This window comes from Malaya genurostris, chromosome 2 (assembly GCF_030247185.1).
Source record: "Malaya genurostris strain Urasoe2022 chromosome 2, Malgen_1.1, whole genome shotgun sequence".
Lineage (NCBI taxonomy): Eukaryota > Metazoa > Arthropoda > Insecta > Diptera > Culicidae > Malaya > Malaya genurostris.
Genome location: NC_080571.1, coordinates 72276121 through 72337068, shown reverse-complemented (window position 1 = coordinate 72337068; position 60948 = coordinate 72276121). Strand labels below are relative to the sequence as shown.

The window sequence follows — 60948 nt, the reverse complement described above, 5'->3', positions numbered from 1 at the left end:
AAAGTTGACTTATATCAGTGATCACGTTTCTACCTAAGCTCAGTGGTTTCATTTTGCTTAGTTAAATTACCGTCCCTATCCCAATAACACCCGTGATCGACCCCAGACGATACAGATAGTGATTGCAGAATCAATTACAAAACTCATAAATTATAATCAGAATCATAAGGCATTCGAATATTTACTTGGATCCTTTCTCATGCCACCAATAATCTGCGCTATAGAGGACTTTACTGTACATGTTAATGATATAATTAAAACACAATAGTTTAAATAATTTGTTTTTTTTTATTCGATAACTTTATAGCCGTTGTTTAACAACGTTCGATCACATTCAAAAATACATCTTTGTTATTTTTTCAGGCTCCACGCACAGCTTGGTCTTTAAACAAGCCAAATATTTTGTGGAATGTATACGAAAGTATCAAAATATGCCACACGTTAAAGTGTCTTTCACGGATTATTCCAATCAGTTAACAAAAAATCAAAAGGAATATAACCCTCGGGAAGGCATCCTTCCTCCTTAATCACTCGTGTCTGTTGTGGTTACCGTGTCCCGTCCTTTATCCTTTGCGGGGGCTTTGCGCGACGGCCACGCCAACCTGCGGTAGGGGAGACAAAGCGTAAAACAAGCAGTCTTGACTTTGGATTTCGGTTTGGGTTGGGTTTTTTGTGTTAGTGCAGGTTTGTTTTTTTGTTGTTTTGACTTAGGGCAGAGGCGACGAGTTGGTTGTTTTTTGTATGGGGCTGAGGGCCGTTTCCACGATGTTGAACTGATCCCGACTGAACACGTACCGGATCATAGTCCGCAAGTCACTCCGACCACTTTGCCTCAGCAGCACGTAGATGTACGGGTCCAGCATGAAATGTAGCAAAATCAGGATGTCCGAGAGACGGAAAAACCAATTGAACCGGGTTTGAACTTTTTCATCCAGCAGCTGGGCCAGCAGTATTGAAACCTGGTTGGAAGGATGATAAAGAGAGAGAGCAACATAATCAATTTACGGGGTTTGCGTCACAACGGGTGTACATCATCGAAAAACCGTTAGGAGCCAGTAACAGGACAGGGGTAGTCTCATTGCTTTACATTTCATTATGACACAATTTGGTCGGATTACAACTCGAAAAGAGGCGTGCCGCAATTAGTCTCAAGAGATTACTTTCAATGATGGACTTTGAAGCATCATGTTTTTTTTTGTTTTTGTGTGTGTGAAGGGTATGTGAATAATCACTTAACACTCACCATCTGGGGAAGCCAACAGGCCAGGAAACTGATGCTGAGGAAGGTCATAAGTTTGGCGAATCGAATTTCCTCGGTCGTGGGTTCGCCTACCATCCGAAAGATAGACGAATCGGTGAAACTGGCCGATTTCTGTGATATACGCGTCGTGGACCGTTCCAACATGGGTGTTGGCTGAATTGAGCGGAATTGGCGGCGCATTTTGTGGTGCGACTTGTACAGAACCTTCCGAACACTCAGGTTACAGATTACAATACCGGTGCAGAGAACTATACCTGAAATATAAATGTTTGAAGTTGTGGGAATATAAATTCGTAAAAGAAAATGATGTACCAAAAATTCAAGCACTGAGATTAATCTTATATTTTGTATTTGACGTGCCTTCAGAGCAAAATAAGTGTCAAATAAGCCGTGTTTGGATATAGGAGGTATTAGGGTGACTTTAATTTTTAGAATGATGCAAAAAACCTTTTTCGAATAGGAAATTTTCAGGACTAATTCGCTCAAGCGACACACTATCTTGCCAATTAAATAGTCTCATTGAAACATTTGTAAGAATCTATTCTCGGTTATTAGAATTGTGAGCTTATCAAACAACCTACACACTTAAAACTTAGTTTTGATCTCGGCGAAAAAAAGATGCCGAAAACGAACGGCAAAGCGATATTTTACTGAAATTCCGGCTAAGATAACTTTTTCCAAAATTGTTGGTTTATTATTTCCGATTTCTCGGCAATTATACTAATTATATAAATGTTTGCCAGTAATTGGTCATTTTGCCGGAATCAGCAAATTAATGATGTCAACTTACCGGAATCTCGGTAAACAGCTTTTAGACAACCGAAATTCGGTCATTCATTAAAGGGGCCATTTTACTTCAGTTCAGAATTGAGCGATGTGAATAAGATCTAAAAACTCAATCCAAATACAGCGACATGTTTCGTGATATTAAGAACAAATTTGTTCAATGTTTGGCGTTTATTCGTGACAAGAGATCCCCCAGAGAATCCTTACACAAACGGGAGAAACGCTAATCAACTGCATGAAATTGATTGGATTCCGGTATGATATATTTTTTTAAATATTCAATGTTTTATTGAGCCATTACTTTCGTTGCAGCCGAATTCTGATTTTATGCGGAAAATCGAATCGTTTTTCCTACTGTAAATGACATGCCTGACATGACATGACATAATTTGTTTCTAAAAGCGACGAAGATCTCGGTAATTTATACAGGATCCAGCATCTAACTTTTTTTTAACTAGCGGTTATAACCACATTGGTAACCTTAAGGTGAAATGTAGTGTTATAAAATGCGCGCAAAATTTTATCCGCTTCAGTTGAACGAACCAAACTTTTTTCAATGATTGAGCGCAGTGGGCCTCTCGTTATATTGGCTTGTAAAAAATACTGGGCGTAAAGGATTTTTGAATTCTTCACACTTTGAATATATGCTAATTCAGTCATTATTGTTAGTGATTACTCTTACACTAGAGCTATAAATCATGAGTAATTATGAATGATTAACATGAGGTTATATGTATATGTATTGACTAACTTGCTAACCATGTATATGCCTGAGTTTAGTAACAAGCATGGATTCTCCTTCAAAAAAACGATTGAAGACAAGAGAACTTTCAAGTATTTTCGATATCTTTGCCAGTCATTCACCAGGCCCTTCCCGCCGATGAGATAGAATTTACGTAAAAGTATTCACCATTAACTTTTTTTCGGAAGCGACTTTCGGAATTATATAGCATGATGAGTCTAGAAATGTCTGTTTCAACGATAACGAACCGAAGATCAAATGTCCTCTGGCTTCCGGTGCCAGAAATCATCAATAGTTTAATAATTTCTTGGATTACATTATTGGAATACATTCCAATTATAACTAATTGTTCATCATACCATGCAGTTAAAATTATTTAGTGAATCTTTTCTCAAGCACATATTTGGGGCACGAAACTGAATATAAAGTTATTTCGTAATTCCTTATTATTCAATAGATTTTGAAAGCAAAATCAAGCGTTGATTCATTGTATTCATAATAATTGAAAAACCAATGAATTCCAATAAGTTTTCCATGCTAACTGGCACGAAGCTGACCCTCAATGTTTATCACTTTGTTTGTATATCAGGTTAATGAACAATAATACTTTTTTTTTTTTATTCAAGAATATAATGTTTAAGGCACACTGCTTAAGCTCTAAGATGCCAAGGGCTTTTACTAATTTAAAATTTACGACTAACTTAAAACTAGGGTTGTATCATTAAGTAATGTCATATTTGGGTCGCAGTGGTTGACTTTGGCAGATCCAGCCTTCATGTGGTGATCGGCCGGTGAATTGAATATTTCATGAGAGTCTTCCATATGGCGTTGGTGAATATTCATGTTGGCCGCATTCTTCGGTCCGTGTGGGTCCGCGGGAAACACCCCCAGGTTACGAATACCCGGCGGGTGGCCCGCATGCTGTTGATAAGTTTCCGTGGGCGATGATGGTGTTGTTACAGAAGAAAATGAAAAAAAAATATAGCGAAGTAAATATTGCGGAAAACGGAGTAAAAAGGGGATATGGGAATGAAATGACTAAAACGACAGAGATCTAATTAGTTGACATCGAGATGGTGAAGAGACGGGGAGGGGGGAAGCGAAGGTTAGTGACAGCAAAAAGATCTTGTTAGTTCCGATGAAGATGGTGGACAGATGAGGAATCGGGATAATCGGCGGAAGTTAGTGTCGAACCTGCAGTTGAGAAATAATTCTTAGCCACAGTTGAAACAACGTCGATAAATAGGAGGAACTTTCTAAGCCAGATGTAACAGATTACACTTGTATATTAATGTGTTTGAGAAACTGGTATATGAGAAGCATATATGAACTATCCCGACTCGCCAACACATCCCGAACCGGAACCTCAGGCGGTCTACCTCGGGCCCTGAGGGATTCCAGTAGCTTCGACCTGGCGTCGCGATACTCTACGCACGACCACACGACATGCTCGATGTCCTGATAACCGTCGCCACAGGTGCAGAGCCCGCTCTCCACGATCCCGATACGCCGGAGATGTGCGTTGAATGTATAGTGATTTGACATGAGTCGTGACATAACGCGAATGAAATCACGACTCACGTTCATCCCCTTGAACCAAGGTTTCGTCGATACCTTAGGGATAATGGAGTGTAGCCATCGTCCCAGTTCGTCATTGCTCCATGAAGTTTGCCAACTTTCGAGAGTTTTCTGACGAGAGATACTGAAAAATTCATTGAAGCAGATTGGTCTTTCATAAATATCACCTTCTAATGCGCCCACTTTAGCCAATGAGTCTGCCTTTTCATTGCCCGGAATGGAACAATGCGAAGGGACCCAGACTAACGATATTAAATAAGACCGTTCAGATAAAGTACTCAAATGTTCCCGTATTTTCCCCAGGAAATAAGGGGGATACTTTCCTGGCTTCATTGCTCGGAGAGCTTCTATTGAGCTTAGACTGTCCGTGACAATGAAGTAATGGTCTTTGGGCAACGTTTCAATGATCTCGAGGGTGTACTGAATAGCAGCTAATTCTGCGACGTAAACTGAAGCCGGATCACTGAGTTTGTAAGAAGCGGTGATGTTTTGATTGAAGATGCCGAAGCCTGTGGACTCGTTGATGTTTGATCCGTCAGTGTAAAACACCTTTTCACAGTTGACTGTTCTAAATTTATTATAAAAAATATTTGGGGCCACTTGAGGGCGCACGTGAGCCGGAATTCCACGAATTTCTTCTCTCATGGATGTGTCGAAAAACACAGTAGAATCAGAAGTATCCAAGAAATGAGCACGGTTGGAAACAAACAAAGAAGGATTAATATTCTGAGCCTTGTAATCAAAATACAAGGACATAAAACGGGTTTGAGAATTAAGCTCAACTAACCTTTCGAAATTTTCAATCACCAGAGGATTCAAAATGTCGCATCGAATGAGCAAACGATATGAGAGATCCCAGAACCGGTTTTTCAATGGGAGAACACCCGCCAGCACTTCGAGGCTCATCGTATGAGTCGATTGCATGCAACCCAAGGCAATACGCAAACAACGATACTGAATTCTTTCCAGCATGATGAAATGAGTGTTCGCCGCGGATCGGAAGCAAAAGCATCCGTATTCCATCACGGACAATATCGTTGTTTGGTACAGCCTGATCAGGTCTCCTGGATGGGCACCCCACCACGACCCGGTTATTGTACGAAGAAAGTTGATTCTTTGTTGGCATTTTTTTTTTTCAGATACCTAATGTGACATCCCCAGGTGCCTTTGGAGTCGAACCAGACCCCGAGATATTTAAATGTGAAGACCTGAGCTATGGTTTCACCCCCTAGTTGAAGCTGTAATTGTGCTGGTTCTCGCTTTCTCGAAAATACAACCAGCTCAGTTTTCTCCGTAGAGAATTCGATACCCATTTGAAGAGCCCATGTGGATAAGTTGACAAGAGTATCTTGTAACGGCCCTTGCAGATCGCCAGCTTTGGGTCCTATAATAGACACAACGCTGTCGTCGGCAAGTTGTCTTAGCGTGCAAGATGTGTTGATACATTTATCGATGTCGTTTACGTAAAAATTGTATAGAAGGGGGCTTAAGCATGAGCCCTGAGGAAGACCCATGTAACTGAATCGTATTGTCGACAAATCACCATGCGCGAAATACATGTGTTTCTCAGACAATACATTATGTAAAAAGTTGTTCAAAACTGGCGAAAGACCATGCTGATGCAGCTTCTCAGATAGGATATTTATAGAAACTGAGTCAAAAGCCCCCTTAATGTCAAGGAAAACTGACGCCATTTGTTCTTTACGAGCAAATGCCATTTGAATTTCTGTTGAGAGCAACGCAAGACAATCGTTCGTTCCTTTACCCCTGCGGAAACCAAATTGTGTATCTGAAAGTAAGCCATTAGTTTCGACCCAATTGTCTAGACGGAAAAGAATCATTTTTTCGAACAATTTCCGGATACAGGAAAGCATAGCAATCGGCCGATACGAATTGTGATCGGAGGCTGATTTTCCTGGTTTTTGAATGGCGATCACTTTCACTTGTCTCCAGTCATGTGGAACAATGTTGTCCTCAAGGAACTTATTGAATAAACTCAACAAGCGCCTTTTGGCGGGGTCTGGCAGATTTTTCAACAAGTTGAATTTTATTCTGTCTAATCCCGGGGCTTTATTGTTACATGACAAGAGTGCAAGTGAGAGCTCTACCATCGAAAACGGTGTTTCGTTTGTATTTGGTGTCGCGGCGCGGGTGATCTTCTGTTCCGGAACAGAGTCTGGGCATACTTTTTTAGCGAAATCGAATATCCAGCGGTTGGAATATTCCTCGCTTTCATTCGTGGTGTTATGATTGCGCATTCGTCGGGCTGTGTTCCAAAGAGTACTCATAGATGTTTCTTTCGTTAAGCCGTCTATAAACCGACGCCAGTAACCGCGTTTCTTAGCTCTAATCAAGTTTTTAATTTTAACGTCTAACGCCGCGTAATTCCGGTAATTATCAGGTGTTCCATTTTTTCTGAATATTTTGTACGCGGAGGCTCTCTCCGCGTTTAAATTTGTGCACTCTTTGTCCCACCACGGGTTGGGAGGACGGATGTTAGTTTTCGCGCCGGGTACACGTTTCGTCTGAGCTTGAGTTGCGGTGTCGAGAATCAAGCCAGCCAAAAACGTGTACTCTTCCTCCGGAGGAAGTTGTTGAGTTCTTTCAAGTTTCTCAGATATCGAGGTCGCATAGCTATTCCAATCAATATTTCGTGTGAGGTCATACGAAACATTGATTGTCTTCGATGGTTTTGAGCCGCTGGTGATTGATATTACGATCGGTAGATGATCGCTACCGTGGGGATCAGGAATTACCTCCCACGTGCAATCCAACCGTAGCGATGTCGAGCAAAGGGACAAATCCAGCGCACTTGGTCTTGCTGGTGGTGCAGGAATCCGTGTCATTTCTCCCGTATTCAAGATTGTCATATTGAAGTTGTCGCAGATATCATGGATCATAGTTGATCTGTTATCATCGTGAAGACAGCCCCATCCCGTACCGTGTGAGTTAAAGTCTCCTAAAACCAACGTCGGTGCAGGAAGGAGCTCTACGATATCACTGAGCCACCGATGCCCAACCGAGGCTCTTGGGGGAATGTAGATGGAAGCAATGCAAAGGTCCTTACCTTTGATTGTAACATGACATGCGACAACTTCAATACCTGGTATCGAGGGGAGGTTAATGCGATAGAAAGAATAGCACTTTTTGATCCCCAAAAGTACTCCTCCATAGGGATTATCTCGATCCAGACGAATAATGTTAAAATCGTGAAAGTTTAAGGGTATTTCAGAAGTTAGCCAAGTTTCGCACAATGCAAATGCGTCACATTTCAGATTGTTTACTAGAAATTTAAATGAATCTATTATTGGGATAATACTTCTGCAATTCCACTGTAAAACAGTGATTAGATCCGTGACCTCGGTGGATGATTTAGCCATCGAAAGATACAATCGCTGAAAGAAGGGGCCAATTTGCAGTCAACTGCTTCAAATATGTTTTTACTGTTGGCATGAAAGCAATTAAAATACTTCTAAGAGGGTCTGAAATATTGAAAGTTGTAAAAATCCAGTCCATAACATCAGAGAACTTTATAAGTCCAGCACCTAGTTGGTTCTCTGGTGGATTTTCAGGGACGCTTGGGGATTTTTTAGTCCCTGGAAGCGGTGGGAATTCCATCTCGGAATTGAGTTTTCCGAGACCAGGAGCTTTTTGCTTCGGTGATTTTTCCCGATTCCCGTTAGCTGTAACTTTTCGAAGCCCTTCGGAAGACACCTTCGAACCCTTACTAGGTAGCTTATGAGAAGATTTATTCATTCTTTTCCTACAGCTATGAGGGACCGCTGAAGATGGACCTTCCAAAGGGTCGTCAGAATCGCTCTCGTCAGTTGACAAGCAGGCATATGGATTCGTTGCATGTTTAGGAGGGGTGGCACTCTTAACCATCTCGGCAAAGGAACGCTTGGAGTGTTCCTTCAGGGAACGCTTCATCCGATCTCCTCGCAGTTTGTAAGCGGGACAGTCAGAGAGGTCATGCGGACCCTCCTTACAGTAGAGACACTTTTCAGCATCCTTACCGCAAGAGCCGTCCGCATGAGCTTCCCCACAGTTAGCACAACGTGGCTTATTGCTGCAATGAGTAGCTGTATGCCCCAGTTGTTTGCAATTGGTACAATTCATTATCCGGGGTACAAATAAACGAACAGGCAAACGAACCCGGTCCAAGAGGATGTAGTTGGGCAATGCCGAGCCGGCGAAGGTCACACGATAAGAGTCTGATTGGGGATAAGACTTTGTTCCATCCCCGGCGATCGATACTGAATGCAATCGCTTGCAATCCAGTATCTTGACATTCTTAAGTGAGGGGTCTTTAAAACAACCCGCCCCGTACTTAAGAATATCCTCGCAAGTCAAACTCGAATCGGTGACCACACCGTCGATTTCGACTTCACGAGCTGGCACGTAGACGCGGTACTCCAGCGTAAAAGGATCCTTTTGAACAAGCTCATTAGCCTGTTTTGAGCTGGTAAACAGGACCCTGAGCTTGTCTGGTTGTATTCTATCTATACTTTTTATGGTATTATATCGCGAATTCAGGTCCCGCGATATTTTTAAAATATTCAGTTTTTTTTCCTTTGATTTGGTCCGGAAATAGACCGCGTAAGGCCCGGCCGGTAGTGCGAGCCCATCAGGATAGCTCTTTATGCGGGACTTTTTACTGACAAGGGAAGTCTCCATTTGAACATCGGGAGCGGGGGGGGGCAGGATTTAAAATAGGCATAGCGGAACTACTTCCGCGCAAAAACAAATGATTCGGGGGGAAATATAATGGTCAAATAAAGAAATAAAAATAAACGACGTAAAGGTACTTAACTAAGATCCAACGGGGGACACCAAGCTGGACTTCGTCGATCGGCGTATCGCCGCTTTGATGGTGTGCAAAAAACCTCCGAGAGGAAAAGGCACACTTATTTATAATCCTCACACAATGGCCGCTTGTTTATAATCCTCACACTTGGCCTTGATCGGCGAAACAATAATCGGCTAACGGTACCGTTTCGATCGACCGCTCGCAATAAGGCACTGTTCTATTATATAATGCGAAAAAAAAACCTCTCAGAGGAAAAAGCACTATTGTCTATCACACAATATCGTCCGACCACTTTATCACACACACACAACTGGTTTTCAATGCTTTCGCAGTAAATCCAAATCACGTCCGTTCGCTCGGAAGTAGAGATGGGCAATTCGCTCCTGAGCTGTTCCAGCGAATCGAATCATTGAAGTGAGCTGACAGCTCACAGCTCTTTTCAAAAGAACCGCAGCTCATCAGCTCACTCATTTGCTACCCAGTTCACTGCATTATGAGGAAGGGAACATGCTACGAGCTGATCTTCGGCTCTTTAAGAGATTCAATTTAGTCGACATCAATTAAAGATAAACTAACGCATTGCATTCATTGCATCATTGCAAATCAATGATTCAATTTCGATCATGCATATGAAAGAAAACCGGTGCATAAGAAAAACGGCGCACAAAATGAACCTTAAGTTCAAACTAAAAGAGCTGATGAGCTGATACATCGAATCGATTCACTTTGGTGAGCTGATCGGTTCGGAGCTGTTCACCAAAATGAGCTGTTTTGCACGCCTCTACTCGGAAGGTTGAAACGGCAATGAACAATAATACTTGGCTTGTATTCATTTCATTCAGTAGCTTGTCAATGTTGAAGTTTTAGTTTTGCTATAAAAATGGCTACAATCTAAAATAATACCTGTTATACGATATTACACAGCCAAGCATTATTGCTTCAGCAACATCAATGAATTGAACTCAATAGAGTTGGACATTATTAGCATTATAAATGACAGCTACTTAGAAAATAAACGATTTCTTACAATACCCATTTTATTGTATTCAACTCGTTTTTATTTCAACACAAAACCCAACACTGCATAAATTCGCGTCATTATTTGATATGTAATTTTTGCTCACGATATAATGCCACCGTGCCCACCGTGCATTTCTCACACCAACTCAATACGAAACAGCAGCGCGCAAGGAATAAAAAAAAATGCAGAAAAGTTTATGTAAACTTTTTCAATTTTCGGTTGTTTTAGCTAAAATTTTATAATTTTGAGTTGCATTTTCAGATTCTTTGTGAAATTCTGCTACAAACACTACTTTTCAGTTCTAAAATCATCCCCGTGGGATGGAACAGTGACCGTTTATACATTTCAAAAACCAATTACGGCTCGGCAAAGCAAAATTTCAAAATTCTAAGAATACTTAGTTATGATAAATTTGATTTCGAAAACTTAGGTGAACGGCACTATTTTCACGCGTTCCTCAAGCGTGTACACAACCATTTGGTTGTGTACACGCTTGAGGAACGCGTGAAAATAGTGCCAACTGGACTTGCGATCAGCTTGAAGAAGACGCCGATTTTTGCCAAAAAATCATCTTCTCTGATGAGGCACATTTTCATCTCGGCGGGTATGTTAATAAGCAAAATTTTCGCATCTGGGGGACGGAAAACCCGCACGTTATCATGGAGAAGCCGATGCATCCTCAGAGTGACGGTTTGGTGCGGATTTTGGTCTGGCGGCATCATTGGACCATTTTTCTTCGAAAATGAGGCAGGAGCTGCCACCAAGGTCAATGGCGAGCGCTACCGCGCCATGATTAGCGATTGGTTCTTCCCGTTACTTGAAGAGGAAGACTTGGACACCATTTGGTTCCAACAAGCCAGCGCTCCGGGCCACACAGCCAACACTACGATCGATCTTCTGCGCACAGTCTTCGAAGATCGAATTATCAGTCGAAATTCGGTCGTTTTTTGGTCGGCTGGGGGGGACGATTCAAGCCTTGAAGGACAACATTCGTGCAGCCATAGCTGAAATAAAGCTGCATACAATCGAAAATGTACTAAAAAAACTGGACCGACCGTATGGCGTACTGCAAGGCCAGCCGAGGCAGCCATTTGAATGAAATTATATTCCACAATTAACCGGAAGATGTAGTAATCGGCTCTGTAATTTCTGAGAAAATTGAGCGGTAACAAGACAAATAATGATGTTTACATCCAGTTTTATAGAGATATGTATGCAATTGAATCCATAAACATCAAGTACAACATACTAGTGTATATGGAAGCTAGTGCTATAGAAGTGCGTGTGCATGATCTACTTTCAAGCCATTCCGATCCTTATATTCGCAAAACTATGTCCTGGTTCGGAGATTCGAACAGGAAGTGTGGAAGAACTATTCCCCCGGTATTCTAAATGGTGTACGTTTGCTACGCATGCGCTTGAGAAAAGCTATACCTTTTATGTGATTTTCGGCCAGGATCCAAAAGTTCCATGAAAATCACATGTTACCTATGACAATCAGATGGCAACATGTCAATATTGTCAAAAAGCTGTTCACTATGGTAAGCCGTGTGATAAACTGGACAAGAAGACATCTACATCAAAGTACAATGGCGTCAGTCGTATCTCATGCAGAACAAGGTACGCAAGGTAGCTGCAGTTAACAACGCATCCAACACCTGGGCAAATAAAAGTAATAACGATGATTTATTCAACAATAGTGACACCGAACAAAGAGACGAGAGCGTGAGAAGCGAAGCACTGCCCCCCCCCCCCCCCCCCCCCCCCTTCATTTGCTGGATAGTAATGAAAATGTCTCTTCTCCAGGGAAGAAGATGACAACTAGATCAAGCTATAAGAAAAAAATATTTTTCATGCTGTTGTTAAACGGGTACATTAAGCTTAAGCGTACCGTCTCTGATAAAATTGAGCGATGAATAAAAAACAGCGCGATTTGTCGCTTACGTCGTTCGCAGTCTTTAGATCTTCGAACATGATCCACAATTAATAGTAGCTTCCTAACGAGTCTAGGCGTGCTAAAATCGATCAAGCCATTTTTGAGAAAATTGAGCGGTACAAAATCAACGCGTTATGTTGGTTACGTCACTTATACCATTATATCTGCGGAGCCAGAAGTGACAGCCGTTTGATTTTGGAACTTAATCAAGAGGCCGATAGTGGCTTTTGAACAAGCCTAAGCTTGCTGAAATTGGTCAGGCCATCTCCAAGAAAATGGATCAATAAAAAAAAATATTTGAAAAGTGCATACACGTACACACACAACTAATTTACTTTCTGCAGAAATTTTTCGACTGGTTGGTGGCTTGAAAATCATTTTCACAATACGAAGTTTACAATGTGCTAATACATTATTATCTATTCTCAGTGGAACAGAAAAAATAAAATGAATTTTGCTTCGAGGTTTGATAGTTGCGGTTAGTGTAGAAAACTGGATAGATAATTTCATCATTATAAGCATTTGCTGACTCTTACGCACCATTTGTAGTGTTGTTTTTAAAACGTGATTAATCCACCTAGCAGTGAGATGATACCTTTTTATATCATTCCGCGGCAATTTAAAATTCTATTCACTCATTACTCTGTAATGTCAAAACTGCAAATCGGATCGAATCTAAACGTGTGACAATCGATTCAATATTTCGTGAGATGTCGAAGTAAGTTCCTTTGAATCTTAGATGATTCTTAGATTTTATTTGAATCCTAGTTCGGTTCAGCCATCTACGAAAAAAATGAGTTACACAATTTTAACTTCGTTTCACATATCATCCTGTATTTCCAGAACCAGAAGTCGGATCCAAACATAATTCAGCAACCTTGTTTAGGAGCATACGACTGTGCGATGTCAATAAGAATAATTTGGTATTTATATATCTTTCGCTTCGACAGCATTTGTGCTCATACTATTCAGTAAGTATTGTGGTGGACGGAAGCGAACACGGATAATAACGAACCGTTCACGGGAGTTAAAACTGATTATGTATAGGGTGATTTTTTAAGAGCTTGAGAACTTTTTTAAACAATAAAACGCATAAAATTTGCAAAATCTCATCGGTTCTTTATTTTAAACGTTAGATTGGTACATGACATTTACTTTTTGAAGATAATTTCATTTAAATGTTGACCGCGGCTGCGTCTTAGGTGGTCAATTCGGAAAGTCCAATTTTGGGCAACTTTTTCGAGCATTTCGGCCGGAATAGCCCGAATTTCTTCGGAAATGTTGTCTTCCAAAGCTGGAATAGTTACTGGCTTATTTCTGTAGACCTTAGACTTGACGTAGCCCCACAAAAAATAGTCTAAAGGCGTCAAATCGCATGATCTTGGTGGCCAACTTACCGGTCCATTTCTTGAGATGAATTGTTCTCCGAAGTTTTCCCTCAAAATGGCCATAGAATCGCGAGCTGTGTGGCATGTAGCGCCATCTTGTTGAAACCACATGTCAACCAAGTTCAGTTCTTCCATTTTTGGCAACAAAAAGTTTGTTAGCATCGAACGATAGCGATCGCCATTCACTGTAACGTTGCGTCCAACAGCATCTTTGAAAAAATAAGGTCCAATGATTCCACCAGCGTACAAACCACACCAAACAGTGCATTTTTCGGGATGCATGGGCAGTTCTTGAACGGCTTCTGGTTGCTCTTCACTCCAAATGCGGCAATTTTGCTTATTTACGTAGCCATTCAACCAGAAATGAGCCTCATCGCTGAACAAAATTTGTCGATAAAAAAGCGGATTTTCCGAATGGACCACCTAAGACGCAGCCGCGGTCAACATTTAAATGAAATTATCTTCAAAAAGTAAATGTCATGTACCAATCTAACGTTTAAAATAAAGAACCGATGAGATTTTGCAAATTTTATGCGTTTTATTGTTTAAAAAAGTTCTCAAGCTCTTAAAAAATCACCCTGTATTTCTTAGTTCGTGAGAAAAGCGTCCTTTTTTCGGCTCGAGGTTAATACAGGGTGATTTTTTAAGAGCTTGAGAACTTTTTTAAACAATAAAACGCATAAAATTTGCAAAATCTCATCGGTTCTTTATTTTAAACGTTATATTGGTACATGACATTTACTTTTTGAAGATAATTTCATTTAAATGTTGACCGCGGCTGCATCTTAGGTGGTCCATTCGGAAAATCCGCTTTTTTATCGACAAATTTTGTTCAGCGATGAGGCTCATTTCTGGTTGAATGGCTACGTAAATAAGCAAAATTGCCGCATTTGGAGTGAAGAGCAACCAGAAGCCGTTCAAGAACTGCCCATGCATCCCGAAAAATGCACTGTTTGGTGTGGTTTGTACGCTGGTGGAATCATTGGACCTTATTTTTTCAAAGATGCTGTTGGACGCAACGTTACAGTGAATGGCGATCGCTATCGTTCGATGCTAACAAACTTTTTGTTGCCAAAAATGGAAGAACTGAACTTGGTTGACATGTGGTTTCAACAAGATGGCGCTACATGCCACACAGCTCGCGATTCTATGGCCATTTTGAGGGAAAACTTCGGAGAACAATTCATCTCAAGAAATGGACCGGTAAGTTGGCCACCAAGATCATGCGATTTGACGCCTTTAGACTATTTTTTGTGGGGCTACGTCAAGTCTAAAGTCTACAGAAATAAGCCAGTAACTATTCCAGCTTTGGAAGACAACATTTCCGAAGAAATTCGGGCTATTCCGGCCGAAATGCTCGAAAAAGTTGCCCAAAATTGGACTTTCCGAATGGACCACCTAAGACGCAGCCGCGGTCAACATTTAAATGAAATTATCTTCAAAAAGTAAATGTCATGTACCAATCTAACGTTTAAAATAAAGAACCGATGAGATTTTGCAAATTTTATGCGTTTTATTGTTTAAAAAAGTTCTCAAGCTCTTAAAAAATCACCCTTTATAACTGCGGTGTGTTGTTCTCTCTGTGAGTGATTGTGTAACTGTCTCCGATAGACTCTCAACTCTCTCTGTAGGTGAGCACACAACTCCCCACATTATCAGATCCGAATGGATTCCGAATCAATTCCGAATCGGCGAGAAATTTTCATTCGGAATTTCATGTGGAAATCATAATGGATTCCGAATCAATTCCTACTCCAGTGCAACAACCGATTCCGAATGAACCGGTTCGCCTACAACCGGTTGATTCGGAAATCATTCGGAATTGAGTGAGAAGATGCGGACTGAATTGTCAATTCGTCTTCTTCTTCATCTTTCCTGATTTTGCACGTTTTCGTGCTGATTTTCAGTTTATTTTTAAACGAAAACATTATATAACTGAATATACAAGTTTAAATCTTCATGTTTTTCGGATATACAGAACTAGTAAATAACCAGTTCTTCTTAGAATCCCAACATAAACTATTGAAATTCGCTGGAAATTAACAAAACGGCCTACCTTAGTCAGCATCATCCATTTCTTTAGCTGGAGTGTAGTGAAATGGCTTAAGTCGCATAAATTTCACACTAACACATTCATAAAATTAGCGAATATTCAATGACATTTAAAATGTCACTGTCAATCAGGTTGATCGAGCAGTCAACTCAGGCGAAAATTCTAGCACTGAACCGATCGAGCACTAAAAAATCATGCAGTCGAGTAAGATTTCATTGCTCATTCCGTCATTTCGATAATGTGGGTCGAAGAGCGCAGGATAGGGATGATCATAAACTATACCCCATAGTGGCCCTTATTACCGTTCTCACTTCCACTTTCACATTCACTTCTTTTAAATGTCACTTCACCTTATTTTACCTATTACCAGTATCACGCATAGTAAAGTGATCACTGTGGTGTAAAAAAATTATTTTTTTCAACAAAATATTGGTGGCGTGATGTTCATAATGGCATCAAGTTCATCCAAGTAAATACTTTTGTCTTCAAAGCGACTTCCGTAAAAAGAACCTACATTCATTTCACTTGGTTTGGTACCGTGAAGTGGTACCTATAATAAGGGTCACAATCACTTCACGTGGTTTTCACCGTGTAGTGATACCGGTAATAAGGGCCAGTATCAATACATAATGGTTTATTTTAACCCTTCCGTCAGCAATCATTACACGTCGCATTGCAAGTCTATTTCACTTTCCGCTTTGTCGGCAGACGCTGATTTGAGAATTTTGTTTGGTCTCTTTTCGTTCATTACATCAGAGATATGACGACAATTGAACTGTGTACCACCCGAGCACAGCTAAACATACTTGGTTCTTCTGTTCAATAAGGCTGTTTCATCGATTGTTTCACATTAGAGATGGTCGGGTAAGCATTTTCTAAAACCCCACCCAACCCGTACCCGATCTAAAATATAAAACTTTTACCCGTAATCGACCCGAACCCGAGATTATTTTTTCTTCCAAACACGAATCCGACCCATACCCGAAAAAAAAATAGGAATCTTTATTCGTACCCAAAAAATCCCGAAACCTGAAAAAAACCATGCCCCGAACCAGACCGGTACTTGTCGAAAATGAAAAAATCGACACCCGTATCCAACCCGAACCCGACAAACATATTTTTTTTTGTACCTGAACCTGACCAATGAACGTCGGGCTCGTGTTCAGCTCGGGTTATGTGTGTCCGTTTATCCCTATTTGACATGCAGAGTAGTTTGATTTGCAAAACGATTTCCCCAGTTCGTGCTCGCATCTCATCCGATACAGTCGAAAATTTCTTACGGTCGAGACGACAGAAACAAAGACTATACAGTGCAGTGAACAATAGAGTGTACAAAATTGGCAAATACGATTTAACAAAGCTTGAAACTTGGCCTACAAGATTAAATTCAATTTGTATTGATTTCAAGCGCTGCAAAGTTAGACTAGCAGCAACCTAAATTGAAATCTTGCTTAAGGAACGAATGCATCTAAACGTTAATGATGCAAGTGAGATTCAATTCAACAAGGCGTCCAACTGTGTGTACATTATGTTCAAACGTGAAAGAGATGCAATTGCATTTGCTTCGGTTAATAACGGGGTGCGCAGGGTTGATCATGACAATGTTAAATATAAAATCCCTGTGTACATGGTCGACAATGCCATAGAAGTACGCGTGCATGACCTTCCCCCGCAGACCAGCGATTGGTATGTTCGGGAAAGTATGTCGCAGTACGGTGAAGTTCTTTCCATCGAAAGGGAAGTATGGCCTTCCTCCCGGGTATCCGGAATGGCGTGCGAGTGGTACGTATGCAACTACGTAAAGCAATTCCATCTTACATCTTCATTTGTGATCAAGACGGGATACATCCGTGTAGAACGCTGATTACGTATGAAAATCAACTGGTTACATATCAGTTTTGTGACATGTGCTCCTGTTTCAAAAACAACTTCATCATCAAACCAACTAACAACTGCAATCAATTTACAAAGCGCAACTACAGCAACTAGCAATGAACCCAAGGCTACGATAAACAATGAAAACAAGGAAACGGAAACCATTCACAACTCCAACGATGTAGCAATGGATGATATGAGCCACGGACAAAGTGACCTCCAATCTTCGCTAGAAGGAAATGGAAGCTTCTCTCCCCCTAGAGGAAGGGTGACAACGAGATCCAACAATAAAAAAATAATATTATGTAACAAAAACATGCGTCAATCAGCCACGTAAAGCTTGTATATACGTAAATTGGCCTGAATAAAAATTGTTATAAAATAAAAAAAATTCCCCGGATAGGAGCTAGTTACAGGCTCGAGTTTCGTCTCTGCGGTTCCTTTTTCGCGATTTTCATTTCATAGCAGTTTTTATCATTTTTCAGATCTGTTTTCTTTGTTAAATATGATTAAGGGATTAGAGGCCCTTGACAGGACCTACCGAGCAAAAAAAGGCCTTTCAGTTAGTTAGGAGCACACAAATTAATCTTGCCCCCGGGCCCATCAGTATGTAAAAGCGGCGCTTGTTCCACCATTCTTCGGTGGCTGGCAGTCAAGATCAATTGTAATGTTTCTAGGAAGTTTTGTTTTTACTTTTTCTGATGTTCCACAAGACAGTAATCTTGGACCACTGATTTCTCTACTGTATTTAAACGACGTAAACTTTTTACTGAAATGTTAACGATTAGCCTTTGGTGACGATCTAAAGTTGTTCCAAATTATCAAGGTTCCTGCAGGTGCCTTTTTCCTATAGAGTCAACTTGAAATTTTCAAACATTACTGAATGTTTGGGGTTTAGTGGAGAAAAAAAGTAAATAGTTTATCTGATGATTAAAATATTAAAAAAATGAAATAAAACCAGTCATCCAAAGATGGCTTATTTGACACTGATCACTGAGCTCTGAAGACATCACAACTCTAAAATATAGGGTTAAACTACAAACATTTTTGTCGTCCAAAATTTTGATTCCGGACATTTGTGCACTGCATATTTCCACGTAAATAGAATTCAAAATTGCATTTAGAATTAAAATGAGAAAAACTTTCTAATCATCGTTAAATTTTTCATACAATAACAAAGCAAAATCCTTTTTACGGTCAGTTACAGATGACTCGAGAAATTCAAGATTGATACTGACACAATTCTGCCCAGCTAACAGTCAAATTTTCGCTGACAATTTCGGCAGTAACTGACAGTTGCCGAAATTAGGATTTTAGTAATAATGAATTCTTCCGAGATCATTTCTGTGCTGGCTGTACCATTATTTAAAATTTTAAACATTCAAGAAAACCATTCCGCCCAATTTGTTTTTACCTGTTTAATGGGTTTTTCTACTGCGACAACCATCGATACGATCTTAATTACAAACTCGTGAACAAATCCTACCGATAATGAAGCAACTGTGTGCAATTTCGTGGCCCTATACAATTTAAGCCAGTCCGTCACGAATCGAGCAGAAAATTAATCCCATCTACTAGCAAACTGTCTGGTGTTCTCTTACTTACCTACGGCGAAAAATAGATAGGCGTAGGCGACATCCGTCGGTTCCGTGGCTTCCCGGTATCTGATGCAAACTTGCTCTCGTTCGTCGTAGTAGATTCCGAAACCGAACAGCGGGAGGAATGTGAAGAAGGCCCCGATTGCCCAGAGTAGGAAAATCGATCTCTTAATCATTTTGTCAGACACATGCTGTGGACAAAAGCAGAAACGGGAAACGAATTGAAAAATGATATGAAAATCTGTCCTATGTCACCATCACGCGAAACAATCGATCAAGCTTTCCCAGCAGGATACAGTTCTCTTTGTTTATTTTTCGGAAAAATCGTTGATACGTGCTCGATTTAGAAACGAGAGCAATTCGAAGACCAATCGAAAGCTCTCGTGCCTGTTGAATGGAGACACACCTTGTGATAGAAGAACGGCTTCGTCAGGGCAATGTACCGTTCGAGTGCCATGACGAATGCGACGCAGCCGGAGCTGATACCGAACACGCGCCAAATTACACGGAAGATGCAAAAATGGTGCATATTCTCTTTGATGAGCTGTTTCGGTAGATAACTCTGTAAGTACATCTGGACAAACATGCCAGTTAATCCGATGAGGTCGTTGGTGAGTAGACATCTGCAAGAAAAGAGAGAAAAAATGTCTAAATTATTGGGATGGATTATCTCGTTTTCATCCAATTGATGGCGAAGAATGGCTCAGATAATTCATAGCGTCACCATAGCAATTTCGATTGCTTCGATACGGTACGGGTACACTGCCTCTCGTCGTGTAGTCGACCTCAATTTTATTCGTATCTGTTTCGACTGATTATATATTTTTGTACCGTTCCTCAAGTAGAGCTCTCCTCGATCAGATTTCAATAAGTCAATCTGTGTATAAAAATACTGCTAATCGTGATCAAGATGTTAGAATACAAAGCTTTTATCACTCTTTCAAAATAAAAGCGAAACAGTAAAAATGTGAGAAAAGCTTCAGTCTGGTATGAACAACGTCTCAGTCTGGTTTCTATATTGGGGTGCAAATCAAGTAATCAAGTTTTAAACACAACTCAGTCAATTTCGTTTAAATGAGAAATTTTTATTTCACTAACTGATTGAGAATATTTGTACGCGTCGATTTAAATGACTAAAACAAAGCAACCCAAGTTGCATCAATTTGAAGCTAATCACATTAAGGGCATATTCAGGAGTGCTCTAGTTCTAGATGCATAATTTATGTCAGTTTTAAAATTTAAATCTAGAAATTATAACAAAATAAACTGGCAGCCCCAGCAGCGTTTTATCTGTGTTTCGAATATAGAAAAAATAGAACGGCAATGTATACCAGTTTTAAATTTGACAGTAGAACTGGTCGAACAAATAAAACTAAAACGGTTTGCTGGGGATACGTTTGTTTCAGTTTCATTTACATTATAGACCACCCATATGAATCTTGCAGCTGCTGAATTTGCTCTAAGGGGGGCTAGGGTCTAAACGATAAAAAGAATCATCATTTTTACGATTTTTTTTTCCAGAATTATCGTTCAACAAAATAAATTCAAATGTTTTGCATGATAAAAAGCATCATTCGAACAACATTTTGTGATTTTTTCGTGGAAAAATATTGAGAAGTAAGTCGGTGAAGAGGTATTTTTGAGGGCGCTTCTTAAAAATCATGATTTGCGGTGTCCACTGTATCTCAGAGCAGATTAATCAAAAGCAGGCCCGTGCGCAGGGGGGGGGGGGGTTTGTGGGTTTTAACCCCCCCATGAAGATTTTTTTTAAATTAAGTTTCATGAACAATGGAGTACTTATTATATTAAAGTGCAAATAACTTGACAATTCATACTACGTTTTCAGAATTTTTTTACAGTTTCAATATTGTGGATGACCCCCCCCCCCCCCCTTTAATGATTTCTGCGCACGAGTCTGTCAGACTTCGTTTTACATTGTCAATATAGTGGATGAGGCGCCTTTTCGCCTTTTGGACACCCACCTCTCCCCTTGAAACCCCCTCCCCCCCATGGATGATTCCTGCGCACGGGCCTGATCAAAAGTGAACAAATTAACGCAGCATAGTTAGAGTAGACATTTTTCTAGACCCCAACGTTTCTGTTTGAATTTTTGGTGGTTGTTCAAAGTGAAAACTATGATTTTTCGCCAAAAAATCTGCCATTGTGTAGCTGTTAAACCTCTCCAAAGTAACAAACAAAGAAAAAGAAAACGTTGGGTCTGTTTTTTTCTATGTAGATAGTGTGTCTAAAATTTGAAACAAATTAGTTCAGTAGTTTTTGAATGACGATGGACACGGACTTTCAAAATCTGCTTTCGAGAAAAAAACGTTTAAAGTTTTTTGTCTATAAAATCAATTGAAAAAATTTATTACTCTAGGGAGCCTGTAGGATCTAACATGTTCAAAAAATCATATTTTTTCTTTTATAATTTATTATAATGGAGCATTTTAAGGAAGCTTTGTCAAGTTTTGAAGTCAATCGAAGTAGAAATCTTGGGCCTGTGCGCCGAGCTCTTGCTTCTTCTAAGAATGAGATATCCATTTATAAAGATTCATAACTTCTAGAGTTTCGTTCCAATAGTCTTGAAAATTTCACAGAATATTCTTAAAATGTTTTACTATAAGAAAATATAAAGAAAATAATAAATGAATTTTCAAAAGTGTTAGACCCTACCCGCCGCTAAAATTACCTATTGCGGAAGGAGTTTTCAAAGATATTAAAGTGAACCAAAATACCTCTGTTACCCAACTCAACGAAAAATGGTAAAAAATAACTTATGGGTTGAGTATATGAGATGACTGCAGGACCTGAGACAAGTGGTGGTACCGTCTCCCTATGATTTAAATTTTAAGCAAGCAAACGGTGTCTTATTTCGACTACTAAAATTCTAAGGGCATGTTCAGGAGTGTTCTAGTTCTAGATGCATAATTTATGTCAGTTTTAAAATTAAAATCTAGAAATTATAACCAAATAAACGAATTATATCAAAATATAAAAGTTTTAAATTTGACAGTAGAACTGTTCGAATCAATAAAATAATAGATAGACCGCACCCATATGATTCTTGCAGCTGCTGTATTTGCTCTAAGACGCTAAGCTGGTTTCTAGATTTTCCTAACAGAGAGCAAAAGTGATACTGTGAATACATGCGTCTTCGATTGCGTATAACTTTCGTTTTTTTCTGGGTCGACTTTCGAACTTTTTTTTTGTCGTGAATACGACTTTCTTTACTATGGGGTGCCTTTTCAAAATTGACGCTCTGAGAGAGTGATAAGTTTTTAATCGTGAATATCTCTTGTTGTATTTAACGAATCAACATAATTTCTGCTACATGCCATCGGAAATATGATCACAATTTTATGATAAAATTTTCAGTTGTGTGACATAATCTCAAATAATTCAAAATTAAACTTTTCTGAAATGTTTGGTATAAACGAGTATCAAAGAGGATAATTCATTAGGCACGTTTGCATTTCTCGTATTTTTAAAGCTCATAGCTCAGAGACTTAAACGTGTATTGCAACAGCATTGAAGTATTTCAATAGTACACTATTGAAAAACCTGTCTCATCTGACCCATGTCAACACCAGCCAATCAGAACGCGTTCTGAGGAAGAGAACAAAATATCTGCTGCTGTACAACAAATCGTTCGAGAAAAATGTTCCGAACAGTGCTTAATATCGTAGTGAGTTCCACAATTTGGTCCTTCTGAAAGGCAGGAACGAATCCCGCACAGCATCCTGATCCTTTCTTTCAATGAAATGCAAATCCAAAATGAAATAATCGACAATAAAATTCTACATGCTGCTATTTTTATAGACGTTAGGACCGCCCATTAGTGAAAAAACTACAAACGAAATCACGTAAAAAGAAACCTCTTAACAAAAATTAGATCAGTGTGGATGATAGCGCCACTGTGAGCAGATGTACTGTGTGTCGTTTGCAAAACTAGTTTCGCTTCCGACAAGAGCGATTACGTCACAGCTGCCAGTCGTTTGCGGTGGAGAGCATCACACAAAATCAGCCGTTCTAATGGCTCTAAAAGTTTTCTAAAGAACTATTATGATTTGTTGTTCGCAAATCGAAGGTAAATATCCTCAGTTTAGTGCAAATCTAGAACAGTTTGGTGAGATTTGTGCACTTTTCGCTGTGTGAAATTCACAGTAATCGAGATCAAGTGAAGCCTTCTTTATTTTTGTGAAAAATGTAAAAGAGTTGAATGTCGTAGAGAATTACGCAATTTGACCCTTCTGAATGCTAGAAATGAATCCCTACAGCATATTGATAGTTTCTTTTAATAAATTATGCAAATTCGAAATGAAATATTCGACATTAAAATTCTGTATGCTTCTATTTTTATTATAAAGAACTATACTGGTTATTTCATAATATTTGTGTTTCAGAATGTTTAATGTAACTAATCTGTACTTTAGTTTAGGTGCATCGTTTAAAATTTTAGTAGTGAAAAAGGGGAATGTTTGCATAATTCATACAATTGATCAACTAATTGATATTCGGAAGTGTTAAGGAACATGTCAGTTGTTTTCGTATTCACGACATCCAGTTATGTCTCTGAAATTACCCACCCGCCTTTTATTTTGTAGGGAATTTTATCAGAAAAAAACGTGCTAAATCCACCTAACAGTGAGATGATACCTTTTTTATCAATCCGCATGTGTTTTTTGCATGAATATTTTTCGGTGTTTCAGTTTTCATGACATTATTCTAATGTCAGTCGTTTTAAGTGGCGATTTGAGATTTCAATCACTCATTATTCTGTAATGTCGAAACTGCAAATCGGATCGAATTTGAATCTAAAAGTGTAATAATCGATTAAACATTCCATGATATGTCGAAGTAATTTCCACATTAGAGTTTAGTGTAATTTAAGGTACTTCCAGAGCCGATATTCAGAACCAGCATAACCCAAACCAATTCGTATGGCCATATCACGAATAAATTGCAATATTTTTGAGTCCAACTTTGAAGCTTTTCCGGTTTGTCATCTTCTATATCGCTTTGAATTTTAAAAATTCATCATCCTACAATTCGAGAATCGGAAGTCAGAATTGGATAAAATTGGATTTATTTTAATTTGAACTTTTGTTTCTGAAATTCGATTAGGCTTTTTTTGAGAAAACGACTGAGCTTTGAGAAACGGAATTCTAAAATCGGTATGGCCGAAGTTAGATAAATTCACCTGAGTAGCTGTATAGTTTACATTTGTTTCAAAATGTTTGAAAATCAATGTAGGCATCTTTGAGGAATCGTAGTGCGAATTAAATTTTTGGATGCCTTCCGAAACGGAAACTGAACACAACCAAAAATGAAAGTGAAAGTTTATTTGGTTATCGACTATCCAAATCTGCTAACTCGATAAACCTGATTAATTTATGTGAAATAGACATTTTTATACTAATCACCCTGTATCTCCAAAACCGGAAGTTGGATTTGACTGAAAAACAAGATGTTTTATAGAATCTTAGAACTTTTCATTTGAATCTTAGATGATTCTTTGATTTCATTTTTGAATCTTAGATCGGTTCAGCCATCTACGAGAAAAATGAGATACACAGTTTTAATTTCGTTTCACATATCATCATGTAGTTCCGAAACCAGAAGTCGGATCCAAACATAATTCAGGAACCTTGTTTGGGAGTATACGACTTTTCATATGAATCTGAGTTTGTAGAAAACGGTTGATTCGAATGGTATATGGGTGTTATGTTCTTCCAGCATTTATTGCTGTACGTAGTTTGAAACAATATAAATATGGAATTTCTTCCAACTCGAAAATGCTGCCATCATCTGGTTCACATACGGCATATTCGAACGATTATGTTGCCAAAAACGAACCGTGCTAAAATTGGTCCGAGACAAAATATCATGCTGTACACAGTCTTTTGGGTACTTAAAAACAAATGTATGTAACAGTATAAAAAATCGTGTTTTATGTTGCTCCCAAGCATTTCTTTGCCAGACAGCGCTCAAAACTTCTACTGCTGGAATAGGGGAAAAAGGCGCTTACACAAAAATGGACGGATTTTAACAATCTATGGCTTGTTGGATAGGTATTACCGTGCGTAATCTAAGTCTGAAAATATATTCTGTTTTCAAGGTCAATTTTTTACAGATACCTTAAAAAAACTGAAAATTTTGACATAAAACTTCGTATAACTTATAAAGTAAACATCCGATCTCAAAACCATTTAATAGCGTTCTGGGTAACGGGGAGACCTTTCATTTGCGACTAGTTTGATCAAAATCGGTCCAGCCATCTCTGAGATCTCGACCTCTTAGTTGACAACACACATACAGACACACACATACACACACACACCGACCGATCCGAGTGCAGATTAAAACAATACACATGTGTGAAAATCTGCAAAATTCGCTTGGTGTTTCGGAGGTTTAAAGTTTGTGTGGCATTTAGTATAGGATCAAAAGTTCGACACAAAGTCCGAACAATGGTTCATATCTTAAAAAAATTAGCATCACTTCTGCTAGTGTTTGTAATATCTTGGTTAAGGATTAATCGATGAGATGTGATATTTACACGGATAAAAACCCATTGCCGGAATCATGATTAAAAATCATGAAATCATGAATAATAATTCATAATTTCATTAGCAGATTGATATCATGAACAATAACACACTGTTTATTTCTTTTTACAGTGTCCATTTGTTTTCTTGCTGCGTTTTGGATACTATTTTCGTACAAGAAACAGTTCCTGCGTAAAAACGAATTATACTGAAATACCCTGTCTAAAAATTGGCCTTGAGTCAAATAGATATCTCTGCCAGTGCAAACCCACCATACTGAAGACGCGTGCAAAGTCTCATCTATATCTGAAAAAGTTTCACTTGATTTGGTCACCCTTTCTGCTGGTAATTTCTCGAGTTGCTGTTATGCATTAAAAAACTAATTTTCAATGGCGATGAAGAAAAACTCCAAACGATCATCCAGTGGAACGAAATGACTAGGCCTTATACAAAATTACTTCAACGCCCCCTGTTGATCGCTTTTCCGGCAGTTGGCTGAAACCTCTGCCACGGCTGATGAAAATATATTCGCCAGTATGTTTTTCAGCACTCTTTCGTAGCCTGTGCGATTGAGGTTCGCTCCAAAAATTTCCTTTCGATCGCAGCGTTAAAATGTACAGCATGTACAGAGGATTAATGGATTTCGACAAAACTTTTATTTTCAACCGTTTTCAAGTGTTTTTCACCATCACGGCAGCACACCCAAAATCAACAACATTTCCAACAAAAAGGTTTACAAGAAGAATGTCGTTTTTGTCGTACCAGCAAGCAGCCAAACCGAAATATTGGTACCGAATCCATTTTTTTCAGTCGTTATCTGATAGAATTTTCGGAACCGGATGTTGCTTCCGTATGAAATTGAATATATTAACTGATGGAATCATAAGACTTTTCACTTGATTGTAAGAAAATATGTTTAGCTATCTTCGAGAAATCAATGTGAATTCTATTTGACCACTACTGTAATTTTGTTTTTAATCGCGTCACAATAATCAAAAGCAAAAGTAAACGAAGAGACCAGCCGAGAGTTGTCTGCAAATGTAGATATTTTCCCCCAACGTGTCAAATGCTCCTTAAATTGGCAGTCAGCTTAGTTTGCACCACTATTCTGCTAATTGGTACAAACAGTTAAGCCAATGTAGTCGACCATAAATAAATTCAATAAATAATCACTTTATAATGCATTAACTATAATTATATGTTGACAGAATTTATTCGTAAATAATCTGCACAATACCAAAATAACACAATATTGACTGGGGTGAGCGTGAGGCCAGTGTACATTATTAACTGTTAGCCACTAATGATATACCGGACGCCTCCCCGAAACAGATTATCCGGTGCAGTAGATATAATATAGAACATTATTATTCATCTCAGCTGCTGAGAGCTTACTGTGACCAATCCGGTTCTCTTGTTGTTGTCTATTGGTATTGATGATCAGTATGGGCACACTCGCGCCTCCGAATGATTTTTTGTCTAAATTATTTTTTTTGTGCTATAGACAGTTCAACGCACATATCGAATTCGCGAGCTTCTCGGTGGACGTGATCGGCATCGGAATAGAACGAGATACCGTAGTTTTCGTTTTTCAAAAGGCAGAGTGGTTTCAGAAGAACAACTAACTTTCCAGCAATGTTGATGCTATTCGTACCAGAAGTCGTCATTTACATAACTGTTGGAATTTTTTAACATTTATCTTCTTATGTCGACCACTATTTCCAGTACTTCCGGAACCGGAATTCGGAAACCAATAACTAAAGAAACAAACCTACACAACCATAGGCTAAATCATCCGCTTCCTTCAAAATTAAACCTAGAAAAAGTTATCATATACTTGGAAACAGGTCTAAATAACTGCAATCTTCGCTTTTCAGAAATTAATGACGCCAAAACTTTTGTAATTAAAAAGTTTCACTCAGGGGACAGAACTTAAGAGAAAGGAATTAATAAGTGAATTGCGGGAGAAACCTGCATTCTACATAAGGATTATAAGAGAAATAAAGTGATTATTCTGGAAAAAGAAGATTATGATGCCCAGATAATTCGTAAATCGAAAATGTGTATGTGTATGTGTGAAGCCACCATCAGTTCAAGGCATTACCGGTGTATGCGAGTAGACTTACAGTAGATCCGAATTTGATTATCAAATAGCTTTCATATAATTGCTGTTAAGAAGGCCAAAATGGGGTTTGAGGACCCGGCGACTTCCAGCAAGAACATCCGGCCATATAATAAAGATTTTTGCTGTACTAGCTTAAACCCGCCTGATGGTTTGTTTGTTAAAACGGTGCGTCTTACTCATTTCAGACCTTTAGGGATAAACACAAAGCTGCAACATATCTATCGATTAAAAAAAATGAACACCCGTGAAGTGTTGACATGTTGATACCGAATGCTTTGAACATAAGACTAAAGTGTGTTATTTTATGACGAAGATCACTGTCATAACATGTCAGTTTGAGGTGTCGCCGTATTGATGTTTATTTGTATTGGTATTTGTATTTATATTTTTTTTAAACTTAAGACTACTGTCTTTCATGTTCACTTATGAGGTAAGATGAAGTGCCAAATATTTTGTAATTGAGAAAAATACTTATTCACATACATTCAACCAGAGACATCATATTAAAAAAATATCCAGCTTGCGAATTTCACGAACAAAGAGAAAGAAATGTCAAATGCCAAAACAGCAGCACTGTGCACCAATTGATTCCAGTGTGCAAAATGCTTCTAAAAGTGATAAAAATTCTACATTTGGCTCAAAACTGTTTGCTAATTGAATAGGTTATGTCAACTCATGCCCAATTGAAAAGATTATGTTAATTTATTAAAAATTCAAAGAAAAGTGTTTTAAAAAATTTCAGTAATATTCATAAATATATGAGGGCATCATTACACCACTAGGTCAGGAGCCGAAAACCTGTAGATCGCGGTTCTTTGGAGTTGAGGCTACAACTCTTTAGTTCTGTAAATCGATTAACGAGAATTTGACACTACTAGATAGATCTCTCCGTCATTGTCGTAATAATGAAGGTCATCGCGTCTTTTTTTTTTTGTAGAATTCGCCACCAATTGGAGATAACAAGTTTTCAGCTAACATGGTTTTCATTTTTTGCAATGACTGAGCGGAAATATATATTGGAGAAGCCAAGTGAAAGAAAAACTAACAGAAAAGATGAATTTTTTTGAAAAAAGATACGCTTTCATAATGTTCACTCTGACATTCCTAACAACTTTTCAACAAACAAACCCGTTTTTTCGTTTTTTGATAAGAGTATAATTATGAAAATTAAAATGTGTATTCAAGAACACTGATGGAGTGATTCCGAGTTGGAACATTTGCTGTTCGACAAACTTTGAATTCCCGCATTCTTCAAAATACTATAATTTGTGAGTTACTTGAAGCTCAAATAGTTTTGTCTGTGTTAAGCGAATGATTTATATCATGCATTTTTCAAAGCGCCTCTGGCGGAGCAGTTCTCAACTAATTGTCTGTTAAACAAAACTAAATTGTAAGTGTGAGTATCTACAACAAGTTTGCCGAAGATTGTGTGGCTCTATCTGTCGACCGAAGCGAGAAACCCGTTCACAGCCCCAATCAGTCGAAATCCCATATGCCGTTTATCGCAGTTATCCGGCAATAACGTGAATGTAAAAAACATGGAAATTTTGCGTGAATTCATTAAAAAAGAACCGCAATCATCGCTTTCATATATGGAATCGGAATTATCAATATCCGCAGAGTCGATTTGTGGTATTTTAACAGAAAATTTGGGTCCCAGAAAGGTTTGTGCTCGATTGGTTTCGCACACATTGAAACAACACGAAAAAGACCTCAGAACAGGCTTCCCAAATGTACCGCCGCGCGACATTATTATTAGGGCTGTCATGCTACTCCTTCCATGACAGCCTTGTGATAGGTTTCATCACGACAGCCCTTAGACAAATAGTTCTGTACAGCCAACGTTGCCGTCATTCACTTCGTTCGACAGTTCATTCCATCTCAAGACATTTTGTCATGGTCCACGACAGCCGAAGAAGCATGAAGTTCTCGCTCTTGCGACAGTAAACTTCGGGTATCAGTCACTGCGTTGTTTCTGTCGAGAGCAAAATATTACTCTCCCTTGACCAGGTCTGCGACAGTAGCCGGTGCGGTTCAAATTTGTTGCTCTTGGTTTGCTATGAAGATTCGAGGCAAGCATGTGGGTTTTAGTTTTGCCTTTGGTGATTGCTTTGCGCACGGGTTGATCATTGCGCATAGCAATCACCGTTGGTAGGGCATTGATAACAATATAATTGATAATTAATAATATACGAAACGGATTGAAGAACGGACTTTGGTTTTAATGAATAGTTAATTTTTATATTTTGGTCGATCTTCTATGAATCGATCGATCAATGGAATTCTATAGAAAGAAAAGTTTGTTTTCAAGAAATTATATTCATAATTAAAGAGCTTAGACAGTTCGGCGTGCTCGTTTCAGGCAGTTTACGTTCGGTTTGTGGGCTGTAACATTCATAGTGTAGACGCGTACTGATGTGCGTGAAGCATTATTTCCATCCTCTTTATCTCTTCCTTCAGAATATCAAAGGCGCGATCGTTTCTTATACAAGAGTGTATAAGTCAATTGAATCAGATTTTAGATGTAAACGGTGAATGAATGTTTGTAGCAAAAGATATATTCAAATCAAAGATTCTGTATTCGATACTAGTTAGCGTGATTCTGAATAGCATTCAATTTTGCGGTCGACTTGTAAGTCTACGGGACTATTGCATGGTCAGTGTTGCAATACTACGGACACTAAGAATCTTTCCAAGTCAGAACTGAAACATACAAAATCTGGCTCGTTAAGTTCGTTATATGTACATTGAACCACCAATCGAATAAAAACCTTGAGTGCAAAATTTGGAGTCGGAATTAGCAATGCAAAAATCATTTAGAAACTTATTTGCAGGTACCGTACAACAAAGCTTTGAGTGCAAAAACTGAATGAAAAATTGCGGTTCTTCCAAAAAACATGTTTCCAAGCGTGGAATGCAGCATGGTTACCCGTAACAGATTCGAAAGTTTATTTCGTTTTATTTAGAAAAAAGTTTTAGTTCACCAAGTTATTTAATAATGTCTTTCTTGAGTAATATGGTCGTAAGCTTTCCAGACATATTAAGTTATCTTCTATATATGAATAGTGTAGTGTTTCTATGAACCTGGAATATATTCCAAAATACATATGTGCTGATAATCTGGAATTCATTTTCTTCCTGTTATGCATTGAATTATCTTATCTCTAGAAACGGCATATTAAAAATTATATTATTTTGGTCATAGCTACCAGAAGTTTGCGACTTTTACACACGTCAAAACTGTCACTTTACATTGTAAAATTTAAAACTCGGTTAAAGCGCATCTTTCATCAAGTAGAAGCTTGTGTTCAGTATATTTTGAATTCTTTAGCTTAATGTCGTTGTTTACCACAAAACTTGATATAAAAGTAACTGAGGGCCAAATTTATAGCTGCAGTTTAAAGGACAATTTCATGTAAACTTTGAGAAGTATCTTAATCATTTCCTCTATGTGCTTTTACGCTCAATCCAATTTTGGAAATGTAGATGTTGCAATCACGAGCCGCACGCAGAAGAAGATGCGGTGCCTTGAAATTTCAAACAGCACATCCAGTTTCTATGCGCTTGCTACAATTCTCGTACACATTTTTGGTTCTCTGTTTCAGTCGGCTCTCACGCCCTCACATTTCGATGCACTATAGATTTATCGTATTGAATTTCATTGCCGGTTCTGGTAGGGAAATTTGGGGATAAGTACGATTACCTATAAAGTACACTTATATTTCCAAAAATGGTAAGTAACAAAAACTACCCAAACATGAATTCAAGCTCAATTTGGTTTTGAAGAATCTTATATCTGCCATAGGAATTATAAAAATTTCATAGTGTCTATACATAGATTTTGATTTTGTCATAAAAAAAGGTTTTGAAATTACTTGAAAATTCGACTAGTGAAAGTTGACATTCGACTAAGATAAGTTAAGCAATTCCTCCGTGTGTGTATGTGTCAAACAACGTCACTCAATTTCTCAGGCATGACTGCACCTATTTTCCCAAATCAGGCTGATATGAAAAGGCTGCATAGGTTACTATTGAATTTAATTCGGATCCGACTTCCGCAGTTACAAGTCTAAGAATGTCGAAAATTTTCTACTCTAATTGGCTAAGTAGCTTGTGTCCGCATTTAAAAAAATCAAACGTTTGGAACTTTAAATATTGTAAATGAATAGTGAAACATTCTGAGAGCCAAGTTCATTGCATATATTTAATAGTTTTCTTTCTGAAAAGAAATTATGTTAAAAAAAAAGAAAAATGATATATTGAAAAATGTAGGTGTGATTCCCCGGCGAACGACCACAATTAAGTTTGAAAGCGGGAATAAATAAATATAATAATAATAATAAAAATAATAATAATAATAATAATAATAATAATAATAATAATAATAATAATAATAATAATAATAATAATAATAATAATAATAATAATAATAATAATAATAATAATAATAATAATAATAATAATAATAATAATAATACTCAGCACGTTGAATAGTAGCCATGTGATCATTGAGTTTGCTAGGTCCAGTCAGAGCTCTGACCAGAATACTGCAATGATGCTTGGAAAAATGCAGTAGACACTTTGACATTTTCAGATTTAAATCTGGTAGAAATGCTTTTGTCTGAGCGCAAGTTTGCAAGCTGCGCCAGTAGCTGGCATGTTTGGATGCAGCCCAAGAACGAAATTTGTGCTTTATCCAACTAATTGAAAGTGGTAAAGCTGGTTCAGGACCAACGAAATCATTCGTTTCACCAGCTCTAGCCAACTCATCAAATAATAATAATAATAATAATAATAATAATAATAATAATAATAATAATAATAATAATAATAATAATAATAATAATAATAATAATAATAATAATAATATTGTGGCTGTCATTTCCGACCCTAAAAAATTCATTTGTTTAGTTATCCTAGGAGAAACAGAAAAATCAAAACGTCGTTATTCAGAATAAGGGTGCATAAGATATTTTCGGAGTATTATCAATTAATGCTAGTGTATCTGTTTCTTCAGGAATAAGAAGGAAGCACTAAGGATGAATACTTCAGTAATTCAGATATATGAGCCGTTACACAAAACTCTGTGTTTATCTTTTAATTTTCGTTAGTTATTAAAATTCATTGCCTTCGCCGACAGTATATATAAATCTAAAACAATTTCTTTATTTCACAATGGTAATGTAATGAAACCCTAAAATTTCCTGCAAAGGTAATCCCAACAACGCAATCGTATGTACTAGTACCATTTCATTGAGGCAGCCGAAATAGTGCGAGCGCATTATGAGCGCACAGCTCGTCTCCAGAAACAGCCGGTTTATTACTTCAAGAGACATTGATGAGACAGCCGGCTCGCGACAGCCCTTCGTAACAGTAATTCCCTAAAAATCAAAGGATGTCTTCGATTTTCAAAGGCTGTCGCCGTAACAGTTCATGCGAAAGAGTAAACATAAAGAAACAGGATACAAACAGCCCGTTCGGTTTGACTACTCTCCGGATAGAATACTCTCATCAAACTGGTGAGTAGAAACTGTCTCAGTGACAGCATTCATTTAGCCATGCGAGCGCTGTGGCCATTACAGTTCGGCATATGCTTGCACACATATTGTAGACTGGGCTTTCGACTTTGCGCTCCGACAGCTCATGCTATCTCGTGGCGGATGTCATTGAAAAGCAGTACTGCTGGGAAGCCTGCCTCAGAATTCAAGAAACTTCATTAAAGAGCTCAAAAAGGACAAAAACCTTTTGTATTTGATTGCGACTGCTGACGAAACATGGTGCTTTGAATGTGAGCCCGAAACCAAGCGTCAAAGTGCGAAGTGGCAGTCTTAATGTTGGTTCTTTGTTTGATTTTCCGACCGATACTACAAATGTACTGTCCCATTTAGCACGATATCTCAGCTTCTATACGTTCAAATGTCATGAAAATTTTACACTGGAGGATACACAATTGATGGATAACAATTTCAGACAGATGGCGACACTAGGAGCCGCGCTGTTTAAAAAGTTCTGGAAGTTTTGAATTGTACCTTGTATTTCTTCAATTGGAGCTCCCATCCAGAAAATTTTCAAATGGCTGGTTAAAGAATTTAAATCCATCCTGTGTAGCCATATTTACAGATTTTTTAATAATTTTGTGCTAAGAAAAAAAATAATAATTAAAATATATTGATTTGCAATAAACATGAAAAATGTTTTGGTGAATGCATTTTTTTATTATATATTAATGCATAAACACAATTAATTGAGCTTTGATGACAAAACACGAAATATCTCATGTTGAACTCAAAATCGATTCTTAATGCGACCACAGTGTGGAACACAACGGTTCATTCTTCTCGTAAAACTAAACACACTTTCGAGTTTACACTAATTCAATAAATCTTTTTTGGTTACACTTTAATTCACTAAAAAGAAAAACGGCTTGATGCTGATTTTAATTACTATAAACATTTATTACAAATGAGATTGAAAAAAAAGTGAAACATTCTCTGAAAATTTTCATTTTCATTGGTGAGCTAAAATTATACATTTTAATAAACTTGTTTTTTTATTTTCTTTATATTTGGCATCATTGCTTGCAGCCCCCAAAGTTGTCAGGTCTTGTCTTAGTAGTTACAGTAACTTTGGTTACGCATACGATTGAATGGTTGAGGACTATAAGACATAATGTTTGGGTTCTTTATCCAATTTACAAGTTAATTATGCAAGTGATACAATCAGGCACAGTAAATATTTGAAACGCACGATTATATCATGAAATTCATTGGTCTCTGAACCGTGACATTAGTTTAATTTTATTATTAATTATTATATTTCAATAAAACTGTTTCAGCTTCAAATATTACTAGAGAGTTAGTGTTAAATACTAATGAAATAACCGTTATGGCAAATCTAGTAGCACTGGTTTCATTCCGTTATATGGCAACATAACGCTGTCAAGTGTCAATGTGTTTCAACGGCTATGCATCTAATATTTTCATATTTTTAGAAGGGCATATCCAGATTAACCTTACAGTAAATGTAAAACGAAAAAAAACGAAAACGACCTAATAATTTTTACAAGTCGAATTCATTCCAAACGGGTTCTAAAAATATTTTGTGTTGTTTAACAGCTGGCATTAGGCCCTTTTAGGAAGAATTCAGGCATTTCAAGTCTAAGAGTGTAATAGTGCAGTATCTTGTTTTGATCGCTAATAGGATGAATATAGGACCGAGGATAGAATGAATAAAAACCATTGAGATGAAATTAGAAACAGAGTAGTAACATTTCCGAAGTGTTTTTTGAATATTAGTTTAATTTACAAGAAATGTGAATCAGTTCTCGATGCGGAGCAGGACGAATTAAGCAGAAATTTGAAATATAGTTGATTTTAGTGGCTAAATCATGTTTTTGAGATCCTTACACATGAGATGAAATAGGGAACAGTTACTCTACCTGACTTCGTTTTCTCATGGATGGCCTAACCTATCTGTGAACTGTTTTATTCTGCAGGTTACACAGATTATGCACAGACAATCTTTTTGGTTTCTCTCAAGCAGCGTTGGTGATTGCCGAAATTTCACAGAAGCTGCTATATTGCTATCTATATTGTATACAACATTTTCAATCCGGTAGAAGATGCTACAAGAACTCGAGTCTCTCAATGTATGAACCGCGGGAGAATTTTTCTACATTTCTTCGCTCCACTTCATACTCTGAGTATTTCACGGCCCTTAAAAATTTGCAGCCTGATAACGATCGTTGCTGTGTGGAATTTCCCAAGAGAGAATTGCAAGTTGACAATTATCGCAGAAAATCGAATCGATGATTCAACTTGATGATTCTCATACTAGGTTGCAATATTTCAAAACCCTTGTGTGGAGCATTCACAGACATTTTCATAGACACAACTTATACAAAAGGTTATATGTACATAGTTAGAATAAGCGGCAATTGTAAAATGATTCTATCGCAATTATCAACTGCCTATATAGAATCGGATCGCGAAACGAGAACAAGCGACCGTTTGTTGCTTCAGAGAGGATCCCCACAGCAGCGTGCTAACCTTTGATTCTCAGAAATATCATCGAGAGAAATTCGCTCTCGCACTGGTGTCTATTCTATATTAAATGAGCCATGCCGGGTTTTTGTTGTTGCGATGATATCCGTCTCTCTTTGATGGCACTGATTCAATCGTGTGAAGAGTTGCTGGTGAGCGTTCTTTGATACAATAAAAGCCATCCTTGCTCTCAAGAGTCGCAGAAAATTATTTTGAAAAATACCACAGTATTACATATCAGAGTATGATTGATATGAGAAAGACATCATAACACAACCAGGTGGACTAAAGCAGGTTTTTTTTCTTTCTGCGTGGTTCAGTAGTTTTTGTTTTATCATGTGAACAGGTTTCGAGAAAGTACACCGAAAGGTTTAAGCGTTTCAAGAGAATGGCGCGAGTGATTTAGAAAACTATATCTTGAAATTCGTCTTTGAAATACATTCTCAGATAATAGGGTAACGGTACGCTCATTCATCTCAGCTTCTGTAGAACGCGCTGAAATTGTTCAGCTTTACATTCAAAAGAACTTCTCAAAATCGCCATGTCAGATAGGGCACATTTCACGTTAAATATATGCGTTAATAAGCAAAATTGTCAGATCTATTCCACTGAAAACCCTTAATTAATTGAGGAACAACCTCTATACGACCAAAAAGTTAAAGTTTAGTGTGGTTTTTGTGCGAATACCAAAGTAGCAAATGTAACTTATTGAAATTTCAAGATGTTCTACAATTGTTTTAGAATTGTTATTTATGTTACATACGTTCAGATATATTTTAAAATATATTAAAATAGGTTGTGCAACTTATCACTGTTAAGACAAAAAAAAAACTGTAGAGCAACTTTAAGTACATCTGAAACAATTGTGCAAAAAAGTTCTGCAAGAATGTTCACAACGTAATGCAAAACGAGAGTATAACAATTGTGCAACTTATCAAAAATTTTCCAAATGGCTGTCATAATTGTATCGGACATAATATACGACGAAATTGCTAGAAAACACTTGTGGAAAATAGCGAAATGGTGTTCTCCGCAAGGCAAAAAATGATAAGCCGAATTGAGAACCTTGCTGTAAAGAATATTTTTATGCTGAGTCCGTATAGTTTTGGCTGCCTCATGAATTTTTAGGTCAGTGTGAGCAATTTTTTTTCAGTTTTAGAAAAAGAATGATATAAAATTGAAAAAAAATCAAGAAAGTTGGGCAAGATTTATCTGTTTGAAATGAACGCCAAACTTGCAGACATGATAATATTATCGTGGAAGTTGCAGAAATACAGCATTACACACGCAATGAAAACAAAAATCAATCAGATAATTTGTATTCGGGTTTCATTTCGCGAAAAAAATAGCAGTCTTGATATCACTTTTTATAGATATTGAACGAAAAGTTAAGTTCATCATAGTTACTTTCATACAGGGGCGGCAAGTTCGATGAAATATTGGGGGGCACAAAAAATTATTACTACAGATCATAAAACTTTTCAATATATAAAGCATTTTTATGAAGGAATCGGAAAGGTTAGAGCAAATAAAAAGCAACCAAGTAAAAATCACTAACATTTTCCCTACTATTCCAGTAATAACCAATATTCGAAAGTGATACAGTATAGCACATTTCACATTATAGTAAATTCGATTAAAAGTTTTAGTAACTTAGTTAAGAAATGTGAAGGATTTCGGAGACGAACTACGGGGATAACAGAAAAAAGTTTTATATCATAAGATATTCCTAGCAAATTTTCTAATAATTATTCCAGTTGCCAAAATATTGAGGGGGCATGGCCCCCCACCAATAAATCTTTTGGGGAGGGCAAAAAGTGCTTTGCCCCCCCATAGTTGCCGCGCCTGCTCTCATAGTTATATATTATCGCACGAGCAACTTGTTTCTGCAACTACAGCACATGGGCTTACCAAAATAATACCTATAATGCGTATCACAAAATTCGGGCCCGCTAAGATGAATGACTATACTGTATTTTTGTTTAATTCAACTGGAAGATTTAAACTGATAAAAAACAAAACGTAGGGATTTCCTTCCTAAATATTAAAATGTTAATGTTTCCTGTTATTTAGATAATATAAATCATTACGTTGCGTGAACCATTTTCTATTCAACTCACTGTTACCATCGATGCCATTCATTTCGAAATTTTTCAGGTTCAATAAAACATTAGCTTGATCAAAATCGTCGTAAAATTTTAAAAATGTTTGAATACACGTATTTTAACCACCATTCCGATGATTCTCATAATAATAGACTGTTATTTTCACAGAAATTGGTCATCAATCATCATTTACAGAAACTCAAAAGACGAGTTCTACAATATGTAGCATTGTCATTTTTCATGTGCATATTATTTTACAAGGTCTATGTTTTTGTTAGAGCAGTTGTATTGAAAATCAAATGTGAAACTTATTCATTAGAAATTAAATTTGTTATGTTTTTGTAAACGTCATTTCGTTTCGTGTTTACATTACATAGTAGTTTTCACGAGTTTCATAATTGTTTTTTCGCTGATTTTATTAGTGCCTTTGTGAAAGGATCGACGCATGAGTTTTTGTATCAGTTGCACAATTGTTGTGAATAAATATTCGTAATAACGGTAGAACTTACAGATATGTTGCACAACACAGAAAACTTGCGCTTTTTCCATAACACAACAATTACTGGAATAGTAATATAAACTAACTTGATACATTGCACAATCAGTAGAAATATTTAGGACAGCAACTCAACATGCTACTTTGGTATGGTGATTGGTATCTATTTTTTCCAAGACTGTTAATATTGATCTTTATCGACCCATGATAAATGATTTTGTGCTGCCCATAGTACGTGAAAATGGTTCGAATGTCTACCGGCTTCAACAGGACGGTGCAACATGCCATACAGCTCGACTAACAATCGATTTGTTCCCCGGACGAATCATATCAAAAAAACCATAATTTTGACTGGCCCCCGTGAGCACCCGATTAGATCCCAACAGACTTTTTTGTGGTGTGGGGCTATTCGAAATCCAAGATATACGCTAATAAGCCAAGATCCATAGCTCAACTCAAAAACAACATACGACGTGAAATCGCCGCCAGATTGACCATAGGCACATTTTGTACTCAAAGCCAAAGCGATATCATTTTCAAAAAAAAGCTGTAACATTAAATTATATTCGAAATGAAAATTCTATTTCAATGACTATTTTAAATGACCCACCCTGTATGTCCATAGTGCCATACATTTCATCAGTTATCAGTTACATTAATGTTAAGAGAAAATGATTATTTCCAGTGGATCAACTTGGTTACGCAGAATAAAAGTTCGTTTTCAACGTAGATTTTTTCCGAAGCCATAAAATTTGTTCAATTATAATTTTATTATATTTTATATTTATATATAATAAACTTTAGATCCGAAGTAGAGAGAAAACCCGACCAGTAGTTGATAATTTACTGCTTATAAAATTCATCGTTTGTCTGTATGCGTACCAATACAGCTCTCAAATTAGGATACCAACATGGTACATTAATTGGACCCATCTACTTTGAACGATATACAATAGCATTATAATGAACAACCCAGAGTCGCCCCAAGGCCAAAAACCAATCCCAACGACATGGCTTAGGAAGAGGAAAAATGTTAAAACTGTAGGCGCGTTCTATAAATTTATGCAAATACAACCATTATCTTATCACTCACTTTAGCATTAAGGAATGCTTGGTATTCCGGACGTTCTTCCTCTGCCAGAGATATATCAATGCAATCAGGCTTCCGACGCAGCCGAACAGATAGGACGAACCGATGATAAGATGGCTCGCCAATGATTTATGTACTGCTGTAGTAAAATTCCGGTAGCCGGAATCCTTCAGAAGACTGACACTGTTGTTAGAATCCTCTGGTCCTGCCAAGAACTCCAACAGTGAACTGTTCAGTGTTGTTTGGTCGGACATTTTCGGCACAAGTATGTATTCCACCCGGGTCACTGAAATCACTCCAACTTTAAAGACTCTTCCTCCTGCACGTAATTGACACTAATCTGTGATATGAAATTAAAGCTGCTGTGTCGTTTGGCGGTGACGGTTGTTTACATATCCGAAAGCGATATGTTTATTTCATATCTCATTCATCACTGTAATCACATCCCATTATGTTAGGAATCAATAGGTAATCCTTCGCGGGTTTCCGTTCCGCCGAAAATGGACTGCGACAAACAACGCCGTTGCGGTTGTCCGTTTGTGCCTCCAAACCGGAGTAAACGAATCCTTTTCCACCACGTCGCACCGGAGCCAAAACCTAACCGAACCGAACTCGCGCGCTTCTGAAACTAAACTAAGCGCGCGACAGGAAAAGTTAAAGAATTTTATCCACCCACTGGAGCTCCCCCCAAAACGAAGGAGCGTCGTCGGGTGCCGGTGTCGGGCAGTGATGTGATATCGATGACTGATGATGGCGGGTAGATGTGATGATGGAGGTTATCGTTATGATGATGATTATGGTGATGATGATGAAAATGATAGCGTGCTGAAGTAACTTTGTCGAAGAATGACAAAAGAGCCGTAACCATTAAAAAAGTCGTTGAATTGTGCTGCTGCTGATCATTTGCATTTAAATATAATTGAAAACCGATAGCATTCTAATGTAGCCAATGTGCATATCCTTTGCAGTTTGATAATGTTTGATGGTTGTTACGCAGAATACGGGATTTGTAGAAGAACGAAAAAAAATGTCCGTTCACGTAGGGCAACTGTACCAATCCCATTTATTGAACCATCGGCTCGGCCTGCAAGATGAAATCAAATAGATGAATGGTAAAGCAGATATGATTAAGGACTAAGACATAATAATACAATGGGATTGTTTTCTATTGTGCTTCTTTCTTTGCATCGACCCTGCTGAATTAGTAGCGTTGTGAAGGTTCTTTTGATGAATCTCATGTATTTAGCGAACTTTTGGATGAGTTTTCCAATTTATTTGAGTTTTAACGAATGCAGATAATAAAGCATTATAAATCTGGGTATAAAAAAGATACTCACGGAAAGACCGAAATCAGCTTTTTGTCGAAAAAATATCAACTATCAACTTTTCTGATTTTAGTTAGTTATTTTTTGAGACAACTAAAAAAATCTTTCTTTTGCTAATTTAGATTTTTATTTCTCATTCCCTTAATAATAATAAAATACTTGTTGAAATAGCTATTTTTTTAGTTGAATTCACCAATTCAACGTGCTGTCATTTCTTAGCTAAGGCACACTTTATTTCCATTCAACTAATTTTTTAGTTGAATTATAAAAATAAAACGTTGTTTTCAACCAACATAAATGGTTGAAATGGCTTCTACAATTTGCAGCTATATGGCGCACTATCACCGAAAAAACGTTAACACCGTAATTACTACTAGCCACTAGTAGGCACACCAAAAAAAATTTCAGTCGCAGTTGTCTTTTCTATATTGGCAGGTATAAATACGATGTTGTATTGGAGAAAAAGACATAAACGAAACATAAACTTCTTTTTGAATTTTTTTTTCTAAATCGACTCTTTCGCTGAAAACTTTGAGCACTCGGAAAACAAAAACCGAATACAAGTAGTACACCGGACGGCGTAGACCGGAAGGTTGGTAGATACAAAAAACATCATTTGACATATACAATTAGTGTGCAACATTCGAAACTTACTTCACTGTTCCGCGTAAAAACATTATTATGCACAATCGCTTCATTTGCGCACACATTCTGAATAAATACACTTTCCACTAAGAGTTTACGACATTTTAACATATCGGTTTAGAAATTTAAATATTGATATATCGTAACACATGCGAAAAACATCAAAACAATTTGCAAGCAGTTTCAACAAGGCATTTAGCTTTTAAATGGATTGTTTTGCTTTGACACTTCTCATGAGTTTTTAGCTAATAAACTTTTTTTTATATCGTTTATTTATACCCGGTTTTAACCTAGTTACGGTCGTTCACCGGGTTTGTATCAAATTTTTGGGGGGGGGGGGGGTAAGAAAGGGGGGGGGGGGGCAAAGGGTTGTTGGAAGGCTAGATTATGTTGGGGGGAGTAGGGTGTTTACAGTGGTACATTACAATTTACAATTTTTAATATACATTTCATGAGAGGTATTCTTCTGGTTCGGTCCTGGTCGGTTTCCGCTTCGGCCGCGGGGAGCATCCCCGGGGGCAGCGCCCCCGGCGGATGGCCGTTGGAGTGCTGGTATTTAAGTGGAGGCCTTTCAGGAAGTCCTGGTCTTCGGTCCTTGGTCCTGGTGATGCTGGAAGGCTAATAAACTTGTTAATAAAACCAATTTCATTTTTGTTTTCTTTGTGCTGTTCTTCTGCAATGATGGTGATAGATAAATAGAAACAAATTTTCTGATTTCAGTTCGGGTTTACATCTCATCCAAGTCAGTCGACAAACAAAACCGCTTACGTTGGGGACAGAAGAAACCAAGTACAGTATTTTGTAGTGAACAATAGACCTCGAAAATGAGTGAACCAAACGAACAGAAGCTACCGTCGGTACGAAAGAATACAATTATTGTTGACTTCAGACAGTGCAAAATTCGACCTTCGAAACGAGAACTTGAAGGTTTGCTTAAGGAGCAAATGAATCTTGACATTAAACGTGTGCATTTACTCCAATGCAATAAGACCAATAATGTTGTTTATATCTAGTTCTATAAAGAGTTGGATGCAATTCAATTCGCTAAAGACAATAATAATGTGCACTATGTGGAGCATGAAAATATCAAGTACAACATTCCAGTATATATGGAAGATAGTGCTATAGAAGTGCGTGTGCATGATCTTCCCTCAAGCGTCAACGGTTCTTATATTCGCAAAACTATGTCCCAATACGGAGAGATTCTCTCTATCGAAGATGAAAAGTGGAGGAATTTTTTCCCCGGTATTCTAAATGGCGTACGTTTGTTACGCATGCGCTTGAGGAGGCCTATACCTTCTTATGTGACATTCGGTCAGGATACAAGAATACCGTGCAAATCACTTGTTACCTATGACAATCAGATGGCCACATGTCAATATTGCCAAAAAGCTGTTCACTACGGTAAGCCATGTGATAAACCGGATAAGGAGACAACTATACCAAAGGACAACGGTGCTTCCTTCACATCAACCCCAAGCAACCCCAGTACACCTGTGACAGTCACCAACAACAGTGAAGCATCCTCTTCAACGAAACCATCCAACGTATCCCCTATAGAACAAAGTACACCAGCTGCAGTTAACAGCTTACCATCCAACCAACCAGCAACTGCAAACAATGTACAACAAAGCGCATCTACAGCAACCAGCAACGAAATCAACAACAATACCACCGATGCGGCAATGGATGACGAGACGAACCACGAACGAAGTGCCCCTCTATCCTCGCAGGAGGAAAATGGAAGCTCCTCTCCCCCTAGAAAAAGGGTGACAACGAGATCCAATACAAATAAAAATCTTTTATTTAAAAACTCAGCTAAATCGGCCACGTAAAGCTTGTACGCAAATAGGCCTGAATAAAATATCTTTTAAATAAAAAAAAAAAAATTTCTGATTTTAATAACAAAATTAGTGGTCAATGAGAATTTCGTGTTGGATTGAAATATTGCTGGTTTGTGTCCAGGATATTCGCCAACTAAACACATTCTCTAAAAATAAGGGTTTTTATTCAGCAAAGTAAATTCTCAATTTTAACTAATTTCATTGTTATTTTGGAAATTTTGTTGTTAAAATCAACTAATTCAAAAACAGCAATACGAATTAGGCGCAGAGCTAATTCCGTATGCATACTTGAAAATCTTGATTGAAATTTGAAATTATCAGTTCACACACGGATTTGATTTAGGTGATAGTACATGAGCAAATAGACAAATAAAACTAATTTCGAACATAGTTTATCAGCTGAAATCTAACCATAGAAACTAAGAATTTCCCATATTTGAAAACAACACCTCACTTTTTACGAAATTGATCATTCATCTTCCGATTTCTTCATAAACACCACGGAAAGTTTGATTTGTAACAAAAATATTACTTAGTTTTGAATGTTAGTATTCGATTCACGATAAAAAATATTTTAAAAAAACAGTAAATTTTCAGAATGTTCAATCAAAATCTGAAAACTATCACCATTGCTTAGTTCAAAGCTCGCCACTTGAGTAGCGCAGCGATCGCATTAGAGGTGGTTGGATTGTTCAATATTTCATTTGGACATTTTCACTGATCATGATGCCAACACTGCCTTCACTGAACATAACTCAAAATTAAGTGACACACCACTCAATTTCATAGAAAATGCACGTACTCTAAGCTTGAGTTGCCACCTAACTACTCATTTTTGAGTTAAGGAACGAAACTGTCAAAATTTAATTATTTTTGCATTTTTTTATAAATATAAAAAATAAGAATAGAATACGCTCAAATTTTAGAAAAATTTTCCGAGGACCGGAGGGCCGAGTGTCATATACTCAGCTCAACGAAATGTGCGTGTGTGTGTATGTGTATGTGTATGTGTGTGTGTTGTCGGGATCTCAGAGATGACTGGACCGATTTTGATCGAACTAGTCTCAACTTACAGGTCTTCCCGTCACCCTAAACGCTATTTAATGGTTTTGAGATCGAATATTTAATTTTTGAATTATACAAAATTTAATGTAAATATCACAATTGACCTTGGAAACAGAATATGTTTTTAGACTTAGATTCCCCACGGTAATAGCTATCCAACATGCCATAGATTGTCAAAATCCGTCCATTTTGAACAGAGATGGCGATATTTTTGTGTAAGCGACTTTTCGCCTTATTCCAGTAGTAGAAGTTTTACGCGTTTGATAATAAAGTAATTATTTTTTACGTTTCGCATTCAGCTCATCAGTGCGTCAGCAGTTTATGTTGAACTGCTAACGCCACCTAACGGTTCAACATAAACCGCTGAGCAGAGGTAAAGTATTTGTTACTTACAAATCACTTATTGACAGCGAAGTGCCATGTCTATCCTGACGTGCCGAAAGAGCAAAAAAATTTGATGGCATACTGGCCGCCAACAGATTGTCGTCATTTAGGGGTTTGGTACCTCATGTGTACCGTTTTGTGCTAAATACTTTACGTCTGCTCAGCGGTTTATGTTGAACCGTTAGGTGGCGTTAGCAGTTCAACATAAACGCACTGATGAGCTGAATGCGAAACGTAAAATATAAAAACTAGTCATGTGCACCTTAGCACAAAACGGTACACATGAGGTACCAAACCCCTAAATGAATAAAGTGATGTTTCGGAGCAAAGTGAAACACGATTGTCAACGCTGCTTTATGCAATTGTTTTTTAGCACCTAAAAGACTATGCACATTACTTTTTTCCACGACACTTCGGTTTTAGCACGGTTCGTTTTTGGCAACATAATCGTTCGAACATGACATATGTTATGTATTAGAACGATGGCAGTATTTTCAAATTCAAAACAATATTCAATATTTATATTGATTTATACTGCTAGCAACAATAATTGCGGGAACAACACAACTTCTTACACCCTTATACCATTCGAAGAAGTTCGTCGAGAGAAGCAAATTTGTGTGTGAAAAATAATTTTAACAATTTTCCTCGAAGATGGCTCAACTGATTTTCTCAAACTTAGACTCATATGAACAGCCCTATGCTCTCATCTAAGGTTTCTGAATTTCATTTGGATCCGACTTCTGGTTCCGGAACTACAGGATGATATATGTAATGAAATTAAAATAATGTCACTAATTTTGCTAGTAGATGGTTGAGCCGATTTCGTACATCTAACATTCCAATAAAAGATCTTGAGGTCCCATAAAAAACTGCTTGTTTTTTAATCAGATTCGACTTCCGGTTCAGGAGATACAGGGTGATTAGTGTAAAAATTTCACATAAATTTATCGGATTTTGAGAGTGGAACGCGCTATGATTTCTAGAAGATGCCTACACTAATTTTCAACAATCTCGAATCTAATGAAATGGTTAACAATCCATTAGGCGAATTTAACTGACTTCGGCTGCACCGATTTCCGAATTCCGTTTCCGTAAGTATCGAGAATTAAGAAGCTATAAGAAGGCCAAAACGAATTTAATAAACAAAAAATTCAAATTGAAATAAACTTATGGTTCCATACAAAATTGGTGAATTTGATCCGGTTTCGACTTCCAATGTTGAAATTACAGGGTGATGGGTTTTTAAATTCAAACCGTCGTAGAAGGTGACGATACCAAAAAATCTTCAAAGTTGAGCTCAAAACTATTTCAATTTATTCGTCGTACTAATTCATGGACATACGAACTGTATTGGGTTATTCTGGTCTCTGAATACCGTTTCTGGAAGTACCATAAATAATGACAAAAACCTTAAAGAGAAACTCACTTCTACATCTCATGGAATGCCTAATCGATTTCACAGGTTTAGATTGAAAGGAATAATTTTAGGGTTTTATACAATTTCTATCTTCGTTTCGTGTTGCAGTTCCAAAATTTTAATTTCAATTCATTTAAAACGACTGTCATTAAAATAAGGTCATGAAAACTAAAAAAAGGTATCATCTCACTGCTAGGTGGATTAAAGTTTGAGTGAGTTTAATTCAAAATCTGAGTTCCTTGCCCTACAAATAAAGAAATTCTACTTCGTTAATGTTTATACACAAAATCAATCTTTTCAATAGAAAGCGCAAAAAAGTTATTCAAAACCGTTTCCCTTTCACCAGCTTGGAGTAAAAAATGAACGATTTTGATATACCTATCTTGGATCTCTTACTTAGCATATTTATTTATTTATTTATTTATTCGTGAGCAGGGAATAGTCCGATGGAGATGAAATTTGGCAATCTCTCTCTCTCTCTCTCTCTCTCTCTCTCTCTCTTTCTCTCTCTCTCTCTCCAGTAGGCATAAAACCTCCTCATCATTTGTATCAACAGATTACAATGATCCAACAGATATATTTAGACTTAATACTAACAATTAGAACTAACAATCAAAACTAACAATTAAAGCTAACAATTAAAACTAAAACTATAACTCTATAACTAGTTGATGACACCAAGCATTACATGGCAGTAATAGTGCTCTTTCTTAAAAGGTGAGAGAGAAGAAAAATATGGGTAGGCGAATGGAGTACGAGGGTTGGTGGAGGAGATGGTAAACGAGCGTGGGCTAACGACGATGTTAGAATCGGCATGTGGATCTACTTAATCTAAATAATCTAATTAATTTCGATCGAAAACGTCGGTTTCAACACTCAGATCTAGAAACGGCAATGAAAAATGACGTATTTTTGCATTCTTAAATTCGATAAGAATATTCCGAGAATGAAAATGCACTGAACTGAAAGAAATCAAATGTTTTAAAACTCAACGTCTACTCTAATGTATGAATAAATGCGAGAGAATTACCAGTATAAACAACCATAACTTTCTCAATTTGTAAACTGTTATGTCAAGATAATATAGATTTAAATGTGACAACCCTGCACGCCATACAAATTGAACAAAGCACGCTGTGTGCTAGGCGGTAGTATATTCTTCTTCCGTACCAGTACGTACCGATGCGTACTGGATTTGAATCATTTTATATGACAGTTTGGAAGTTTTGTTTCTCATCGCCCTATAATTTTGGAACTGAAAATCGGATCTGGATAAAATTGCACAGTATCTTTTATGACAATGAAAGCTTTAATTTGAATCATGATTTGTGAAAATCGCTTTAACCGTTGCTTTAAAATCGAAGATTGTTCCGTTTTTGCAGCTTTTCCTCACTATTATCGGTGCTTTCGGTAATAGTGAGGAAAAGCGAAAATAGATTTAAGTATAGATTAATTACCAAGGTCTGCCAACTAGATGAAATTACCAGTAAGTTTATTTAAAATTTGCACCTCGTTTCGCCATCACTTGTGAAAAAATACTCATGAAAAAGAAATATTTTCACTTATCGCGCTGTAATACCGGAACCGATAGTCGGATCTGGATCAACTTTTCGGGATCTTTTTCAAGAATTTCAAGACCTACTATTTCCATCTTAGTTTGTAAAAATCGGTTAAGAAATTTCCGAGAAAATTGAGTACGCATTTTCTCATAGATTTTCACATATTGCCTTGTAACTCCGGAACCGGAAGTCGGATAAAGATGAAATTCAACAGCGAGCTATGCGACCATAAAACCTTTCATTTGAATCTAAGGTTTGTGAAAATCGGTTCAGCCATCTCTGAGAAAATCAAGTAGCATTTTTTGTCACATACACACACATACATTTTGGGATCTCGACGAACCAAATCGAATGGTATATGACACTTGGTCTTCCGGGCCTCCGTTAAAAAGTCGGTTCTCACAGTGATTGCATAGCCTTTCTGTATGAGAAAGGCAAAACGAATGAAAAGCCTTGAAAAATTTCGCACGTTAAAAATCAGGAGACGTACTCCGTCTATTCAATTAAAAACCAGACATCTTATTTTTGGTTTGTTTTACGATTCGCCTTCCGGTCATCAGCGCATTAGTATATTATGTTCTACGGCAAATGCCACCACGCGTATCAACATAATTCGCATGCAAACGTTAAGTAAATTCTTTTTAGAAATCACTTCTTTGCACCTAAGAGAAGTGTCTCAGACGAATCCTATTTGGGTTCTGATTATCATATCAAAATCGGAGATGCATGGGTAGAAACTTGAACTAAATGAATCGCCTACTTTTATATCAATGATTATTGATTCCAGATATTGCCTTTTTTCTAAAGGCCTGGATATTGCGTGATGCATTGTGAAGCAAACTCGTAAATGCTATTAAGTGACTGTTGTGATGCCGAGTGTCAGCAAGTGATAGCACACATTCCGTAATTTTGGCAAATACATTTGCTGATTCCGGTATATTTGTTATGTACTGATGAGTTCAGCAAATTGTTATGTCAACCCCTGGAAAAAGAAATGCTTCGTCGGAGTATATGTAATTCAATTTTACGGATCTCGGAATAGAGCTTATTATTGTGGAACACTTATCAAAATTATGTTCCTCTCTCTGACTCGGAATGTTATCAATTTTATTATGTCAGCTGAAGAATTGATTTTGATTGGGCATAATCAGCTCGAAATTACTCCACTAGAAGTGCTTGGTCAGCAAAAGTATATCAAAAATTATTTTATTATTGGAAACAGGCACATACCCAGAGGGGGGCCCGAGAGGCCCTGGCCCCTCCCGAAATCAGAAACAGAGACAAAAAAAATGTTTGATACGAAGTAAACAGTGTCAAAACTAAATAAAATGAAAATAAACAAAATAAACGACTATAATAATAAGACACTTAATGGTTCTAGATGACTGGAAAATGAAAGTGCGCGAGCTTATCATAATTGAGCAAGTACTTATTTAGGACTAAAAAGACGAGTGCAAGTGCACTTCGAGTACATGTTTGGCTGGATCCATTATTATACGCCAGAGAAATGAATGATTACCCGACAATGAACTGAAGTCGTCGTGGCATCAGTGCCTGGAAGGGAAGCTCAATGGGTCGGATAGATCACGATGCCGGTTTTCTGGGATTGTCATAGTATACTTTTGGAGCAAACATAAAAAGGCCGAAGAGGAGCAAACATAAAAAGGCCGAACAGCTGTTCAATTCTATCAACATAGGTTAATTTTTAATATCTAATTCATGAAGCTTATTGAACTTTAAGTCCATGTGGAGAAATAATGAACGAAAAAGTTGAAAATTTCTGAAAAACTAATATATTTTTTAGTTATAAAAATATTCTTCGAAACGATTATCAGACAATGAGTGTAAAATTTTTTTTTTTTTACTTTTTCTTCTGTTAATAACTTCTGTTAATGAATGATATTTCCATTTTTCTAATAATATCGGATATGTAACGAACATCTGTGTAATAACGCAGATATAGTCGAAAGGAAAAGTAAACGAAGAGAATCTGTCAATGACTTTTAGGTCCTTTTGACATCTTTACGTTGAATGATTATTTGATCTCTGTGATATGGAAATATTTTACGCTTTGAGACTGTATATGTGGAAAAATGTATAAAACAATATCCATCAAGAATGCTTATGCCTAATTCTAACCACACAAAAAATAAAAATTTAAATTTAAATCAAAACGTTATTTTTGGTGGCTCCGTCCTATCATTAATATAGCACAGTTATGTACAGTGTTCTTTATATATTAAAACGTCTTTATTAAGTCGACTACAATCAAAACGAACAAAATGAATTAAGATTTGCTTTTGTCAGTGTGGGATGGAGATACGACAACACTATACAAATGATCAATCCTCCTTCTACAAGTCTGAAGGGTTTTATACTTGACAACTACGTCAGCGTCAGCACGTGCATCCACCAATATTTGGCGCAGCAAGCCTTGACCACGAACGAGAACAAGCAGCGACTGACATCCAATGTGATATAAACAGGTGGGGCAGACCACATGGCTTGCTTGCGTTGATAACCAAAAGTTTGTAAATAGTTCAGTATGACGACATACATGAGAAATAAACATGCTTTGATTCAATGCCAACTAGTCCGAACGATGTGACGAAGGCAAGCACGTGGATTTTAGTTTTACTTGGCTTGCTGAAGCAATGTTAATTTCAATAACACAAAATAGTTGTGTTTGCCCCATCTGTTTCTACCACATTGACTGACATCGGCCTCTTTCGATTACAAGTCACTGAGAAGGTACGACGTGGTTTCGGTGAACCTGATGCGCAGAGTGATTTCCCACGTTCCATCGGCAGATACCACAGTCAGTGAAGTTTTCTTATGCCGTTTTCGCTTGAGACAACTAAAACTGACCCAGGGTAGTTTCATCAAATAAACACTTTTCACGAAACTGTGTTTGGTTCGCACTTAGCAACGGGGGTTTGAGCAAACCAAACTCGATTTTCAGTTCAACAACGTTGAAACTAGGTTCGAAACTGGCTTCAAACATACGGGTTGACAGCAGTTAGGGGAAAACTGGGGTAGGTTTGGCATCACACAAAAACGACATTACTTTCACCTCTTCGGCCTGACAAATGTTTGTTGGTTTTATATGATTAAAGTGGGAGGAGAAAAATAAGAAAATTGTTAAACAGGCTGCACTTGTTTTGCTAACGCGAAAACACCCAGAATTTACCTTTTAATTTTAACTACCCTTGAAATGAGCGCTCCATTTTATGGAGACGCTCGGTTAAAGACGTTCCCTTAAAGATGCAAGACACCAATCGTAATAGTAACTTTAATCAAGTCTTTCTATCCTGCGGTGAACCTGTTGCTTCAACGGTTCATAATACGAAAGAAAATTGGCGAAAATTGACTGCACTTGTCTTCGGATATCGTGGGGGATTAAGAAGCTTAAGCACCCGTTTGGCAGTAGAAAAGGCAAGAATCGTTATCAAAGCGATGGATGGTTAAATGTATTGGACTTTTTCTTTTCTTTTTGTTGCGTTTATATGATCGTAGTTTGGATTCTATTAAACTTCAATTTTTATGTTGCTTTTGGGTTGTTCATTATGTTTTGTGAATCGGACCGTAAAATTAATTGATTGCGTTTTCGTGTCCTTCACCGGTGTGAGGTAGGGTATTTTTTTGTTCAAATGTTGATAATTTGGTTCTATTTGGTCATTGAAATGATTTGCCAAAAGCAACATTAAAAAAGAACTCAGAATAAAACTATACTGAAAATTATCTTAAAGCATTCTTCCTCTCTAATACAAATGAGTTAAACAGACTCACAAATATAGAATCGTTAGTTGTAATGTCACAAAATATTATAAGGAAATTCCGACAAAAATCGATACTATCTGCAACTGAATCGATTCAATCTTTGTATTAGTTCATAAATTAGTATATAAGTCCTTTTTTCCCATTACACATTATAAGAAGATTTGCAATTTTCCCTACAAAAAACCTCAGAATTGTGAAAGCAAATGATGTCTTGATGGTAATAATGAAATCATGTAATCGTAATAGAGCTGAAAAGCCACCAGCTAAGTTGGGTTGAACACCCAACTTAAACCTTGACAATTTAAATTGAATTCATGTTGCTAAAAATAATATACTAAAAATGCCAATTGCCGCCTAATGTTCCAAATTGAGAAGCAACACAATAAAATCTCCCATTATTAGAGTCTAGCCGAACAGAATATGGAATTATAGATTGACGGTTGTGTGTGTGTGGTTGTTCTCTTAAGGAATGATGCCACGGAGCGAGACCGATGATCGAACAGTGCGGAGGTTCGGTTCCATTCACCTGCTTTCTTTTTACAATTTCGATGCGCCTAAAAGAATTAAATTTTTATTGTATTCGTTATCGTTGTAGTTTTTTTTCTTGACAGAATGGTGCATAAATTCTGACTTGAATACAGCTTACTTTACTTGGGACGGAACTTGGTGGGGATTTCCCACAAACAGCAGCAAAAATAGACCTTCTGCGTGGTGTAAACCCTGAAACGCTCAAACAGCAACAGGGAACTAAATTGTGGATTAAATTTTATAGAACTGAATTCAGAACCTAGATTCTGGTCCACATGAATTCTGAAGTTAATTTTAGAACTAGCAACTATGACTATGAAACTGAATCCTAATTCTGGATTCTGGCATTGGTTACTGACTAAATTTTGGTACTGAATTTAGTTTCTAAATTTATGATCCGGGACTCGAATCTAGAATTCTGATTTAAGATTTCAACTTCAGAATTCATGAACCAAATTTTTAGGGATATGAATTTTAGATCTGGAATCTGAAACTAAATTATTATTATTATTATATCGTTTATTTTGACCCGCCTTTAACCTAATTATAGTCGTTCGCCGGTGAAACATTTAAAATTTAGATCTGCGAACCTGAATTTTTTTAACTGACTTCTAAAGTACAATTTTATTCCTGAATTTTGTTTCAGAATTCTTTTCCAGAAATCTGAACCTGCATGCTAGAACTAAATTCGGAACATGGATTATGAAGCTAGAATTTAAAACTGAATTCAGTTCCTTTACTATGGTTGGGGATTCTAGTTTAGAATTCAGTTTATAAAACTAAATTGGGATTCTGGATGAGTTCAGCTCGTAATTCTAGAACTAAATTAATGACCTGAGTTTGAGTGAGCCTGTCCCAGATTTCATATTTAGTTCTTGAATTCGGTTCCAGAACTCAGTCATGGTTCAGAATTTGACTTTTGGTGTGGATGGCAAAAAGATAGATTATACATTGGATAAATTCTGCAAATCGACCAACAAAGGTACAACCAAATACAAATCTTAATACGGAATGCTCTGATGAATTTTCATGGACACGTCAGAGTGACAGTGTAGTTTAATAAAATTTCTGTATAACTAGTAACGCTGAATGCAGAAAATCAATTCTTCATGGATACTGTAACATATATTACACGCAGAGAAATTGAGCATGACAGTTAGTAGATTGTCGAATTTGATATATGTTCATTTCAAGTTATATAATGATTGTTACAAACTAATTTTTCCCTTCAACATCAACATTTGAATCGAAATTTTGCTCTAACTAAACGAAAAAAATATTTGCATCAGCTGAGTTTATTGTTGAAATAAACTAACTATTTATTATATGTCAACCAAAATCATGTTATCGATAATGTCCTTGTTGATTCAATCCTGCATACATATTTGTATCAAGAAAAAAATTAGTTCAATTTATCTATGAGCTTATTTGTGTATTGATACAACTCAGTTTACTGTATAAATGGATCGTAATAGTTTTATTTCTTATAACAAAGAGCCATTTCGTCCCGCGCGAAATTCACACATTTTTTCACACGCGGATAAAGTTTGTACGCGTTTCATAAGTAAAATTTTATTAGCTTCTTCAATTTCCGCGGAGGTTTTCAACAATTCAAGTGTATGTATTGATAATTAACAATATTTTTGAAAATTGCATAAACACATTTTCTTTACAAAAAATATTGAATGCGGGATCTCTATCCTCATCGGACTGATGGAGCACCGAATTGTTGAATGCTATCAACATTAAAGAAAACTAGGGCTTGATTATGGTATGCGACAAAACTGCTAAATATCTAAAAAAATTCAATTGTTTTTTAAGAATTTTAAAACGAATACAAATCGAAATAATAGTAGTATCGAAAATTACCTAGTAAATTAGTTTAAAAGAAATTAATTTATTCGATAAATCAAACAAAAATGTATAATTATAACAAATGAAAGCCTTATTTGAAATAACTTATTTAAGGTAATTTATTTGAACTAAATAGTTTGTGAATTTAAAGCACTGCAATTATTAACTTTACCTAAAGTTCCTAAATCAACCAATTTTTCAAATTGAATTCCCTGTGAAATTGTTTGTCAAGAAATTGACAGGAAGGCACAAGTAAAACATTTGATATTTCTATCAAAATATTGATTGAAACAAGCTTATTTTCATGTTTTGTAGTTTAAAGCAGCAATATTTGTTATACGATATCAGATGTTCTTTTGTCACTATTTTGATGAAAAAATTGGTTGCATGAAACCAAAGTTTAGTTATTTCTACAATTTTTTTCTCAGCGTGTATAATAATATATTTGAATAATGGAGGCAGCATATCGACAATTAATTTTTTTTTTGTATTTGTAGTCCATAATTCTCATTCAAATGGTTTTTTCAAGGTTTCAATAATTAGTAAAAACTATTTTAGAATTTCTGACATTTAGGATACAAAGGAAGAAACTCAAATCTTGAGATGTTTAAAATAGGAAATCAGCCTTGTTGTGATTTCATCTGAAACTTGAAAGGTTATTAGTTTTTGTAAACATGACAGAACTTTTTATCACTGGTGGTAAATTCATTTTTCGTCTGGTGTTCTGGTCGATTCATATCTTGCCAATGAGTTACCGAAACTCTACAGTAGACGTGACCAGCTCTTTGTGCGGGTTTATTCATGCCTAACTTAGTTTAAAAATTGAAACCAACGTTACTGGATACACATATCTTGAACATAAAAATGGTTTTAACAAATCCAAAACAGTCATAATTATTGAAATCATCATCTAAACTCGAGATGATCAACATTATTGAGCTCAATTAGCCACAAGACGCATGCGTATTTCTCATTAGTGAAAAGGTTCGTCAATGAAGTAAGAGTCTCAAGACATAACGCATCTGTTGCTTCAGAACACAAACCATAAACTTATACGAGTAAAAAACTAAGAAAAAAAAAATCTAATGAAACATCGCAATCCTACCAGTCAATATCTGATATTGGCGGTCTTAAGGCAAAAAGAACACACAATCGTTTGGACTATCACAAAGTTAATATAAAATCATTGTGCAAATATTATTATGATAACTTCGATTCTCTCGTCGATCTTTCAATAGAACCAATCCAAGTTCCATGTTTGACATCGACTATCATCTAGTAAACAACTGAATGGGTGGTGCATATTTTGCCAGAAACTACACAGTAATCCTACTTTTCAAAAGTATTCGTTTACCACTCCTTATCTAAACAACATTTTTTTCGGTAGGTATAGTTTTTCCTTTGTTACAGTTCACTAGAATCCTTATTGACGTTATTTTTTTAAAACTTACAGCAGAATCGATTTCAACGTAATCTGGAAAGAGCGAACTCAAACTAATTGATGAAATGATTGACATTGTCATTATTTGAGATTACTATCATTACTTCTATATAACAATGCATCAAATTTAATAGGTTGAAACTTATTGACGAATTGTAACTGAGTATGACGTTAAGACAATAGTAGAATGCCTTCATTTGAACAAAAAAAAGTTATATCTTTTTTATCAATTAATAAACTAACATAATTTTTGAAACTTCTCGGCAGAAGAGTTTGCACTTCGATCTATGACGAAACATACGTCAAACGCAATTTTAAGCAGCTTCCCGGTCAAAAGTTTTACATCGTGACAGGACGGGGGGACATTGCGGAAACATTCAAGCTCGTGGCAGCCGAAATGTTCGCAAAGAAGGTCCTATGATTTGCAGTGGTGGCCTGAAGACGGAACCATTCGTCACATCCTAGACGATCACATCCTAAGTTTTCATCGATGAATGCCTTAATCCACATAGCAGTGAGATGATACCTTTTTTAGCAATCTGCATGTGTTTTTTGCATGAATATTCTTCGGTGTTTAGTTCGCATGACATTATATTAATGACCGTCGTTTTAAGCAGCAATTTGAGATTCTAATCACTCATTACTCTGTAATGTTGAAGCTGCAAATCGGATCGAATTTGAATCTAAACGTGTGACAATCGATTGAACATTCCATGAGATGTCGAAGTAAGTTCCACTTTGGAGGTATTCAGGAACCAGCATAACCCAAAACGATTCGTATGGCCAAAAAATAAATATGACGAATAAATTGCAATAGTTTCTAGTCCATCTTTAAAGCTTTTTGGAATTGTCATCTTCTATATTGGTTTGAATGTTAAAAACTCATCACCTTGTAATTCCAGAAGTGGGTAAAATTCATTACTTGTGTATGGAATCATAAATCCTTTAATTTGAACTTATGTTTTTGAAATTCGGTTTGGCCTTTTTTGAGAAAACGATTGTGTTTCGAGAAACGATTCGATACTGGAACCGAAATTCGAAAATCGGTGTAGCCGAAGTCAGTTAAATTCACCTGATGAGCTGTATAGTTTACATTTGATTCCAAATGTTTGAAAATCAGTGTAGACATCTTTGAGAAATCATAGTGTGAATAGAATTTTTAGGCGCCTTCCGAAACAAAAACTGAAAACTGAATTTGAATCTTAGATCGGTAGTAGCCACCTACGAGATAAATAAGTTACACTATTTTAATTTCGTTTCAAATATCATCCTGTAGTTCCGGAACCAGAAGTCGGATCCAAACGTAATTCAGGAACTTTGTTTGGGAGTATACGACGTATATGAATCTCAATTTGTAGGAAATGGTTGAGTCATCTCCGAGAAAATTTAGTGAAATTATTTTTCACGCCAGCATTTGCTGGTCTCGACGACCTGATTCGAATGGTATAAGGGTGTTCTGTTATTCCAGCATTTATTGCTATAAGTAGTTTAAATCAATATAATTATGGAATTGCTTTCAACTCGAAAATGCTGCCATCATCTGGTTTACATATGTCATATTCGATATATTGCCAAAAATGAACCGTGCTAAAATCTGTCCGAGGCAAAATGTTATGAAAAAGGATGCTGTACACAGTCTTAGTGGTACTTGGAAACAATTGTATGTAACAATATAAAAAATCGTATTTCACGTAGCTCCCAAGCATTGCTTTGTCATACAGCGCACAAAACTCCTACTACTGGCGCAAAGTCGCTTACACAAAAATATCGATATCTCCGTTAAAAATGGACGGATTTTAACAATCTATGGCTTGTTAGATAGCTATTTTTGTGCGTAATCTAAATCTAAAGTCATATTTTGTTTTCAAGGTCAATTGTGACAGATATTGTCAGAAAACATTTTGACATAAAACTTAGTATAACTCAAAAGTAAGCATCTGATCTCAAAACCATTCAAAAAATCATTTAACAATTTTGGATTGAAACGATGCTAAAAGTTGTCTGTTGTTATAAATTTCTGCTTTCGGACTTCTGTAGTTATATCAAATTCAATAATAATTATGATACAAACGTTTCAAAGTCCGTTACGATTTTGTTCCCGCTAGAGTCTTTTTTGTTATGATTTTTGTTATTATAACAGCTTACCAGCCAAAAATATTTCAAAATTTATTACAAAATATTTCTGAAATAAATTACTCCAGCTGTTATAATTCTGTTATTACCATCGGATCGGGAAAACCGCCCAGTTTCATCACCAGTGTTAATTCGTGTTTCCATTTTGCGGGCGCTGATTGGCTCCACCAAGAGGAAGGTTCGAGGGTTCGTAACATTGAAGTGTTAATGAAAGTACTGCAAAGTAACTATTTTTGACTTTTTAAACTTATTGAATCACGAATCACAGGTCTTTTCGTACGTACCAATTTACTTTCAGCCAGTCTTTAACTCACTTCAGAAAGAAGTTATATCCAGCAATTTGAAAAACTAGATAAAAATCCGTTAAATTGGATACCATGGTACCTCGTGAAATAAATAGTAAACCGCGAAATTTATAAAGGGGTAAGGTTTCTCAGAAAAATTAGTAACAGAATTTTCTTCATTTAGGGGTTAGCCAAATTTTGTTCTAGGGCACATAACCGTTTTCATTATTTTTACGTTTCGTCTTTGACTCATCAGTGCAGAGCAGTTCAAATTGAACTGCTTAGTGCTAAACTCGGCAGTTCAATTTGAACCGCTAAGCAGACGTAAAGTTTCTGCTACTTACAGAACACTTTTTGTTTTGCAACGAAGTGCAATGTCTTTTCTGACGTGCCGAACGAAAACGTGTTTTCGACTTTTCTGGCCGATGCAGGTATGGTCATTTAGGGGTTAGCCAAATTTTGTGCTAGGGCACATAACCGTTTTCATTATTTTTACGTTTCGTCTTTGACTCATCAGTGCAGAGCAGTTCAAATTGAACTGCTTAGTGCTAAACTCGGCAGTTCAATTTGAACCGCTAAGCAGACGTAAAGTTTCTGCTACTTACAGAACACTTTTTGTTTTGCAACGAAGTGCAATATCTTTTCTGACGTGCCGAACGAAAACGTGTTTTCGACTTTTCTGGCCGATGCAGGTATGGTCATTTAGGGGTTAGCCAAATTTTGTGCTAGGGCACATAACCGTTTTCATTATTTTTACGTTTCGTCTTTGACTCATCAGTGCAGAGCAGTTCAAATTGAACTGCTTAGTGCTAAACTCGGCAGTTCAATTTGAACCGCTAAGCAGACGTAAAGTATCTGCTACTTACAGAACACTTTTTGTTTTGCAACGAAGTGCAATATCTTTTCTGACGTGCCGAACGAAAACGTGTTTTCGACTTTTCTGGCCGATGCAGGTATGGTCATTTAGGGGTTAGCCAAATTTTGTGCTAGGGCACATAACCGTTTTCATTATTTTTACGTTTCGTCTTTGACTCATCAGTGCAGAGCAGTTCAAATTGAGCTGCTTAGTGCTAAACTCGGCAGTTCAATTTGAACCGCTAAGCAGACGTAAAGTTTCTGCTACTTACAGAACACTTTTTGTTTTGCAACGAAGTGCAATGTCTTTTCTGACGTGCCGAACGAAAACGTGTTTTCGACTTTTCTGGCCGATGCAGGTATGGTCATTTAGGGGTTAGCCAAATTTTGTGCTAGGGCACATAACCGTTTTCATTATTTTTACGTTTCGTCTTTGACTCATCAGTGCAGAGCAGTTCAAATTGAACTGCTTAGTGCTAAACTCGGCAGTTCAATTTGAACCGCTAAGCAGACGTAAAGTATCTGCTACTTACAGAACACTTTTTGTTTTGCAACGAAGTGCAATATCTTTTCTGACGTGCCGAACGAAAACGTGTTTTCGACTTTTCTGGCCGATGCAGGTATGGTCATTTAGGGGTTAGCCAAATTTTGTGCTAGGGCACATAACCGTTTTCATTATTTTTACGTTTCGTCTTTGACTCATCAGTGCAGAGCAGTTCAAATTGAACTGCTTAGTGCTAAACTCGGCAGTTCAATTTGAACCGCTAAGCAGACGTAAAGTTTCTGCTACTTCCAGAACACTTTTTGTTTTGCAACGAAGTGCAATGTCTTTTCTGACGTGCCGAACGAAAACGTGTTTTCGACTTTTCTGGCCGATGCAGGTATGGTCATTTAGGGGTTAGCCAAATTTTGTGCTAGGGCACATAACCGTTTTCATTATTTTTACGTTTCGTCTTTGACTCATCAGTGCAGAGCAGTTCAAATTGAACTGCTTAGTGCTAAACTCGGCAGTTCAATTTGAACCGCTAAGCAGACGTAAAGTTTCTGCTACTTACAGAACACGTTTTGTTTTGCAACGAAGTGCAATATCTTTTCTGACGTGCCGAACGAAAACGTGTTTTCGACTTTTCTGGCCGATGCAGGTATGGTCATTTAGGGGTTAGCCAAATTTTGTGCTAGGGCACATAACCGTTTTCATTATTTTTACGTTTCGTCTTTGACTCATCAGTGCAGAGCAGTTCAAATTGAACTGCTTAGTGCTAAACTCGGCAGTTCAATTTGAACCGCTAAGCAGACGTAAAGTTTCTGCTACTTACAGAACACTTTTTGTTTTGCAACGAAGTGCAATATCTTTTCTGACGTGCCGAACGAAAACGTGTTTTCGACTTTTCTGGCCGATGCAGGTATGGTCATTTAGGGGTTAGCCAAATTTTGTGCTAGGGCACATAACCGTTTTCATTATTTTTACGTTTCGTCTTTGACTCATCAGTGCAGAGCAGTTCAAATTGAACTGCTTAGTGCTAAACTCGGCAGTTCAATTTGAACCGCTAAGCAGACGTAAAGTATCTGCTACTTACAGAACACTTTTTGTTTTGCAACGAAGTGCAATATCTTTTCTGACGTGCCGAACGAAAACGTGTTTTCGACTTTTCTGGCCGATGCCGGTATGGTCATTTAGGGGTTAGCCAAATTTTGTGCTAGGGCACATAACCGTTTTCATTATTTTTACGTTTCGTCTTTGACTCATCAGTGCAGAGCAGTTCAAATTGAACTGCTTAGTGCTAAACTCGGCAGTTCAATTTGAACCGCTAAGCAGACGTAAAGTATCTGCTACTTACAGAACACTTTTTGTTTTGCAACGAAGTGCAATATCTTTTCTGACGTGCCGAACGAAAACGTGTTTTCGACTTTTCTGGCCGATGCCGGTATGGTCATTTAGGGGTTAGCCAAATTTTGTGCTAGGGCACATAACCGTTTTCATTATTTTTACGTTTCGTCTTTGACTCATCAGTGCAGAGCAGTTCAAATTGAACTGCTTAGTGCTAAACTCGGCAGTTCAATTTGAACCGCTAAGCAGACGTAAAGTTTCTGCTACTTCCAGAACACTTTTTGTTTTGCAACGAAGTGCAATGTCTTTTCTGACGTGCCGAACGAAAACGTGTTTTCGACTTTTCTGGCCGATGCAGGTATGGTCATTTAGGGGTTAGCCAAATTTTGTGCTAGGGCACATAACCGTTTTCATTATTTTTACGTTTCGTCTTTGAGTCATCAGTGCAGAGCGGTTCAAATTGAACTGCCGAGTTGAGCACTAAGCAGTTCAATTTGAACTGCTCTGCACTGATGAGTCAAAGACGAAACGTAAAAATAATGAAAACGG

At 37.2% G+C, this 60948-nt stretch overlaps 1 protein-coding gene across 2 annotated transcripts; it reads right to left on the bottom strand.

Annotated features, from left to right (window-relative positions):
- Positions 1-268: 268 nt before the first annotated feature.
- Positions 269-40072, bottom strand: LOC131427977 (prostaglandin E2 receptor EP4 subtype). Of its 2 annotated transcripts, XM_058591593.1 has the most exons (6): positions 39458-40072; positions 19455-19671; positions 19056-19239; positions 1244-1515; positions 796-959; positions 269-602 (listed from the first exon to the last, which is right to left on the bottom strand). In XM_058591593.1, the coding sequence occupies exons 1-6, from the start codon at positions 39706-39708 to the stop codon at positions 524-526; spliced, it is 1167 nt and encodes a 388-aa protein (XP_058447576.1). In that variant the 5' UTR covers positions 39709-40072; the 3' UTR covers positions 269-523. The 2 variants fall into 2 exon arrangements, with proteins under 2 accessions (XP_058447576.1, XP_058447575.1); XM_058591592.1 differs by having other exon boundaries at positions 269-959.
- Positions 40073-60948: the final 20876 nt, after the last annotated feature.

Bases quoted from the DNA above. Each gene is read 5' to 3' on its own strand.
- LOC131427977 (XM_058591592.1), bottom strand. From the start codon at position 39,708: ATGTCCGACCAAACAACACTGAACAGTTCACTGTTGGAGTTCTTGGCA. The intron at 1,516-19,055 runs GTAAGTAAGAGA...TTTATATTTCAG, and splicing joins CTATCTATTTTTCGCCGTAG to GTATAGTTCTCTGCACCGGT. The intron at 960-1,243 runs GTGAGTGTTAAG...CCTTCCAACCAG, and splicing joins CCTGTTGGCTTCCCCAGATG to GTTTCAATACTGCTGGCCCA.